We start from the raw sequence: 72,089 nt of genomic DNA, 5'->3' as shown, positions 1-72,089 counted from the left end.
AACCAGTTAGGTCCCAGTGATGTTAGTTTCGAAACTTGAGTTCTGGCTCACATTGTTGCAACTACCCTTCTTCCTCGCACTGGCTCATTCTCTACCTTCTCTCAACGAGACACCTTTCTTGTTTACTGTCTAGTGACCAAACTTAAGGTTAAACTGTCCTCATGGGTCATAAACTTCATGATTGAATGTGCTGATAACCCCACCAGTCTACCCTATGGTATGGTTATCACCCAACTCTTGGAAGCCCACAACATCTCTATCTCAGAATACCCCTTTGTTTCTGTTTCAAAATCCTACAACTCTAGAGCCTTTGCCAGTATGGGGTATGTGTGCGTTAAGGGTCACTGGGTGAAGAAATAGGAGGGTGAAATCAAGAATGTTCAGCCTGATTCAAAGATCAAAGTCTTTGTTTCCCATCATAGTGTAAGTGATCCTTTGAAGTAGATATACTTTGAACGAACTATTATCACTCTTTTTGTTCTACTCCAAACAAGCATTGTATTTCTTTTTTAGATTTGTTGTGCAATTAGTGAGAGAAGAAAAAGAGATAAACACTGGTGAGATATTGTATCAAGAAGGGAAAAGTGATATAGAGACTAAGTTGTTGGTGTAAAACTACATCAACCATCTTGTAATCGAGAAACTTCAAATACTGAAAGAGATCACCCTTGCAACCCAAGGGGACTGGACGTAAGATTCACATTGATTTCTGCACTTTATTTCTTCATTATTACTATTCTGTTCTTATCTCTAGTCGACTAATTGGTAAACTAGTCAACTATTTAGAATACAGAAAATAAAATCGACAATTCATCCCCCCGCTTGGACTTTCAACACCCATGTCGAATCTTTCAAAAAAAGTACTTTAGGGGGATTCGAGCAACGTAGAAATCTCCACCACTTGAAATTGGCAAAACACATAGAAGTCATTTGCTCCACAAAACTTGGATCAATATACAGTTAAACATCTTTATAGCAACTGCATTTATTCCGATAGTTTTTGGATGCTATAGTGAAGTGTTGTTATAGAGGACATATATTATAACATAACATAAAAGATCGATTCCGAGAAAAATTTGGCTTTTATAGTGAATGGTATATATGTTGAGTTTTTTCTAAAGAGTTGTGAATGAGAAATAGAAGAGGCACCTCTTGGCTTGCACCTCTTCATCTCACCCTTTCATTGTCTATAAATTTAGAGGCTAGGCCTCATTTTTACAAAATGAAAAATCTGAAAATTTCTCCCTTCTTCTCTATATTGTTGCATTATTTTTCTAAATAAACAAAGTGTCAAGTGTGATTTGCGCCGTTTGTTGAGTTTGCCAAAGTTCTGTAATTTCGATTGTCAGTAATACAGAATAGTTTTTCCGTTCTATCCTGGAAGGAAGTAATTCATAGCCATGGGCAACAGAGAGAAGATTAAATCCCTTAAGGACACACAAGCAACTTGTAGGCTCGAAAATTATTTTATGTTTTATTTATTGAACTGACATTTTTTAAATTCTCTGATTTTCTGGTTTCGAAAATAAATTACCAACAATCTTAAGAAATTTGATTGAATTATTCTGAAATCACTAGATTCGACAATGGTAAAGAGAGAAAATGGCATGACGACTTCATCACTTTTTTTGGCAATTAAGAAATGTTATACTTTCTGTCTGCCAACATGCCAACTTAATTTGTGACCAATTAAAGGTTGTAAGATTGAGATAATTGTCAAAGAAAATAGAAAGATGCTGTTTGCATTATCAACACAATAGTGTGCTGTTTATGAGAAAATTGTGTATCATGATTAGCGGTGGAAAATGGTTAATTCAAAACAGTTAACCATTCATATTATTCATTAAAAATAGATTGAATAATGAATTTTTTAAAAAACGGATCAAATATGGATAAGAAATATATTATCCATTTAGAAAATGGATAAATAATAAGTTTAACTTTTACATTTGTAAAGGCTCAAATTGGGAGTTTCTCAAGTTTGGGAGACTAGGAGTTCTCCTAAAAGTGATCATATTCAAGAAGTCATAGCCGGTTAACCCATTTTTTATTCGCATTAAATATGGGTCGGATCGGATAATTTATCCGTTTTTTTTTTTCATTACCTGTTTCGACCCGAACCATATCCGATCTGACCCGCTCGTTTGCTACTCCTAAATTCATGATCTAGTGTATCGTCTAACGCAGATAATGACATGGCTTGGTTCCAGAGTTCTATTATTGTTAAAAGATGAAATTGACAAACTCGGCAGTTATAATGGTAGCATTATGGTCAGATTTAATGGAATGATCTGCCAAGGTTGTTTGGTTGAGATAGAAAAGAGAAGATCAGGGATTTGAAATCACATTACCAAAAACTACGTACTACTGTACTTCAATATAAATATCAAGATTAAGTACAAAGAGAATGGAAGTATCATATATTAAGTTGATCAAAAGGATATAGCAAGAATTAAATCTGTTGTGTCTGCGGTTGTGGATTTAGTACCATGGCATGCTTCAAATAACGATGCAATATTTGATAAGATAATGCAAACGATTCTACAACTTTGCATTCAAAAAGGTGACAAGCGTGATCAAAACAAAGGGAGTTATCCTTTGCTAATTAGTCGTAATATTGTCATTATTTGCCACATGGCAGAGAAGGGGAAGAAAAAAAAATGAGGAACTGCAAGCCTTCTCAGAAGTATGCCAAAAGGTGCAAAAGAAGGGATGGTCATAGCGTCAAAGTAATGGATCTAAAATGGCAAAATCGGGTTCTATTTTTTAACTCTGCTTTTTATTGATTTAAGAATTTCTACCCTTTGTGTTAATGATGAAATGCAATTGATATAAATATTAGGGTAGATATTATTACATGATGATCTCATATAACATATTTGGAATTATATGTATGAGTAGGAATAACATGTGTTTACGATTAATTTTGTTATTCCTTGACCAAATGAAAATTGTATAATTTATAATACAGTCAATTTGGAGACTACACTAAATACTTGAAAGTATTTTTGAGATCATGACTCTAATATATATAAAGATGAACATATTAGAGTAAGAGATCAAATTGTTTAAAATGTTATAATAATTTAGTTGGAAAACTATTTGGAAAGGGAATTAAAATTCTCATGATGTTCTACACCCATTATGAAGACTAAAATCTTAGAGGATTTCTACTCCTGTTTCGAGATCAAAATCTGCGTGATTTTTTACTCGTTCCTTGAGATTAAAGTCTTCGTGACTTTCTACTCTGTAACGACCCAACCGGTCGTTTTGAGCATTTGCACTTCGTTCGATAGTTTACGGGCATGAGTAGCTCCGTATGATGTATTATGACTTATGTGAATCGTCGATTTTGATTTTCAGGTTATTCGGAATCGAATTGGAAGAATGGATTGATTGTTGAAGCTTTAAATTGGGAGAGTTGACCAAGTTTGACTTTTTGTGAATTTGAACCCGGAAGGAAATTTTGATGGTCCAGGTAGGTCGGTTTGGTAATTTTGAACTTAGGAGCGCGTCCGGATTGTGATTTGGAGGTCCGTAGTGGAATTTGGTTTGAAATGGCGGAAGTTGAATTTTTGAAAAGTTTGACCGGGAGTGGACTTTCTGATATCGGATTTGGATTGTGATTCTGGGAATTGAAATAGCTTCGTTTTGTCAAATATGACTTGTGTGTAAAATTTGAGGCCAATCGGACGTGATTTGATAGATTTCAGTATCGGTTGTGGAAGTTTGAAGTTTCAAAGTTCATTGATTTCGAGTTGAGGTGTGATTCATCGTTTCGATGTTGTTATGTGTGTTTTGAGGCCTCGAGTAGGTCCGTGTTATGTTATGGGACTTGTTGGTATGTTAGGACGGGGTCCCGAGGGGCTCGGGCGTGTTTTGGATTGATTTCGGATCATTTTTCCTTCATATTTTCACTGTTGTGTTCTACTGGTTTCTGGTGTCTCAGTCCTTCATCGCATTCGCGTGGTAATTGTCGCGAACGCGTAGTGTATTCCGATGGCAGCAGCAAATTGTTCTTCGCGATCGCGAAGTATGTCCTGCATTCACGTAGAGTTGGGGCAAGTCTTCTTCGTGTTCACGTATGGAGGATCGTGTTCGCGTAGTGATGAGGTTGGCAGCTGGGAGTTGGAGCATTCTTCTATGCGATCGCGGAAGGTGAGTCGCGTTCGCGAAGCCTTGGTAGCAGTGGTCATCGAGTTCGCGTGGGGTGTATCGCGAATGCGTAGAGTCTTTTGTGGCAGTATGAGTTTTATTCATTGCGAACGCGATGAATTTCCCGTGTTCGCGAAAGAGGGGGCTTGGGCAGATTATAAAGTACCCTATTTCGAAGGTTTCAGCTATTTTTATATTTTGGGAGCTATGGAGCTCGGATTGAGGCGATTCTTGAAGCAATTTTTACCATATGAATTGGGATAAGTGTTCTCTACTCGGTTTTGGTTATATTTCATGAATCTATCTTCGTTTTTAATAATTGGATTGTGAATTTTAAAGAGAAAATAGGGGTTTTGGCCTAAAGTTTCATAATGTGAATTTTTGAATTTTGAACATTGATTCGAAGTCGAATTTGAGTGAAACTAGTATGGTTGGACTCGTAATTGAATGGGTTATCGGATTTTATAAGTTTTGTCGGGTTCCGAGGCGCGGACCCGGGTGTATTTTTGGCCGGTTTTGGGTTTTGATTAAGGATTCGATCTTTATCATTTGGAATTATTTCCTTGGGCTTTATTTGATCTATTTGAGTTGCTTTTGGCTAGTTTTGAGCCATTCGGAGGTCGCTACGCACGTGATGGCATCTTTGGAGCATCGCTTGGCATGCTCGGCATTGGTATTGGCTCGTTCAAGGTAAGTAACTCTTCTAACCTTAGTGCTGAGGGTATGAAACCTCGTAATACGTGTTATGCGATCGGTATTAAGGTGACACACATGCTAGGTGACGGGTGTGTGGGGATGCACTATATGAATTTGGACTTTGTTGCTTCTATGGCATTGTATAATGTAACTACTTTGTTGATGTCCGTGTTTTCACCATGTGATAAAGTAATTGAGCTGTCAATCATGCTAGATATCATGATAGGCTTTATGACGATACTGTTAGGACCCATAGTGGTCGTTTCTTGCTGTCATTTTACTGATTTCATTGATATTTCGTACTCAGTCATATTCGTGCATTCATATCATATCTCAGTCTCAGTTGTTATTTATTCATACATCATATCATTATTATCGGGCTAGTTTCATGACATTGTGAGCCCGTAAGTGAGACTGGAGAGATTGATGACTAAGTAAGGCCGGGGGCCTGTTTGTGAGGATATTGATACTATAGCACGTGAGTTGTTCGTGCGGATCCAGATATTGATACTATAGCACGTGAGTTGTCCGTGCGGATCCAGATATTGATACTATAGCACGTGAGTTGTCCGTGCAGCACGTGAGTTATCCGTACGCATCCAGATATTGATATTATAACAGTGAGTTGTCCGTGCAACACGTGAGTTGTCCGTGCGGATTATAGCGCTTGAGCTATAGGAGCCCCTCCGGAGTCTGCACACCCTCAGTGAGCACAGTCGACTATAAATGTGTGGATCGTGTTGTACGCCGCAATGGGTATTGTACAACGCTGAGTGATTGGGTGTGCTGAGAATTGAGCATAGTGAGAGAGGATGCGAGACAGTGAGATTGAGTACTATGAGAGTGTGAGTATACGAGCTCATCATCGAGATGCATTGCATTTGATATGCGTACTTGAGATACATGCATAGAGATGCATTTCCTTCTGCTACCCTGTTTTGGGACATTTATGATTTTACCTGTATCTTGACATGTAGGCATAGAGACGTACTTTCTTCATGTTATCTGAAAATGAAACATCTTACTTATTGTTGAAAGGATTTTTGGAAAAAATCACAGTTTTCAAACTCACTCGTATTTTGGCATTTTCGGTAAAAGATTTGAGTTTTCACTGAGATTCCTCTTTTACTACCTGTATTATGCTGTTAAGAACTATTGTGAAATATTGGTATTGTACCCGACCTTGTGTTAGCTCGTCACTACTTTCAACCTAAGGTTAGGTTTGTTACTTACTGAGTACATGGGGTCGGTTGTACTCATATTACACTTTTGCACCTTGCGTGCAGATGTTGGCTGCTGATGTTGCTGTGATCGATGGGAGCTGGATTGAAGATGTACCTGCATCCTGGTTGTAGCTGCCTCTTGTTCGTGGTAGACTTAGATCTATAAAACCTTGTTTATATACTATTCAAACAAACTATATATTTATTTCATTTCAGCTTTGTAAACTCTATTCTTAGAAGCCCATGATTTGTACTACCAGTCCTTGAGAAATGTATAAAATTCAATAAATTACTATCGTTTATTTGTCTTGTTAATATCATTGAAATTGGATAGTTACTAGTTGGCTTACCTAGCGGGTTGAGTTAGGTGCCATCACGACTAGTGGATTTGGGGTCGTGACATACTCATTGTCGGAAATTAAAGTCTAAATGACTTTCTACTCGTTTTGGAGATTAAAATCTTTATGGTTTTCTACTTCAATTTATTATTTGGTTTGAAGATTAAAAACTTCACCGTTTATTAGATCTGGTTATACCAGCTATTACTCGGTTTGAAGATTAAAACTTCACTGTTTATTAATCTGAATGTGTCAGATTAGTTTGAAGATTGAAAACTTCACCATTTATTAATTCTAGATCTATCGTGACACAAATAACAGTTCATATGGTTGGCTCTACAAAAATAATTGGGGTGGCAAATATGAATCTCCTTTTAAAAAAATATGTTCGGACTATGACATTATAACACCAAACGACTGCCCCTTACTCACCGCAATCTAATGGAATTGTGGAAAGAAAGAATAGAACGTTAAAGGAGATGATGAATGCCTTGTTAATAAGTTCTGGTTTACCTCAGAACTTGTGGGAGGAAGCTATTCTTACAGGGCTATTCTTACAGCTAACCGAATACTCAATCGCGTTCCCCATAGAAAAATGCAATCTATTCCATATGAAAATGGAAAGGTTGGAAGCCCAACTTAAAATATTTTAGGTATGGGGTTGCTTAGCTAAAGTACAAGTTTCTAAACCCAAAAAGGGTAAAGATTGGATCGAAAACTAATAATTGTGTTTTCACAGGATATGCAATAAATAGTAAGGCATATTATTTTTTGTTTCATAAATCAGAAAATCTCGACATTCATATTAGTACGGTAATTGAATCAGATAATGTTGAATTCTTTGAGAATATTTATCCGTATAAAAAGGAATGTGAATCGTCTAGTAAAAAATCTAAGTGACCTTGAGAAGAAGCAAGGGAAAGTACGTTTAATGAGCAAAATTCAAGATGTAGTGAACGTCAAATGACAACTACTTCCTTTGGACCAAATTTTCTAACATTCTTGTTGGAAAATGAGCCTCAAACGTTTAAAGTGAAAATGTCTTCCTCGGAAGCATAATATTAGAAAAGAGAATAAACCTTTGAATTCTAAGTGGATTTTCAAGAGGAAAAATAAAAGATGATGGCACTATTGACATGTATAAGGCAAGACTTGTTGTTAAAGGGTATAGATAACGAGAAGACCTTGACTATTTTGGCATATACTCGTCGGTTACGAGTATTGCGTACATATGGATATTAGTAGCATTGGCTACGGTGTATGGTCCTGAAATCTATCAAATGGATGTGAAGACATCCTTGTTAAATGGAGATTTGGAGGAAGAAATTTATATGGAACAACCTGAAGGGTTCGTTATTTCCGGAAAAGAAAAAAATGTGCCAACTTATTAAGTATTTTACGTACTAAAGCAAGCGCCCAAACAATGGCATGCGAGATTTGACCAAATAATATTATCAAATGGTTTCAAAATTAATTAGTATAAATAAATGTGTTTATGTTAAGAATACTTCAAATCATATAGTAATTGTTTGATTATATGTGGATGATATGTTGATGAAATATTTAAAATGTAGGAGTTTTTAACTTATGCATGACAAAAGCCAATATTTGACGTAATGTCTAAATGATATAATTTTTTAACCTCACCAATCCTTAGTAGATATTGATATGATAGTCAATGAATTCATTTCTTGTACAATCTTAGTGATGAAACTACCAATTTGAAGTTGTTCACGTGCCTTTCCAGAAAGGATGTATTCTTTCTTGAACATTTATGAAAGAGAGCCACTTGGAAGCTTGTGAATTTTTATAAAAAGATGTGTTTGTATGTTTTTGTATGGACATGACCGTTCATGAACGGATGTATTAATATGTTGGTCTATAATATGGTGAATCAACCGATGAATATGACCAAAATCCATTGCAAGTTAGATTTGTTTTATGAATGAAGGTGCTATAATTTACATATCATATAGACGTATGAATAAATAGCATACAAATACTTGAAAATAGCAAAGTGTTTGTGAAATGTGTTATATATTAAACGGTTGTGGCCACAATTAATGTCAATCATTCCAGTTATTGTTATAATATACTATTGTTATATTAAGTGTAATCAATAATCTGATATGCAATAGAAAGTCGAGACGTATTAATCTACGACATAAGGAAGTTCTCACTGAACTGTGATGACAATGAAATGAGTCTTGAGATATTTGAAATATACTTAAAATTATGATTTGCACTACAATAAATATTTCGTGGTAATAGAGAGGTATACTAATGCAAATTATATTAGATTACCGGTTTAACTGTTTATAAATCTACAAGTGGATATATTTTTACAGTCGGTGGAGGCTGAGGAGTGGTGTCTTGAAAATTATCCAAATAAACGTGCATTGTCCGCTCTACAATAGAGGCTAAGTTTATAGCCTTAGACAAGGACAGTAAAGAAACAGAATAGCTCCAGAATTTCTTAAAGATATTCTATTTTAGCCCAAATTATTGATACCTATATACATATATTATGATATTCAAACGGCAATAGGAAGGGCTGGGAGCATCATGTATAAAGGAAAATCTCGTCATATACGGCGAAGACATATAACCGTTAGAAAACTACTCTCTAGGGGAATTATCATAATTGACTACGTGAAGTCAAATGATAATGTGTCGAATCCAATTATAAAATGCCTAACTAAAGAGGTAGTTGAGAGATCATCGAGAGAGACTACGGCTGATGATAAGTCATTATGGCGATAACTCTACCTAGAAGACTGGAGATCCCAAGATCTAGGTTCAAGGAGATCAAACAAAGTCATTTAATGACGGTTCAACATTGTCAAATAAAACTTCGGTCCATTCTCGTGATGAAGACAATGTTCAGTACCAAGGATAAAGTATTAAGGCTTTTTAATGATTTTTAAGTTTGATACGGGGTATATCAAATAGTGTATTTACGAGATAACACATTTAGGAATCGTCTATGTAAGTGTGAAGTATAAGACGCTTCAAGAAAGATTCTGTAAGGACAATTCTCTATGCACTTATGAAATCAGGTGGTGTTCATGTCTCAAACAAACACAACAATGATAACCAAAGACGGTTATGGGTTGATTGTGTGATTTATGGTTGTCTAGGTATACACAAAAATTCGACGGTTCAAAGATATCAAATCTACCAATTGACCGAGTATATCCGACATAAGTTCACTGCGGAAAGTTCAAAGGAAAACCTACTTATCCAGATGCGATTAATTCTTGCTTGCGAATCATACAATTTTTTATGCATGTTTTTATAAAAATGGTCATTCCCCATTCATATAGGGGATTGTTGAGTATTTTCTAAAGGGTGTGAATGAGAAATGGAAGAGGCACATCTTGGATTGCACATCTTCATCTCACCCTTTTATTATCTATAAATTTAGAGGCTTGGCCTCATTTTTACAAAATGAAAACTCTGAGAATTTCTCTCTTCTTCTCTACATTGTTGCATTGTTTTTCCAAATTAACAAAGTGTCAAGTATGATTTGCTCCGTTTGTTGAGTTCGCCGAAATTTTATAATTTCGATTGCCAGTATTACAGAATAGTTTTTCCGTTCTATTCTGGGAGGAAGTAATCTATAACCTTGGGCAACAGTGAGGGGATTAACTTCCTTAAAGATACACAAGTAACTTGCGGGCTCGAAAATTATTTTATGTTTTGTTTTATTGAACTAACATTTCTTTACTTATCTTATTTTCTGATTTCAAAAACGACCTAACAATATACGTATATTTTTATAGAGAGGTCTAAGTGATTCTTGCTCATAGTCTCCCTCTAGATAGTGAACTATGTGGCTAAGCGGCGGAGACACCCTCTAATAAGTGATAGACAGTCGACACCACTTGACACAAATTTTTGCTTTATTTATGTACGTAAATAATATCTACTAGATAAATGTATACATACAATGGGCAGTTGCTCGCTTGAAAATGAAGTACATATCAAATTTGGAACACGATGTAAAGCCGTAAGCCACCACATATACCCATAGTACTTGCCAAAGTTCTGCATATGCGCCCCTAATGTGGCTTGAGAGTAGGGGTAGCAAAATCAACCCAAGAAAACATCACTTGTCCAATCCACTCAAATTTAGGGTGAAAATAGTATGGGATAGTCAGGTTTTGGATTGGTATTAGAAAAATAGCAAGCATTGGTACAGTCATTAAAAAATAGCTATTGTTTTATGCGAACATAAAATCTAGACAAAAATACCCTAACTGAAACATGAAAAATTCTAGCATAATATGTTGGATTATGGAACTTCTGCGTATGAACTTCTAGTATATTTATGTTGGAATTCCAGCGCATTATGAAATTCCAGAACATTATGCTAGAATTTTATATGTAAAAATTTCAAACTCCGACATATTATGCTGGTATTTTTCGAATTTTTAAAAATATTTTTGTTCAGATTTTATTTTACATGAAAAAATAGCTAAATTCTGATTATTTTTTAATTTGTGGCTAGTTTTCAATTAACAATTATAAATGAATCCATTTCTAAAAACAAATTCCAAATTTGGGTGAATCGGCTATTTTGACCCGTCCATTTGACACCACCAACATAAGACTACCAACTATCTATGGCAAGAACCGTCTAAGGATTCTTAGTCAGTACATAACGATTTGCTATCTTTTATTTGAAAAGGAATGTAACTAATGTAAATTCTTGTACAATTGTTTTATTGGAGCAACAGTAAAATTGTTAATATATAATTTATAGGTTATGGGTACGAGTTATAGAATCAGTCATGATTAATGCTTGTATCAAGATATATTGTCTATATCACATCCTTTTAGGGTGCGATCCTTCCCAAAATTTTATGTAAACGCGAAATGCTTCGTGCAAGTTAATTATTTTAAGTCCTTTCTCCACCACAAATCGGCTGAATAGTTGTATCACACAAGTCACAAGGTGGACCTTGCTTTTCTCTGTAGGTTTTCCTTCACGTTGTCAAATTCTTGTCTTGTGGATACTAAATTCCCAAGTGTAATATTCAATTGTTTGTTTATCTCGACAGTGACTATGGTCCATATACCAGAATTACTTAAATCTTAACACGTACCCCATCTTAAATAACGACTCGTTAGACACTACATTCATTCTTAGGACCGTGACTTCGACAGAATTTATGTTGGTATTTCGTACGTTATATGATTAAGAAACTAGAAATTGTACTAAATGATGTGTCTTTTTGGTGAGTGGCAGCATAAGCTGGAAATTAGAATCTATCTCTTTGGATGGTTGTTAGATTAACATTATGCTTTGGAATAATGATACAATTAGATAAAGGTTATGACTTGTCGCAAAAGGTTACGACCATTAACTACCTGAAAATAGATGTGTCAGACATCCCATTTCGTATATTTAGTGTGATAAACTAGTTAGTAATTAGGTCAAAGCTTAGATTAGTTATGGCTACGTGGAGCCTTAGAGTAACGTTAAAATTATAATTTTTGTGTAATTTATAGGGTACGGATTCAAACTATGAAATTAGCGCTACTAACGCTTGCGTAAGGATAAACGGTCTATATCACACCGCTTGAGGTGTCGCTCTTTCTCGATCCTGCATGAACGTTTTCGTGTACCAGACTGACCTTTTAATTATGAGTGACGAAAATTTTCCAATTTATTTCGGATTTTTTGAATTTTGCAAACAATTGGCTAATAAACCGTCATTAATGTTTTTTCCTGCGTAGGGTTTTTTTTTTCTTTTTTTCGGGGGGGGGGGGGGGGTGGAGAGGGGGAGTTAATTAAATAGCTCCATGAAAATATTGTCCTCGTCATGTCTGAACGTTATAATTTTCTATTTTATTTTCATCCTATTCCTCTCTTCTTTTTACACCGAACAATTAAAACTTCATAGCAATTATAATATTTCGTTTTTTTTTTTTTCAAAAAAGAAATATCAATGGACTAAAATTTCTTAAGACCCTGAAAGTTTTGCGTTTAAGTGCACGCAATTGTTTCTTAGGTAAAGTGATAGAGCCACCTTTATCTATAGGGTATCAGTTGACACCCCTTTGTGATAAAATTACATTATGTAATTAAATAACTATTTTATATATATATATATATATATATATATATATATATATATATATATATATATATATATATATATATATATATATATATATATATATATTATATGGTGAATCTCCTTGACTTCTTTATGTGTATTTACTTCTTCAAACTTTGATTTTCTTTGGCAAAAGTTTTGGCTCCGAAACTGAGTATGGCATGCATACTAATTAATCTTCCTATAAATAACAAGAAAATAGTGGGAAAGATATAATGGAAAGCCTTCTATGCTTGTTAATAAGGGCTCGTATTTTATTTATTTATTTGTGAACCATAAAATTGTTGGAAGAAAATAAATATAGATTATTCTCTCAATTTTTATCAAAGAGGAAAAGGATGGGAATTTTAATTATCAGGAATTGCTTTCTTAAGCATTAAATGATGGAGTTTGAATTGAGTGGCCATTCCTTACTTATCTTAAAGACAGAGATAAGATATATAAAATTGTGAAATGAGAGGAAGTCTTCGTCTGTATCTGTCGCTTATGTTATAAATTCTTTGCCTCCCTATTTTCAACTTTCCAAATTTTGTTTGATGTTACTATATATCATCATTATCTTTTATGTTTCAAAATTATTACAATAAAGTGAAGCACTTCTTTTTCTTTCTATTTTTTCTTTTTATTTGGATATAGGATCTAGGGCAGATTATGCAAGTTAATCAATTTATTATTTTTAAATCGAATTATGTTTATAAATTTTGAAAAAGTTGAAAAGGTATAAGTTTAAGATGGTTGCCTTTTCAACTTGATGTCACCTCCAAGATTCAATCACAGAAGATGTTTCTGGTTGTTTGGTTCAATAAATAGGCAGGACGTGTCAACAATGCTAATAATATACTTTTTCCGAGCAAATTTATGTTATTTTATTTTCTTTTTAATCTGTTTTTAAAAAAAGATCTCTTTTATAAATTAAAAATAATTTAACTTAAACTTTTTAATTTATCCATAATAATAAGTTTTTGTAGTTACACAAATATTATGACATGTTTAAGTTTATAAATTTTAAAAATATTCCTTCTTAAGTTATGGGTCCAATCAAATAAGTTTACATAAATAATAAAAAATAGTAATTAATATAATTTGAAGGGGAAAAAATAAAAAGTCGGTTTGTTAGTAATAATATTTTCGAGCTCACATCACATGGCTGATTGATTTCAAGTATATCATTAAAAGATTCCATAATAATTCAAGCTGAGGAAAATAGCTACCCAAGATAAGATTAGGTCATATATATGTTTTTAACACTTCTCATATTTTTTAATTAAAAGATTGTCCATTTACTGCTGCATTAATCTGGGGAATTTCTTTAAATAATAACTTTTCTTATAAACTATTTAAAGATGTAGAAAATGCCAGTATTAATTACAGTGTAGCCAATAGTATAAATATTTGCAATACGAGGATTTATCATGAATTGACAAGCTTTGTGTTGGCTACTAACCTACCGTAAGCCTTTTCCTTTGTTCGGGTTTGGGACTGATAACATGCATGGGAGAGATACAAAGTTATTTGAGATTGAAGCGTTGTTGTTGTTATTGCAGTCAGGGGCATATCTACCTTGCTTCGAGCGGTATTTCTTAGGGCTTTGGTGAATATATATATATATATATATATATATATATATAAAATAATCAGTAAATTAAAATATTACATATAACTATAATATATAAATTTATTTGTTTACTTCTTTTAAATGTTAATACCATTTAAAAAAACCACGTAGGCTATTGATCGTAGCAAACAGTATAGAACTATAGATCATGCATAAAACAGCGCAAAGCACATGGTATTCTTGTGGTTGTAAATGCTTGCAAAAGAATACAAACAAACAAATCCTTTTAATAATTTTGTCCACAGTTTAACCTTTGGATTCGATTGGATATTCTCATATTCAGTTAGTACATAGTTTTTTGGTATTTCAGGAAAGCTAACTGTGGGCAGGGTCGGATGTAGTGTTTTAACATCAGATCAATTGAACTCATAATTTTTGACGCGGAATAAAAATTTATGTATAAAAATTCTTTAAAATTATAAAAATAGTAGATATGAACCCACAACTTTAAAAATATAATTAGTTTAATACTAAATCTTAAAAGTTGAACCTATAAAATTTAAATCTTAGATTCGTCTCTGACCATGGGCTGCACAGTTCATGAAATCAAGACTACTGGCAGCTGAAGAGTCTTGTAAACCCATGTGAAGCTGTTATTTTCATCACTTAATTCTCTCTTCCTTTTAAATAATTGATGAAACCTTTGCTATTTGAATATGACATTTGAATTCTCTATCCTCCCTTCGTCGGACGGTGCTTTTGTGGAGGATATGCTACGAAAAATTAGGTTTGAATGCTCTCAAGTCAAGAGCTAATGGTTGCGTGTTCGACAGAACCAATGGCGGAGCGAGTCTATTAGATGTGGGTTCAACCAAACCAATCTATTTCGCTTAGATAATATATTTATATTAAAAAATTTATTAAATATGGATAAATATTTAATTGTGAACCTAATAAAAAAAATGAATTAAGGGTTCCAATTCCATACAAATTCAAAACCCATAACTTCAAATCCTACCTTCGCCATAACTCACCCTCTTTCTAAGCACTGTCTTATTTATACCAAAAGAAAGATATGATTAATTCAGATTTTCTTTCTATTAATTTTCTTTCTATTAATGATGATTAAGATAATTATTGAGCCAACAATATTAAGGGTTAGAAAAAACTTATCGCCTCTGAGTTGCCAATGGTTATTATAGTTTCTCTTAAATTAGGCTACACTTGTGGGGTACATATTTTATGTTCACTAAATCAACTTTGCTAGCTATTACGACCTCTTTGAAAAGATAAAAAAAATTGTGGTTAAAAACAACAAGAAAAGATGAAAGCTACTACCTCCGTTCGAGTTGATGTGAACCTATTTTCTTTTTGGTACGTTCCAAAAAGAATGACCCCTTTCTAAATTTGAAAACATTTTTGCTTAAATTTACAATTCTACCCTTAACGAGAAGCTTTTATAACCACACAAATACTCTGGCCCCTTTTTGAATTGTTTAGGACCACAAATTCCAAAAGTCTTCATTTTTTCTTAAACTCCGTGCCCAGTCAAACATATTCACATAAATTGAAATGGAGAGAGTATGTATTATTTTTACGTAAATATAATAGTATGAAATAAGAATACATGTATCAATACTACTTAATTATAGCTGTGTAAAGATAAAGATATTCTTATATAGTAGACGGTTTATTGTATGGGGTAAAATATGTTATATTAAATGATCGCATGAGAAAGTGACATGTTGAGTCGAAGATAAAGGATAGCTGAAACCGAAGGCAACGATCTCGTCTGTTACCGGAGAGAATGATACTCATAAAGATGAAATAAATGTCTGTCACCCGGTAGCATTTAATGAAAAATATTCTACAAATTTAGTACAATGCTCGTTACAAAGAATATGGCATTCATGCCCACTGTTACACATTCTTCAATGGCCCTCATGATTGATATTAAAGAGGGGCTTGATCCTAGGACCTTGTTCCCTAGGTGCAGCTATAAATAGTGAGCTCTATTATCATTGTAAAGGACACGAATTTTTTGGCAAATATACGCTACACTCTGTTCAAAGCTTAATATAATCTTATCTTCTTGTTTTTTGATTTTATTGTTGTTGTACCCGGAATCCCTGCTCCTGGAGCTATAATTTCTGCTATTTCGTCTCCATCTCAAAGCTAAGTATTGCATATTTATATAATTCATCTATTATCTCAGGATCAAATTAATTCACTTGTCTAGAAATCACGTATAAATTCAACTGTATCGTTTTACGGGTAAATAATTTGACGCCCACCATGGAGCCTAGACAGTTGTGCAATTAAGTTGGTCCTTGCCTCTTTTACTAACGTGTTTGATTATTTGTTCTTAGCAAAAAATCATAGAAAATGGTAGATAATGGTATTAACAACACACATAACCTTGAGGCCCAAGGAGATCAGCCTCAGCACGAGGATTCAATCAGTGATACCCGCAGTGAGGGGAACGAGGCCACACCGGTCCACGACAGGCGGTATCTGCGACATGTTCGGGAAGCGACTCCTAATGATGTGGAAGAAGAGCACGTCATTAAAGCGGTAAGGGTCCTGCAGGAACAACAAGAGGCTATTCTAAGCCATCTCACATGGTAAGATAAGATTATGACGGAGCTGAAACATGCATTATCAGGTGCTTGCAATAACACAAATGGTAGGTCTGGTTCCTCCCGATGCTCCCGCAAATCAAACAACGCAGAGGATCGATAACAACACCCTGAGGGACGAGGTCGGCTTCGATGGGGCCGGGGGGAGCGGATCCGGTCATAACAACGAGAATGATCCCTTCAAAAACGAAATCATACGGTTTATGAGGAAAGTGAATGCCCGCATGGACCAAATCCCGGGCGCACCGCCGGTGCTGAAAGGACCGAACACAAAGAAGTACACTCGATTGCCATACAAACCAAGCGCGGCATAAGAATTAATCCCGAAGCGGTTTAAAATGCCTGATGTGCCGAAATATGATGAGACTTCGGACCCTTAGGAGAATATCATCACATATACAACGGCGGTGAAGAGGAACGATTTAGCTCCCCACGAGATTGAATCAGTTTTGCTGAAAAGATTCGGAGAGACTTTCACGAATGGAGCCTTGACGTGGTATTCGTTGTTGCCCGAGCATTCCATAGATTCCTTCGAGATGCTCGCGGATTCTTTCATTAAGGCCCATGCCGGGGCCAGGAAGGTGCAGGCCCGGAAGGGCAATATATTCAGAATTAATCAAGGAGAGTTCGAGTTGCTGCGGGAATTCGTAACCCGACTCCATAAGGAGAGGATGTTGCTCCCGACTGTTCCAGATGAATGGGCAGTTGAAGCATTCACCAAGGGTTTGAATCTAAGAAGCTCTTATGCTTCCCGGAAGTTGAAGGAAAGCTTGCTCGATTTCCAAGAGATGACTTGGGCGGATGTTCACAACCGGTACGAGTCAAAGATAAGGATTGAGGATGATCAGCTTGGCTTCCCCTGCGTCGGCTAAAGGTTGGGATTATAATAAAGAGAAGTCAAAAGACGATTTCAACACAGATAGACGATCTTCGAGGAGTCAATTTTTACCCTATGAATGGGCCTAAAGACGCGGAAGAGGTTTCCGGTCGGCAGACAGGTCCGTTACCGATAGAAGAATTGATCGCGGTCGAAACAACAGGTCATTACAAGACAAGGATACGTCGGGTTCTCGAATCCTTCCTGCCCCAGACTTTCAGAATACAACTTCAACGTCAGTATAGTAGAGTTGGTATCGGCTATGAGGAACATTAAAGAAGCACGCTCCCGAAGACGATGAGGTCTGATCCCAGCCAGAGGGATCCTAATTTTTGGTGCGAATACCACGAGACGAATGGTCACCGGACTGGGGACTGGCATCTACGTGAAGAGGTGGCGACATTGCAGAAAAATAGCCATCTCAGGAAATTCTTAAGCGACCGGGCCAAGAATAATTACGGTCACAATCGTGACAACACGAAGCCCTCAAAAGCAGGAGAAGATCCCCCGCGCCTGACGATCAACATGATTTTCGGAGGGGAGGGGGGAGGGGACGAGATTAACGAGGTTACATTCTCGGCAACAAAAAAGATGAAGGTGTCAGTAACCCACAGCGAGAGATTCCGGGAAGTCGCTGAAGACGATATCACTTTTACGGAGGAAGATGCAGACGGATTGTTATTACCACACAACGACGCAATAGTAATTTCTTTAAATGTATTAGATTTTAAAATCAAATGTGTTCTGGTGGATCCAGGGAGTTCGGCCAACATTATACAATTGAGGGAATTGGAACAAGCCAAACTTACCGGAAACATCATTCCGGCCACAAAACTCCTTGTCGGGTTCAACCTCGCAAGCGTGATAACCCGAGGAGAGATCATGTTGCCCACAAATGCTGAGGGGGTGATGAAGATGACCCTTTTTGAAGTGGTGGATGGTGATATGGGCTACAACATTATCCTGGGAAAAATGTGGTTGCACAATATGAAGTTTGTACCATCAACGAATCATCAGTTGCTGAAATTCCCAACTCCCGAGGGGATTAAACAGATAAAAGGCGATCAACCAGTGATAAGGGAGATGAATGCGATTTCGGTCTCCAGTAGCAAAGGGAAGGAGCATGCGGCATAGCAATTACAGGAACCGGCGCCTGCTCCCGAATCAAGTGAAGTCAACCAGGGGGAAGAGGCGTCGGAATCTTATCAGGTGCCAAGATATTTCCGGGTACCAGAAGAAACGGACGCAACGAAGTCCACAACGGAAGAGCTTAAGCAAGACGCATTGTTCGAAAAGTTCTTGGAGAGGAAATTCTATTTGGGGACAGGATTGCACCCCGACCTCGGGTCTGGGTTTATTGAATTTCTTAAATTTAATGCTGATTGTTTCGCGTGGTCGCATGCTGATATGACAGGTATCCCAACGGAAGTGGCCGTAAAAAAGCTAAGCTTGGATCCTAACATCCCTCCGGTAAAGAAATATCGTATTGCCAAGGCTAGAAATAAATTCGTCAAATAGAAGGTAACTCGCCTACTTGATATCGGTTCGATCCAAGAGGTAAAGTATCCGGACTGGCTAGCTAACGTTGTAGTAGTTCCTAAGAAGAACAATAAATTTCGCATGTGCGTAGACTATAAGGACTTGAATAAGGCGTGCCCAAAAGACTCGTTCCCACTGTCAAACATCAATCAGATGATTGATGCAACAGCCGGACATGAGTAAATGAGTTTTCTCGATACTTACCCCGGGTACAACCAAATTAAGATGAACCCATAGGATCAGGAAAAAACTTCGTTCATAACAACTTTCGGCACATACTGCTATACTGTGATGCCCTTCGAGCTAAAGAACATTGGAGCCACTTATCAGCGGCTCGTAAACAAGATGATTGAAAAACAGATAGGGAAAAATCATGGAATAACTTATAGACGATATGTTTGTTAAGTCTTTGAACGCATGTGATCATCTTAAACACTTATAATAAACTTTTGACATCCTAAAGAAGCATAACATGAAGCTTAACCCCGAGAAGTGCACGTTCGGGGTCAGCTCCGGCAAGTTTCTAGGATTTCTGGTGTCACAAAGGGAAATTGAGGTTAACCTCTATAAATTCAAAGCCATTGAAGACATCCTGGACCAGCTATCAAGCGTAAAAGAGGTTCAAAGGCTCACAGAGATATTAGCCGCTTTGAGCAGGTTCATTTCCCGATCATCAAAGCCGTAGGAAGGTGAAAAATTGTTAATCTACCTAGCAGTCTCAGAGTAGCGGTAAGCGCCGTTTTAGTCCATGAGGATGAAGGTACACAATTTCCCATTTATTACGTTAGTAGAATTTTAACGGGAGCGGAAACTCGCTACCCGCATTTGGAGAAGTTGGCCTTAGCTCTCATAGTCGTCGCTCAAAAGCTAAGGCCATACTTTCAATGTCACATGATAGCTATGGTGACCACCATTCCCCTGCAGAATATACTTGATAAGCCCGACTTTCGGGTAGGCTGGCCAAATGGGCCGTCGAAATGAGTGAATTTGACATAGAATATAAACCTAAGACTGCGATTAAGTCATAAGTTTTGACCGAATTTGTGGTCGATTTCAATCCGGGATTGCTGCCTCTAGCAACCAAAGAAGCAGTGATGGTATCGGAATTGACATCAGGAGTTTAGACCCTATTTAAGGACGGAGCTTCCAACGTAAAAGGGTCTGGGCTTGGCATAGTATTAACCACGCCTTCAAGAGAAACCCTAAGGTAGGCCATAAGAATGATCCCTTTGAAATCAAATGTGACTCCTAGCTGGTGGTAAATCAGGTCTACGGGATCTTCGAAGCCAAAGACGAGCGCATGCAATAATACGTAATAAAGTTTCAGGCTCTGCTTGCTCGATTCCGGGAGTGGCCAATTACGCATTTCCCGAGGGAAGAAAACTCGAAAGTAGATGAATTAGCTAACCTTGGCTCATCAACAGATATGAAGGGATCGGATTCGGTACGGTAGTACAACTTATGCACTCGGTTCTGGACGCAGATAGTTACTACTTGGTAAACATGACTAATTTGATGTGGGGCTGGAGGAGTGAGATCATTGATTATCTCGAGCATGAGAAGTTGCCTGAAAATCCCTTAGCATCCTAGGCGTTGCACGCTAAAGCAGCACGATATAGCTTCAAAGGAGGCCAATTGTACAGGAAATCTTTCCAAGGCCCTCTGGACCGATGCTTGGGAGCCTCCAAAGCTTATTATGTTATGCGGGAAGTCCACGAAGGAATATGAGGAAATCATTCGGGTGCAGATTCCCTAGTACTAAAGTTGGTAACGAAAGGATACTACTAGCCCCGAATAGAACAAGATGCCTAAACTTTTGTTCAAAAACGCGATAAGTGTCAACGCTACGCACCATTGGTACATCAACCAGCTAAACCATTGCACTCAGTTTTGTCTCCATGGTCGTTCATGAAGTGGGGAATGGATATCGTCGGACCACTGCCGTCGGACCCTGGTAAGGCAAGGTTTCTTTTGATTTTAACTGACTATTTTTCTAAATGGGTTGAGGCGGGTCCTTATCAGAAGATTGGTGAACGTGAAGTGGTGGATTTCTTGTAGGAGAACATAATTTGTAGATTTGGGATAACCAAAGAGATAGCGTGCGACAACGGGCCACAATTTATAGTCGCAAAGGTCACGAAGTTCCTTGAAGACTTGAAAATCAAAAGGATCGCATTTTCGCCCTATCATCCGAGCGCAAATGGTTAAGCAGAGTCAACGAACAAAGTGATTATACAAAATCTCAAAAAGAGATTGAAAGCAGTAAATACAGATGGACCGAAGAACTGCCCGGAGTACCATGGGCATACCGAACAACGGCCAAATCGAGCATAGGAGAGACTCCTTTCTCCCTTGTGTACAAAGCAGAAGCCTTGATCCCGGTGGAAGTAGGGGAGCCTACCTTTAGATACTTCCAGGCGAAGAAGAAGCAAACAACGAAGCAATGTTAGTTAATTTGGAGTTGCTCGATGAGAGCAAAGAGTTGGCGCATATAAGGATGGCAGCTCAAAAGTAGAGAATAAAGAGATATTATAATCGAAGAACCAACCTCCGTTATTTCAAAGTGGGAGATTTGGTTCTAAGAAAAGTTACTCAAAACACCCGGGAACTCAATGCAGGGAAGCTAGGCCCCGAGAAGAACCACTTGCACCCGAAGCAGGCCTAGAGACACATGTTCGGGTAAACGCCTCCTGAAGTAGCCTCGCCGCATCAGCAGGATCAACCAAAACGTCCTCCTCAGGGACGATAACCGAGCCCTAGGGTAGACCTGTATTCAATAGGAAAGAAGAATCAAACAACTTCCTTATGAGAAAAGGTAAAAACAAGATGAGTTCAACTTACCATGATTTTTGGCCTTCCACCCGTATTTCAGGGACAACTCTTTCCACGTGCGGGTTTCGGCCGTAGTAACGACCAAAATTTTCAGAACCCATTGGTCCAAGCCCTCAACCCTAGGGGGAACCCACCGAGTCGTTGATACAGGTAAAGGAAGAAAAGTTAATAATGATAAGGAATGATCTTTACTAGAAGAAGAAACAAATGATAGACTTACAAGTGCAGTTCCATAATTCTAGGGAAGCCGGAGCCGAGGCCGGAATGATGTCATAGGTGGCGACTGAAATGAACCGTTCCATCCATCCACGGTCGTTATCATCATCCATACTGGATAGCAATACATGGTGGCCTTGTTTGCTGAAGTTAATCATTCCCCCACGGAAGATCTTGGGGGAAGAGGTTCATCACGTGAGTTAGGGATAGCTCCTCTCCCGTTTCTTGGCACAGGCATCGAAAACAAGCAGTCGTCCTCCACACAGAAGGAATCGCTTGTTCCAAACACACCTGGTAGCGGAGGCAGAACTCCACAATGACGGAGTCAAGATCTCCACTCAGAGAAAATGCTCCCAAAGTGAAGGAATACGTATAGAAATACGTGAAACCCTTCTTGGGTAAAGTTACCCGCTCCGCCATATCAGGAGTGATAATGTCTAAATCCTAGCAATGTCAATCTTCCTTTATAGCAGGAATACTGGAAGGACGGATAGAACAAGGGTATCTGCTAACGGCCCATGTACAAGGGTTAGCAGAAGAAATTTCTCTTCGAAGTCTTTAGTTGTGACGAGACTTCTGGGAATGATGGTACTTACCGTAGGAGGAGAAGCCTCATCGTCTTTGCCTTTGTTCTTTGAGGAGTTAAGGTTTTAAGAAGAAGAAGTCATTCTATGTTAGAGAAGAAGGAAATGTTTTTCTCTAATGAAAGAAAGGTTGAAGAACAGAGTACGAGTTGAATGAATAGTGTGTGAGAGAGTTTGAAGAATTATGAGGTGTGAATGAAGGAGCTTGATGCGTATAAGTGAAGAAATAGGCGGCTAAAATCGTGGTCATACTTACCTCGATAACCGGCAAAACTAATGCTAAATCATGGGATGACGCTTGTTCGGGGCATTAAATGCGGAGAGACGTGCATCTAATCAACCGTCAGAAACTTTTCATAGGGGGCCAGTAAATTTTCCGCCAAAAAGAATGTTTCTACCAACTTTCCGGTGACACAAAGTTATGCCACCGGAAAGCAAGGGGACTATCTGTATGGGGTAAAATATGTTATATTAAATGATCGCATGAGAAAGTGACATGTTGAGTCGAAGATAAAGGATAGCTGAAACCGAAGGCAACGATCTCGTCTGTTACCGGAGAGAATGATACTCATAAAGATGAAATAAATGTCTGTCACCCGGTAGCATTTAATGGAAAATATTCTACAAATTTAGTACAATGCTCGTTACAAAAGAATATGGCATTCATGCCACCGTTACACATTATTCAATGGCCCTCATAATTGACATTAAAGAGGGGCTTGATCCTAGGACCTTGTTCCCTGTGTGCAGCTGTAAATAGTGATCTTTATTATCATTGTAAAGGACAAAACTAATTTTTTACACCAAAAACCTGTTAAATCTTAATTCTAGGACAAAAGAAAATTTATTCGTAGCTGATATTTATAACTTTGTGACGTATGTAAGCTCGAGCATTAAACAATAGTTGAATGATGTTATTCACAATTTGGTTTGTAAATCCTAAAGTTATATTCTTGGGTATGTTGTAATAACTTAAAAGTAAATATTACAGGTAGGGCAGTGCGTAATATAGTATTTAGTATGCAGTATTTGATATGGTATTTAGTTTAAATTTTTTTTTTATATGGTATTAGATATTGTAGTTAGTATTTAAAAATATTGATACTGTACCGAAATATAGACTAAAGTCTAAAGTTACACAATGCACATATTAGTGATTATAACATACTAAGTTACACAATACTTTTCTTTGGCATTCATATTGAAGTTGGTAGTCCTTATTATACTGTCTAAGTTCAGCAACTAACTTTTAACAAGTAACAAAATATTTTTAATAATCAAATTTATTCTGTTATGTATCTTTTTTCTCTCTCTATATATTGATTTTGGACAAAGATTTTATAATAGTTAGGTGAGCTTAGAATATTTTTATATTTATATTTATGAGTATCTTGTTTAGTGAGAATATTACAATATGTCGTTGTACGCATTAGTTAATATTCAAGCCGAACAAATCGAATTTATCATATCGAACAAACTGAAATCGAAAGGAAAAAAGGCCGAACCATATAGAATTTAATTATGTACAATATTAGTATTTTAAGAAAGCAAATACCTAAAATATACTCCCTCCGTTTCAATTTATGTGAACATATTTCCTTTTTAGCCTGTGCCAAAAAGAATGACCACTTTTTTTATTTGGAAACAATTTACATGTATGCAATGATTTATAGTCAAACAAAATATATGTGCTTCATTTTACACCACAAGTTTAAAAGTCTTTTCTCTTTTCTTAAACTCCGTATCCAATCAAATAGATTCACATAAATTAAAATAGAGAAAGTAAAACAAAAATATCTAAATATCATACCGATTGACGAACACCCTAATTACAAGGTGCTTCCGGGACATCTGATAAAAAAGTATAGAATGGAGTATATATTATAGGGACAAAATGGTCATTGAAATTCCAAAGAGTCGGTTACAAAAATACAAACTCGTTCGCTTCAATGATAAAACCAGACCAACTGATTACAAGGTGTTCAACACACGTGTCAGATTCTTATTGCCAACTAGATCAAGCAGATTTGTATACACCCATGAAAACACGCCACGTGTCAAACCAGAAAACACCTCACGCTGGCTGCTAAAAAGACATTATTACCCTTAAACCAGCTATAAATTCATGTCCATAACCTCAATTCTAGAGAAATTACATTAACCAAATACACAGAATCTTCAATATTCTGCAAACCCTAAAAAAATCCCAATTTCTTTCCAATTTTTGGAGAGTGAAATCCTATTTAGGGAATGCAGAGAGATGATAAGAAAATCCCCATTTTCTGATACCCTTTTAGGAGGCTGTAAGCCCCAAATTTCCCTCGCCGGCGGCCGGAATTGCCACCGGAAACACGTCAATCTTTTTTCTGAAGGTTCTTGAACCCACCCAACCACCCCCCATATATACCCCTCAATCTTTTTTTGAAAAAACAAACACCCTTTTCAGTCTTGAGTCAGAAAAGTTGCTCAAAAAACAATCTTTTTTGCAAAACTAACACCCTTTTCAACCTTGTGTTCAAAAAGCAGGTCTTTTTTGCAAAAGCTGACACCCTTTTCAACCTTGTGTTCAAAAATTAGGTCTTTTTCGCAAAAAAATAAATACCCTTTTCAATATTTGCTTCAAAAAAGCAATCTTTTTAGCAAAAACAAACATCCTTTTCAGTCTTTTTCTAATGGGGCCAGAAGAAAAGAATGGAGTTTTGTACGGAAAATACGAGCTGGGACGAATTTTGGGTCAAGGAACTTTTGCAAAAGTGTACCATTCGCGTAACGTGGTAACAGGGGGAAATATAGCCATGAAAGTAGTAGGGAAAGAAAAGGTGATAAAAGTAGGAATGATGGAGCAAATCAAACGAGAAATCTCCGTTATGAAAATGGTGAAACACCCAAATATAGTTGAGCTTCACGAGGTTATGGCCAGTAAATCAAAGATTTACTTCGCCATGGAATTTGTTAAAGGCGGTGAATTGTTCGCGAAGGTTGCCAAAGGGAGGTTAAGGGAAGATATAGCACGTGGCTATTTTCAGCAATTGATTTCGGCTATTGATTTTTGTCATAGCCGTGGAGTTTATCATAGGGATTTAAAGCCTGAAAATTTGTTATTAGATGAAGAAGGTAATCTTAAGGTAACTGATTTTGGGCTTAGCGCGTTTTCGGATCATTTAAGGCAAGATGGTTTGTTACATACAACATGTGGTACCCCTGCTTATGTTGCACCTGAAGTTATTGGTAAAAATGGCTATAATGGTGCAACAGCTGATATTTGGTCATGTGGTGTAATTCTTTATGTGCTTATAGCTGGTTTTTTACCATTTCAAGATGAGAATATTATGGTTATGTATAAGAAAATTCATAGTGGTGCTTTTAAGTGTCCACCGTGGTTTTCATCAGATGCAAGAAAGTTGATAACAAGAATGTTGGATCCGAATCCGAGTACTAGAATTACTGCTTCAAAGATTATGGATTCCTCTTGGTTTAAAAAATCTGTGCCAAAGATATTGAAGACTAAAGAGGAAGAAGAATTTGGCGTAGGAAAGGCGAAAACTATTGAGTCTTTAAATGCTTTTCATATCATATCTTTATCGGAGGGGTTCGATTTGTCACCTTTGTTTGAGGAAAAGAAGAAGATGGAGAAGGAACAATTGAGGTTTGCAACAACAAAGCCAGCTAGTAGTGTGATATCAAAGCTAGAGGAAGTGGCGAAGACGACGAAATTCAGTTTAAAGAGGAGTGATTCTAGTGTTAGATTGCAAGGGCAAGAGAGTGGGAGAAAAGGGAAGTTAGGAATTGCTGCTGATATATTTGCTGTGACACCTTCATTTTTGGTTGTGGAAGTGAAGAAAGCAAGTGGTGATACATTGGAGTACAACCAGTTTTGCAGCAAAGAGCTTAGGCCAGCTCTTAAGGATATTCTTTGGACATCAGCACCTGAGAATTCAACTCTTGCTTGAGTTACTAGAAGCTATAGATTCATGTGTTAGAGGATTGAATTTGTTTAGTTTTGTTCTTGTTCTTGTTTTTAGATGTGCTTATTGATATTGAGACTGAATTTGAATTATGTGTCTTGAAATGAAACTAGGCTGAATTTGTTTAGTTTTGTTCTTGTTCTTGTTTTTAGATGTGTTTATTGATATTGAGACTGAATTGAAGTATGTCTCTTGAAATGAAACTAGGCTTCTGATGTTGCATCTTTTGATAGTTCCTTTATTCCAATTGTGTTTTCTTGAAAATGTTTGTTTGTTTTTGTGTTTGCCGTGAAATCACCGCTAACGCGTATTTTAGGGTAGGTTGCTTACATCACACTTTTTAGGGTGTGCTACTTCCAGGGATCCCGCATAAATATGAGATACTTTATCCATCTTTTTAGTCAAGGTTGTAAGTATGTTTGCAGCTTGCAAAAATAGGATTGGCATTCTTTGAGAATTGGGTGCATATCTTCATTTTTTAACCACCACAAAAAAGATGTTATTTTAATAAAATATCAACTGATTTCTTCTTTGGCAGGCTATGGCCTGATAATTGAATAGTGTACCTTATCCCCTTATACTACTTGGCTATTTTTGATTGTGTGATATTTAAGAATGACTCTTTTCAATTTGATTGTAAGATGAAAGGATCTCCTGATTGTAAGAAAATGAATGAATGTCGGGCTTCTGACGTTTCACCATTGAGGTGATGTAGCCCCACGTTTCGGACAGAAATGAAGCCAGAATTTTAGTTTTATACGCTTTGAATTTTAGAATGATGAATTTAAGTGCTAATAATTAAGTTTTAAATTTAATATTTATATATATTTAATAATTTTTTAATATTCTAACCTTGTGTCAGGACCTACGGGTCGAGGGACAGTCTCAGATAGACAGTTTCTATGGGGCGTAGGCCTCCCAAAAAGGCAATATAGGATTGCAAAGGTTTTCACCGGACGGAAATTGGCCCTCGAGTGCAAAGGCAGAAGGGAGCTTGAATGCTTTTTCTCCTATTTATTGTGGAGATGAAAAATTAAATTATCACTATATTTATTTCTTTTTCTACTTCTTCCAAGTGCAGGACAACACCAAGGGATTGTGAATTTTTCTACCAATTGGGGCTCTCCCTTCGCTTCCAATAGACCTGCTAAAGCCATGAACCATAGCGTACTTAGTACTGGTGCCACAGAGAGATATGTTTTTAAATTTCCCATTGAAAAACCTCCTTCTTTTGCATTATTTGTTGGAATAAGCAATATATATATGATTAAATTATATTATTTAAGTAAAAACTACAGATTCGGCAACTAGGCTTCTAGCCCTGCCTGTTTGAAACTTGATCATAGCAAACCAAAAGTTATGAACTTAAGTGTGTGTATTTTTGTTGAAATGAAATGAATTTTAATCTTTTTATTCATTATTTATTGTGGGGCCTATCTTCTAGTAGTACTAATAGGAGTCCTCCACATGATTAGTCACAAGATCCCTTTACCCCAAAGTATGCTTATTCAGAACAATTATTACATCGTATTGTCTATGAACTAGAAAATCAAGATGGATACGTTAATCATTTTCTTAAGACTTAAAAAATGTGTATTAAATATAATAATAAGGTAAATAATTGTAAGGACGGTAGTATATACAGGCACTAACTCCAAATATAGTGATATTTTAAGATTCTAGGTGACCAATTCTTTAAATAAAATGTATAATTAGACAAGTTTATAATCTTTAAATACAACATATTTAAATACATCTTTGAGATATCATTTGAGTGAAAAGACAGTAGCACACTTCCATGTGGATTTCACAAGAATGCTAGGTAGAATTCGTGATTATTAAAATACTAATAATGACTCAATTATATATTTAAGTTGAACAATCCTATACTAGCTACCATTTATTATGGATCTGAATATATTTGGATTATTTTTTTAAATCTAGAAGTCGGACATAACAAGAGCATATTGCAATTTGTCAAACCTCTCTAGAACAATCTTATTTGTCCCGATATTTTTTTCCCGTTACAGTGAAATTGTTGTTACAAAAGATGGTTGTTATAGAGAGACTAAAATAGGGTTAGCGTAAGAAGAGCTTTTGCAAGAAGGCCGTCGTTCTCAGATGGGCAGATGGAGCTGTTAGAAAGAATTACCGATCATCGGGAAGAGAAGGGGAATGAATCTATTTTTTGGGGGTGAATAATCACTCTTGTCGCATCTGGAGTTGTAGATAGTAAGGGGAATCGCCTTTCGAGTTAGAAAAAATACGGTTGTAAAAGTGAAAAGAACTCTAAATGTATTTTCACTTGAAACATAAACATGAAAAATCACTAAAAATTTAACAACTATTATATTTTGAACTCATAATTTCAAGAGTTCAATGTGCTTAGAGTTAAAAACTTTAAATATTGAAAATTGTGAATCCTGAATTCACGTCTATATAACGTAATGAAACTAGGAAATAAGAAATAGATGGAGCAATTCGAACTCTCAAGAGAATATAAAAGAGGACCACAGACGTGTAAACACCTCCAAACAAACTCATGTGGATACTACTTAGCCCGAGGACAATCTCTCAAAATCACATGTTGATGCGGTTGACCCGTTTTCCTTTTCTTTATTGATTTCTCTCAATGCAATTTTCTCATATGAATTTATATGACAAGGTACTATGCACACCTATTGAAGAAGAGGTGAAAGTTGGCCTACAACAGTCCTCTGCATTTGAAAAACTTGACAACATGTTTCTTTAGGATCAAACATGGGGTACAAGGTTTCTGCTTAGGGCTGCTTCTATTCGCACCCGACCAATGGGATAAGGTCTCTCCTGGTAAGGGCACAACGTTTATTTACACTTCAATCAGAACAAGGCATCATCGGAAGCTTCAGTGACAAAACATAGACAAGAACAGCAATCACCATAAAATTCACCGTGGCAAGAAATAGACGGTTACAAATATGTCAACTGTAACAATAGCTCAATTACAAATGTATGATATTCGTAGTATGCAAGTAAAGAACAAAACTTTATCATAAAGCTTTTCAAAAGAAGGAAAATGAGATTACTACAACCAAAACTGAGCAGACAAGTAACATTTAGTGGTTCTGGTAGGTAGCTATTAGTTCATATTACACAGTATTTTCCCTCTCTATATCACTCCGAATACTCAACTTCAGGTGAAAACCACCAACAATTACCGTAAGAGCAGCTACAAACGTCTATTACTTTATAGATTTGTTCTCTCAAGTGATAGTTGCTATAATTCTCGCAGTTCTACTCCTATCAACATGTTCACTTCAACGCCTAAACTAACTTGGCTGTAATACGCATGTAATCGATGACAATATAAGTGTGCAGGTCTTTCAATAGGTTCCCAATTCCCATGCTGAGAGAATTTTATGAAATTGCAAACCTCTAAAATCTATCAACAAGTAGTTGCAGCATACTAACTACAAAAGCTTAGATGACGTCAAAAACCTTAAAATTGGTAGACGGTGAGAATCAAACAGTCGGACAAGGATAAGTAACAGAAAAGGCAGGGATCACTTACCTAATCTCGTATAGAAGCAAAGGCGGCCAGAACTGCAACCCTCAACTTGAGCGCTTCTTGCCAATACATGAAAATTGGGGTAGATGGACATTAGACCATATTGAAACTAAATAATCGGTAACCTTGTATACAACTACTTTTTTTTTGCTTTTTAAATGAACTACTGAGTAACCTTGTATACAACTACCAATTTTTTTCCCTTGGGGAGGATAAGGAGGGGATTTGGTGGGGGAAATTAATAGACAAGATCTAGGGAAGTACTGAGTTATTTTCTGCATGTGGTCGCCAAACAACACTACATTTTTCCATCAAATGAAGATCATATCATCTCTTGTTGTTTCCAGTCCTGAAGCAACATAACGTATAGCCTATAGAAAAAGTGGAACGAAGGTGCCCCATCGTCAAACCAGATTGCGATAGGATGCAATTTCTACAAAGCATAACATTCCACAAAATCAGATATGAACTCATTAAACTAATTGTACAACTGGTCTCAACAATCATATGTTAACTCGCCAACAGACCATAATCTCATTCACAATAACATTCCCCCATATGTGCATCAACTTCCATTTCTTTTCCAAACACCATAAATGATAATACAAGAACATTTTGTAATCTAGTTTTACATGGTTGGATCTTTTAGTCAACTTGTTTTACCGCTGAAATTTACAGCTGGTTACTCAAAGCATGAACAGGAAATGGTTTTGTGTGTCTCTCTTTCATGCAGTATCGATCAGCAATTACAGCATGATTTCATGCAGTATCGATCAGCAAACATCTATTTCTTTCTTTGAACTTCATAAAACATATATTTTGTTCTTTTCTTTTGTGCTTATACTTCCATAGAAAAATGGAAAATTCAGGAACATACATGTAGATCGGGAAATCCAAAAGAAAAATTCCATTTGATATATTCAGTAAGATTTGTCATCAGTGTGGAGGAATGTAGAATCTTTTCTAAAAGAGAAAGAAAAGAAAAGAAAACTTCTCTTTGCAAAAGGATTCATTCATGGTATTTCAAAAAAATTGAAAATTCCATGTCCGAATTCACACAAGAAATACAGTTGACTTGACACCGGTTCTAGCAATCACAAGAATGGCAATTAAGAGCTCCTAACAAATATTAATAGGTTATTTCTCGAGTTTATTATAAGCTATTCTTCAATAAAAACATTTTGAGCTTTAGGCCAATTACCCAATTCCAAATATCATATTAACTTGAAGAATTGGGAAAATAAGAATTTTTATTTAATTTTGATAAGAACGGCAATTAAGAGCTCCTAACAAATAAGTATTAATGAGTTATTTCTCGAGTTTATTATAAGCTATTCTTGAATAAAAACATTAAGAGCTTTAGGCCAATTACCCGATTCCAAATATCACATTCACTTGAAGAATTGGAAAAATAAGGATTTTTATTTAATTGATAAGGTAAGGAAAGTGAGAATTTCATTTTGATTGTAAAAATATCCACGCCAAGAATAGAGTGTTCTCGCACAATGTTCGAGATGATCATCTAAATGCTAGAAGGCTGGTGTAGAATACCAGTCATGGCTATGGCAGACAAGATTTTTCCCATTTAAATTTTGGTAACTTGAAAGTTTTAGCTAAAGAGAAGAAAGCGACCGGCTTGACTCTTCACTTCTCATCCGAATCAACTTTGTGAAGGATGTCTTAGGAAAGCAAGTAAAATAAAACTTTCCAAAGAGAAACCTCTTCAAGATCCATCAAACGACTCCAATTTGTTAATGTGGATTCATGTGAACCAATCAAGCCATCATCTGATTCTATATCCAATTATTTCATGCTATTTATTGAGAGTTGTTAAGACTTGAGTACATTTCTTTAAACAACTGAATGAATTGTAGTATTTCATAAGTTAAGGATCGAGTAGATGAGGGAAGCTATACATTGAAAGCCTTGAGAATTGATAGAGATGGTCAATTCACATCTCATGAATCGGAAGAGTGTGATTATCAAATAGCATGGCATTTTTAAGTTTTTCAAAAATAGTTAGTTGGAGTTGTTTTTACAAAAGAAATTTAGGAGACCTTCATTTGAAGCTTTAGACACTGAGTATGCAATCTCGGTTGATGATATTCTAGAAAAGTGTCAAACTCTTCTGCATGCTCAGTTTTTTGGAAAACTTCAAACAAATACCACCTACTGTTCCGAGGCCACCTCAACATTGAACATAAGAATAAAACCTCTTCATTATGGTTCAAACAACAACAACAACAACAACACAGTATAATCTCACTAGTGGGGTCTGGGGAGGGTAGTGTGTACGCAGACCTTACCCCTACCATGAGGTAGAGAGGTTGTTTCCAATAGACCCTCGGCATCCTTCCCTCCAAGAACTCCCCACCTTGCTCTTGGGGTGACTCGAACTCACAACCTCTTGGTTGGAAGTGGAGGTTGCTTATCATCAGAGCAACCCCTCTTGTCTTCATTATGGTTCAAAGTATACCATAAATAGAAAGAAGATGCCTCAAGAGTTTTAGGCAGAAGCCGCTAAATGTGCCATGTAGTTTTTCAATCTTAGCCCTACAAAAGTGACAATGGCATATACCAAATATATATATATATATATATATATATATATATATATATATATATATATATATATATATATATATATATATATTAGAGTGTGAGGAGCCTAGTATTTCTGACATGTGGATTTTCAGAAGCCCTGCTAATGTTCATATTCCTCATAAGAAACAAACTAAACTTGAAGCAAAGAATGGGAAGCTTATCTTCATCAGATATGATTAATTAGCTTCCAATCCCACCAATGGAAATATGTTATTGATAGATATATGGCATTTGACAAAGAAGGCTCGTGCAATTGGAATGGATCTTAAAATGATAAATATGATTTATTTCCTACAAAAGATGGCGAAGAAGAAAGGAACATGTTGCTACTCCTCCTTCATCACCTCAATAATAGCAATCACCACATGATAGCTTTTCTGAAAAAGCACGGCACACGAAAGATTTAAAGATCTTCATGAGGAAAGAGAGGTAATAGAAAATCCAACTCTTTTCATCTCTTTCTTGGCTCTGAGCCTCTTTATTTTGAAGAAGCAATGCAAGACAAGAAATGAAGACTAGCTATGTTGAGAAGATCTAAGCAATTCAAAAGAATAGCACATGAGAGCTCACAAAACATCTAGAAGGTCTAAAGGAAATTCGTATCAAGTGTACAAAATTGAAGAGACATACACAAGCAAAAAGAGAAAAGGTAGAAGGCTGGCAAAAGGCCATAGCAAAAACAAAGCATCGACTATAATGAAGTTTTTGTTCCTGTGACTTATCGATGGATGATAGATGATTCATCAAATGGATGTTAAGTCTTAATTTTTTAATGGCTAACCTTGCGAAGATGTTTCTATTCGACAACCTATGAGCTGCATAATCAAAGGGCATGAATATTAAGTTTTGAAATTGATTGAGACCTTGTATGGCTTCAAACATTTCCAAGAACACAGATTTAAACTTTTACCAGATACTTATGAGCACACTCTCTTATGTTAAAAAGGATATAAATGGAGGTATTTCCTTTGTTAATATATTGATGACTTACCTTTACCGACAATAACTATAAAATGTTTGATGAATTCAAGTGGGCGATGTCACGGGAACTTGAGATAAGTGACAATGGTCTCATATCTTCTTATCTTAGCATTAAAGGGAAGCAATGTGTTGATCGCATTTTATATCACAAGAATCTTATGCAAGCAAGATGCTTAAGAATTTTAGCATGCAGAAAAGCAAGTCAGTGAACACCTCGATTCACTAGTGGAGAAAAATTATCCAAGTTAGAGGAAGGTCAGAGAGTGAAGTCAATTCACTACAGAATTATTGTCGAAAGTTTGAGATTTTGATCGGCACCAGGCCTGATATTTTTCAAGGAGTTGGACTTTACATATTGTAGTGCACTAGTTTGTTTTTCTCAAGCTATTTCATATGACCAATATGATGAATGTGGTTTTTGATTCTTTTGTTGGATTGAACTTGCTTAGGAGTTAAGAGTAAAACACATCAATTGGTTTTAAGTGATAAAACTTGGATGATAGTTGGCCACCAACTTCATCACATATGATGACAGAAAAAAGTATTGTGGATACATCAAAGGTACAATTAATTACAGCCTCTACCAATTTCTCCATCTGATAATTTCAAGCTTGTTAGCTACAGTGAAAGATTTCTACAGGCTTTGCAATTATTGCTTGTGTGGAAGATACAACATTTACTAGGTATTTAAAGAAAAAACCTTTTGCGACACTTTTCTATTTGTGAAGTTGATTATGTTGCATCTGCCTCTTTCTTCATGCAATTTAACTTCAGAACTTGTCGAAGATGTTATGCACGTCACAAGAGACACCTCCTATATTCATTGTGACTCTAATTAACATTGCTTTGGGAGAAAACCTACATCATATGAATGAGCACATCGATACAATATGCCATTTTGTTTAGAAGCATCAAGAAAAAAGAAGTTGAAATCACTTATATCAAGACTATGATCAAGTCACTGACATATTTACTAAGGCATTAAAGTATTAAATCTTTGCAAGATGCATCCGTTGATTCTGGATTCATCAACATAAAACAAGTTTATGTTCATGAATTAGTATATCTGGATTGTTGGATCCGTAGTATTATATGTAGTTCACATACAAGTAGTAATACATTTAGGGGTCATTTGGTTCAGTTCTGGGATATCGGTATTAGCCAATTATTACTACTTGTATATGAACTAAATATAATACTACGGATCCAACAATCCAGATGCATCCGTTGATTCTGGATTCATCAACATAAAACAAGTTTATGTTCATAAATTAGTATATCTGGATTGTTGGATCCGTAGTATTATATGTAGTTCATATACAAGTAGTAATACATTTAGGGGTCGTTTGGTTTAGCTCTGGGATATCCCATGGGATTATAATTCTGCGATATCCCATGAGATTATTTATCCTGCCTCCTATATGGAATAGCTAATACCATCATTTTGGTATAAAATTTATACCGGTATTAGCCAATTAATACCCACAAACTAAACATGGGATAACTATAAATCCCAAATTTTAAACCTAGGTTTAATATCCTTATCCTGTAATCAAACGACCCCTTAAAGAGTTAAGAGAGGTATGGTCAAAGTATTGGGTGTAAGCTACATCTTACAAAGAAATTAAGAATAATTTGAGCAAAAAGCCAAGCAAGAAGAAGAAATATTGCCTCTAATATTTGTGTTTTTCCTCTAAATCTTCTCCTTTTTACCACTATGGCCTCCACCAATTTTCTATACAAAATGCAATTAGGTCCTCCCTAAAGTGTCTCTGTCTAACATATCTACCTTAATATATAGATAGAAATAAACAGCTTAACTACCTCAAGTTACAGTCAAACAACTCCTATCAACATCTCTATAGTATCACAATTTTCCAATACCTAAGCTGACTGCAATTACAAAACAAATTCCCCCAAAGCAACAATCAAAATCATCTTTTAATGCTTTCCAACAACAATCTATTCGGACAACGGAATCTGTTCAGAAAGACCATAATCCGCTAAATATTTCCAGCAATTTATGTATAGCATCTCGACTTATATCTTTCAAAGCTAAGCCAATCTGTGCAATTTTGATGAGACAAAAGTTATCTTTAATAGCAGAAAGGGAATTAAGCAATTGAGAACTCACAACAAATTACATCGTACAGCCAACAAACATAACAAATAGGATTAAAAAAAAAGTGCACCCCGATGCACAAAGCATTCCACGTTTACAGTCCAGGAAGGTAAAGATTAGCAGCTTTGTGTACGCCCAAAACACGATATAACCATTAGATTCTTAAACCCTAAAACACATTTTAAGTATCATATACAACAATACTATCTTTATTAAGAAGAAGTAACTATATATTGAAAGCTTATATTTTAAACTCTAACCTGTATATGAAATTTTTTTAGCTCCATAGCTGAGAAGCATTTGAAGTTCTACTCTTTACTAGTAATTTTCTTCATTTCCCTCTGCAAAAAAACTACATAAAATATTACCTGTAGACACACGAAAATAAGCAAATCCCTAGTTCAAAGGGATCCAAGATTCATCAACTTAATTAAAACAATCAGAGTTAATATACAGAAAAAAGACTGTTTTTTTATGGTTAAATATCCAAAAGAAAGACAGTCAACTAAAACAAGCAGATTACCATTACCAAAAAAAAAAGGGAAAATGAAGAGAAAGGAAAGAAGAAACTAGACAGTTCTAGAGAAGAGGGAAAAAGTACTATTCTACTTGTTTACCAATTTTATTTATTTTTGGAAGAAAAAAAATAAGTGCAGTTTTCGGTTAAATAAGAACAGTAACAGGGTTACCTTCCAAATCCATGTCCGTCCTCTCCATCAGACATAAGTACATAAAAAGTCACAACTAATAATATTATTTAATTGGGGGTATCACTAAAAAATACAGTATCTAGGTTTTTACAAAAAAAAAAAGAAAAAAAAAAGATCCCCAAAAACGTCAAACAGAAAAACTACTAGTACTTCTTTTTTTCCTGATCTACTACTGTATTTTTTGAAAACCCATTTAAAATCTTGTAAAAATATGAACTTGCAAAGATACAAGATGATATATATGTAAAAAAAAAAAGGGCAGCGATAATCCATAACCTATCCTAATATAAAAACTATGATTCGAAATCGAAATCTACAAATCATGAAAGAATTTTACTGTTGTTGAGCTCCCTTCAATCGGAGTCAAATCAACAAACAGGTCAAGCGTATGGAGTAAATGTCATATTTGTATGGTGAGTGGAATAAAAGAAGAGGGAATTCAAGAAAGAGATACACGCGTTCACTGCCATTTCAGCAACGGTCAAACTGTATCAGCGTGATCTATAAGTTACTGATTCGAACTCTAAAATCAGTTATCGATACTTGTATCAAGTAGTACGGTTCTTTTTTTGATCCTATGCGGATACTTTGTACTTTGAGCTGCCCTTACTTGTATTTTTTCTACACAGAGTATGATAATCTCTACGTGGTTTCGTGTTCAAACTCTGAAAATAAATCTAAACTTTTCATACATGAATTTAAATTAATCAGACTAGTAAATTTGAATCACTCAACTATAAAAGGAAAAGAAAAAATCAATATGATCAGAGAATGAAAAGAAATCAAACAAGGGAAACAAAATAAAACTAAAACCATTGTGAGCTAAAAAAAAACAAAGGAAGGCAAGAGAGGGAAGAAAACAAATAGGTGACAGAAAGAGAAGTGAGCACACGCAAATAATATAAACACAAAGGTATACACTCTATACAATTGTGTGCGTGTGCTCACTCTCTTCTGTCAGTCTGTCATCTCTCTGTTCCTCCCCCATTGCTTTCCACCATTAAAAGAGAGAGCCTTTACTTTCACAAGATTCTGTATATATATAAATATAATCTGTCAGATCTGAAACCAAAAGATAATACCCCTTTATAGAAAGAAAAAAATACATGACCAGAATTCAGATCTCTATTAGATTGTGTTAATGATACCCTCAGTCTCAAGAGGAAAAGTAGCCGAAAAGAAACCCTTTTTTTTTTTTTTGACTATTTCTGTTTTATTTTTTTGGTTTCCCACCCGTATTGAAGCCCGACTATATTCTGATTCGCACCGAGTAGGGCTCCATTCGAAAGGTAGCGCTCCTGCTAAAAAAAAATTTTCATACCCAAGACTCAAAACCTTTAGTGTTGGGGTCTCATCCACTTCACCAAATCCTTTAGTGTCTGTGTGTTGTGTTTTAATTCTAACAATCATGTTGGGGTCTCATTAGCATCTCACATGCAGTCAAAAATATAGGCTATAGCATCTGTGACCGGACATATATCATATTAAACACAGCCGGTTAAAAATAATGAGAGGTGGAAATGGTAAAAATAAGACGGCTCGTCAGTTTTCGGACTAATAATCTATAAGACTCATAAAATGAAAGAGTTATATATTTACTATTTTTATCCATTATCAAACTTCAATTCAACATAACAAAAAATTTAATAAAATAATTTTATAGCTATATCATCATTTGTTTCATTTTCCCATCGACAAATAAGTGAGAGTTTGGACATAAAAATTGTGAAATTTCGAAAAAAAGAAAAAGTGAATCTCTTATTCAAGTTGAAAATCGTATTTGAAAATTAGAGTTGTGTTTGGACATAAATACAATTTGGAATTATTTTTGAATTTTTGTGAGTGCTTTGAAGTGAAATTTTTTTGAAAAATAACTTTTTGGAGTTTTTTAGATTCTGAAAAATTCTGAAATTAAACTTCAAGGGAAAATTAAAATTTTCATGGCCAAATAATAGTTCCAAAAAGAGTAAAAACAATTCAAATAAAAAAAGAATCTTTTCTTATGGCCAAACGGGCCATAAATATTGTCCAAACGGGAATTAATGGTTGTTACTATGTCACGTGGCTGCTAGTACAAATGCCTCTTTTCCCCTACTTCTTGTCTTTGGTACACAATTCGTTTGACAAAGTACAACACAAAATTCACACAATTCGTCTAATGACAAAGTACAAATCTCGCTTGAGCACATAAAGTAGCGTTTGAACATAAATTTAATTGAAACTTGAAAAAATAATTTTCGAAGTTGTGTTGAAAAATAATTTTTGAAAATTGAAGTTATGTTTGGACATATATTTTATTTGAAGACAAAAGTATAAATTTTGTGAGCGGAAAAAAAAATTTCACTCAAAAAACGACCAGTTATTGGGAACTTAAAGATTTTTGATTTCCCAAAAAAAGATCGTATTTATAAACAAACAACGTTTTCAATTTTTTTTTTTGAAAAAGTAAAGCCAAAATCTACGACCAGAGCTAAGAAAAAGTAAATGAAAATCTTGAATTAAAGGTTCGACTTTCGAGTATGAAATTCTACTCCAACTTATTTGATTGCTATGTTTGTAATCTATCATTTATACTTATTTAGTATTTCTTTTAACACACATTACACCACATGATATAAACTAAAATTACTAAATTCGAATAAATTCATATGTTAAGTGCTAATCTACCTTTGAAATAAAGATAAATGCCGCCTAACTAATGCAAAAGTTGGTTTTGACAATGCAGTAACTAACCATTTATAGACAAAAAAAAATTAAAAATAGTAATTCAAGTATTATAATCTCCTCAATATTAATCACTTTTTAAGAATTCCTTCATGGTAATCTTCGCTTAAATGATCCCTCCATTACTACCTATTCATGGTAGAGATAAAGGTGAAATTTTAGCTTCTAAATTTCAATTATTTGAATATATCATCTTCGAGTATTATTCGTATTGTTTCGTGTGTGAGTCAACGAGAATTAATTATTAGGGATAGACCAAACTGATAAAACAAACGTAGCCACAGATATATGAATCAAACTACTTCAAAGTTTTTGTGTGTGTGTGTGTGTTTTATTTTTTATTTTTTTGCATTTATAGTGTGATTTGACTTTTAGGAGGACATTGACCGTTAGATTAGGGTGCAAGATTTATGTCTCCCCTGATGAAAGGACATATTCAAAAGTTGGAAACTACGCTAACGTCTGACCATAGATTCTCAAACTTGTTTTAAAAAAATTTATTTGGGTGAAGTTTGGTTTGAAGATGAAAATTTGTTTGGACATGAGTTTTCAAAAGATATTTCACCTTTTTAAAAAAAACATGAAACATGACTTATACTCACAAGTTCTAAAAACTATCACAAATACCTAATAATACTTTAATCAATAACATTCATTATATTATCGCAAACCATAGTCCCGAACATAAATAAATTTTGTACAAAATTATCATATTCATAATGAACTACATAATATACTATTAGATGACCGAGAAAACAAAACAGCATTGTTACAAAATAATAAATGGTGAGCTCTTTTATAAAATACAAAAGTTTGGAGTAATTTTTAAAAATATATATATATATATATATATATATATATATATATATATATATATATATATATATATATATATATATATATATATATATATATATATATATATATATATATATATATATATATATATATATATATATATATATATATATATATATATATATATATATATATATATATATATATATATATATATATATATATATATATATATATACAACTTGGAGCATGCGTTTACTTTTCAAAGAATAGTGACTACTAAAAAGATTAAGTTAATCACTTTAACCCATAGAACTTTAACACAAAAGGCGTCTCAATAGTTTTATCTCGAATTCTCACGTATATGTAAGGGCTCTCAAAATCGAACCGTAATCGATAACCGAATCGTAAAAGCGATTTTTTTGGTTTATTGGTATCAAGTTATCGGGTTAATGGTTGGTGAATAGATTGAAATTTTATAATTAATGGTTTATCGGTTTGGGAACGGATTACTCAATTTTTTTATCAGATAAACTGTTAACCTTTAAAAATTATTATATTCATATTTTTACCCTATGTATATAAAGTATCTTTTCCATTACTCCCTCCAGTCCACAATAAGTGATTTTTTGGCTCTTTTTTGTGGTCTAAAATAAGTAATTTTTTCAGATTTCAAGAATGAATTAATTATTTGTTTCCTACATTGCCCTTGGAGTAAATAGTGTTGGAGTATGTGTTAGGAGTGTTTATATGAAGAGATAGTAAAGGTTAATATGGTCAATTTCATTACTAATTAATGTTAAAAAATAGATTTCTTAATCTGTGTGAAAAACATCCAAAAAATTACTTATTGTGAACCGGATGGAGTATTTGAAACCTTAATTTCTTATTTCCCTAAATATCAGCAACACTCAACAACATTCTCTATTTTTCTCAACAATCCTTGGGAAATAACGATACCAGTCGGATTTACAATGAAGCACGTTTTTAGCATCCTAAACTTCAACGTCATCATAACTTATTTTTGGGGTAGGACTAGGTAGATCTGGATAGTTTTCGTGATGCCTTCTGCTCAAATGAATCATTTAACTTGGTAACTGAAACAAAACTATATTAAGAATTTATGTTAACTGAACTTCTATTATTGATTAAGGATTTTTAGTTCGTATTTTAGCTTGCTTATTGTAAAAGAATTAAAGAAAAAGAAACTCTCATTAACAATGAGAGTTTCATTAGCCTACTAGAGTGTGATTATGATTGGATCGTCTCTCTATTGTTTATTGTCTTGCTTACTTATGTAATTTTCATTGTCTATTTGATTTAACTGATAAACCGCTCGATAACCACTCAATAATCGTGAACCCGTCGATACCAATCACCTAATATCTTATCGGGTGGCTAGCGGATTAGTATATTTATAAGCAATAACCAATAAGTCAATTCGTTAAGTATAAATATCCACTCAATCCGTCCGATAAACAGCCTACCTATATGGACCTTAACTTTATCCTCCCATTTTAATGTTGGATTTTGCTAAGGAAGTTCCACAAAAACAGTACTTTTGAGCTTAACCGCTAACTATCTATGGACTGTTACGCAAACACTTTCACTTAAAATAAAATGAATGTAATTAGTTAGTTGAATGTTCTTTGCCAATTATGTTATAAAAGGCGTTTCAAATTTAAGTTAGTAAGCTTAAAGCATCGTTGAAGGCAGTATCTTTCTTGATTTAATTTACATACATGAGAGATAGGATATTTATATTATAACAGATTATACGTCTTATTTTTTGGGCTAGTAATTTCACTTTATTATATACTATTACTTTATTATAGTTACTACATTTTAATTAGTCTAATAGTGTACAGAAAATTATATACCAATATATAGAAGTTAAATTTTCTCTCTTATTATGAGTTGTTACTTATACTTACATTTTAGTAAATCTGATAGTGCAAAAGAATCTATGAGATCAGTCTATATATAGAAGTTATTTTTTTTTTTTTTTTTGGATGACAATACTGGGAGAGTCAAAATTTTTACTAATAAGAATAAAAAAGAAAACAGGTAAACATGTGAGTAAGTAAAGGAGATTCAATTAATCTTGTATACATAATGTAATTTACAAATGAAGAGAGTTCAAATGAACTCCTCCCGCCCCTAGCTGCATTCCTTGGTAATAATAAGTGCCACCTAAGTACAACCGGAACCTCTAAGATGGCCGTTTGATTTTTGTATAGAAGTGGCAATAAATGTTCAAAATTCTATACATAAAAAAATAACTTTATATGTAAAGTGTATTTTTTCATTAAAGAGAGTTCGGATGAACCTCTCCCGTCCCCTAGGTGATAATAAGCGCCACCTAAGTACAACTGGGACCTCTAAGATGGCCGTTTTATTTTTGTATAGAAGTGGCAATAGATGTTCAAAATTTTATACATAAAAAAATTAACTTTATATATATATTATAAATTTTCATTAAAGAGAGTTTGGATGAAACCTTCCCGTCCCCCAGGTGATAATAAGAGCTACCTGAGTACAACTGGAACCTCTAAGATGGCCGTTTGATTTTTTTCTTTTTTTACATAGAAGTGGCACTAAAAATTCAAAAATATTTTCTCAAAAAAGGGAAACTCACATGCCTAATTCCTCCTACTAGACATTTGCCTCTATGCTAATGAATAAGGGGTCTCACTAAATTGTAGTCTATCAACAAGAGTGGCAGAGGTAGAGGTGCCTAGAAAAATTGTACACTTCCTTAGTCTAATTTTATAATTTTGACCGTGAATTTGGACATAATTTTTTAAATTTTTTTAATAGAAAAATTGTACACTTCCTCAGTCTAATTTCATATTTTTGACCGTGAATTCAGATTTAATTTTTTTAATTTTTTTTAATACAAAATTTAGATATTTGAAAATTACGTAAAAAGTACTATAAATCATAATAATTTACAATTCAAAATATCTAAAAGATATATAAAAATAATTACGATAAAAAATTTATTTGACTCTTGAAATTCGAACTCCGCTAGGACGTAGGGAATAGGAATAAGGAGTAGCGGAGATAAGGGCTAGGGGTCAAATTAATTCATGTTGTATAGAGTATATTAAAGAGAAAAATACTTCCTAATTTTTCATTTTGATGGCCCGAAATTAATTAAATTTTTAATTATAATGTAAATATATAAAATCACAAAATAGAAAGAGGGGGCATACTTATAAGACTTTGGTCATAGATGCATTCTCAATAATGCATAAGAAATAGATTTTGTTATTGCCATTGCGATAATTGGACAAATATAAATTTCTGGTGATTGTTAATTTTTGTCCTTAAAAATAGTAAAAATAACTATTGTTTGTGCTTTTAAGAAAACTACTTTTTTCCAAAAAAAAAAAAAAAAAAAAAATTACCAATTGAATAACAACTTCAAAAGTTTTTTTTAAGGACTATTTTTTAAAATAGTAAAAATAACTATTTTTTTTCAAATAAATATTTTTTAAAGAGAATATACACCTTTAATTCTTAAAAAATTTTCCAAGAAAAGATTATTATAAGCTTTTTTGGTAACATAACGCTTACATAAACAAAACAAAAAGGGAAAATGATATAGCATAGCCACTTTTAGGACTGCTCATTAGAATATAGCCACTAGTTGTAAAAAAAATAAATTGAAAAATAGACATATCTTAAAAATGCGACAAAGTAGTTACTTATGAAATAGTCACACGAACTTAAAAAATAAATTCAAGAGTTATTTTACACAAATAGCCAGCTAGATTCAATATTTGTTTTAGTCAGTATACATAGATTATACATATATTATACATGCATTATATATATTATACATCCGCCGGCTAGTTTTTGTTTAAGAGATTAGGTGAACGGCTATTTGGGTTAATTCTTCTAAAACTAACCTAACCACCCAGACCTCATGTTGTCTGAGATGGTAAAAATCTCTGGGATTGTTACACAAATAGCTGGCCAAATTTATTGTCTATTTTTTCTAGTCAGTATAGATAGATTATACATTGATTATATATATATATATATATATATATATATATATATATATATATATATATATATATATATATATATATATATATATATATATATATATACATAAATTATACGTATATTATACATTTGCAGGCTATTTTTAATTTAAGAGATTATGTGAGCTGCTATTTGGGTTAATCCTTCATGGTAAAAATCTCTTAGGCCCATGTCATTTGGGCTAATAAACATTGTACAGGACCGGCCCAACTAAGTTGGGCCATTACACATTCAAAACTCACACTGGTCCAGATTTAGCCTTTTTCATTTCTTCACTGTCTTGCTTTTTGGATTAGCTCCCTCTTTAGTGTCAATGGCGTTAGAAGCTTACGCATCGCAAAGCACTGATAAAATCCATTCAGATGTTCTATCACAAGCTCGAATATCTTGTTACAAGGTACAATTTTTTTTGAGGTCCAAATGATTTTTATGTATTTTTTTCTTTTAATTTTTTCATGTAAATATTGATCAATCTTGATAAAGCTAATATAGAGCTATTTAATTGGTATTATAAAGGCAAGAGATGCATTTTATTCATGCCTGGAAAAAGAATCAAGCAAGAAACCTACAGAAATTGCTACAGTTGGGCTTTTATATCCAGTTGAATGCAAGAAAACAAGAGAGGAATATGTGAAACAATGTCGACCCACTTGGGTAAGTTCTTTAAAGTTTAGAACTTTATGAAAATGGGTTCTTTTTTCTAATTGTTTCTGGGATTTACTCCCTCTGTGCCAATTTATATGACACTCTTTACTTTTTAGCCTGTCCAAAGGGCAACGTAGTGCACAAAGCATCCCACGTTCACGCAGGGTCGGGGAAGGGTCGCACCGTTTACCTACAACGAGGAGCCTCCCCTACCAGGCAGGCGGCCACGGGTCATAACACACTCTTCACATAACAAATCCACTTTGAAGTTGACTTATTCGCTCGGCCAATCGTCAGAATATGTACGAGATACCATAAGGGAAATACCTTTCTAAAAAAAAAGTCTGGTGCACTGAGCTCCCGCTGTGTGCGGGGTCAGGTAAACGACTGGACCGCCGTAGGTCTTATGTACCCAACTTACCTTGCATTTCTGCAAGAGGTTGTATCCGGCTTGAACCTGTGGCCTTTTGGTCACATGACATCAACTTTAATTGTTGGGCCAAGCTCCCCTTCACACCTTTCTATATTTACAATTAATTTAACTTTAAACTTCCAATTTTACTTCTAATGAGATGATTTATGGTCACAGAATTGATTATGACTTGTTTTAGACCATAAGTTTCAAATGTATTTCTTTTATTATTAAACTTTGTGGCCAGGCAAACACCTCTCACAGAAATTGGGATGGATGGAGTAGTTTTGTTTTCTTGGTGTATTGGTGTTTATTTGTGTCTTTTTTGGTATGCATAGGTAAAGCATTTTGATAGGCAATACTGTGCTAAGAAGAGAGTTCAGAGACTTTTGGATGATAATGATTCAAGAAGAGGTCTGTTATTACTTCCTAAATTTTATACTCATGTCATACCGACTTGTTCCTGTTTTGGTGGCTGCATTTGCAATCTTGCGAGGTTTGATATTGGCTGTTCAATTGTTACATATTTGGATCAAATCAGAAATAGTCTCTCTACCTTCACAAGGTAGGGTTAAGGTCTGTATACACTACCCTCCCCAGACCGCACTTTGTAGGGTTACACTGGGGTCGTTGTTGTGTTGTTGTTAGGTTCAAATTGGTAAAGTTTGCGTTTTTACTGCGAATGAGCAACTCCCACTCACTTTTAACATGTACAGAAGTTAGTATAAATGAGCTCAAGGGTTTGCGGTTATGGGGTTGATCATACCAAAACAAGAAAAATAATAAAGAAAATAAATTATGTTTTTGCAGTTATGCAGTGTAGCTACTTTTGCATGGCTGCTATTCTCACAGTTGTTTCTAGCTTGCTCGTTAATTTTTTTTGTGAATGATTGATAGCAAGTCTTGATTAGTGAGAGTTAGTTGCTTACTAGTTTCTATGTCTCTCAATTCTTTTGAGGAGGGTGTAAAGAATTTTTTTAAGTTGTTTGAGCAATTTGGCCTCATTGGCATGGGTTGAACTATTCTTTGCAGGGGTTTAAAGCTTTTGGCTACTAAGGAAGAGGCTAGTACATAACTTAGGATCGCGGTAAACTTGGTTGATTCTTGCTTTGAATGTTGAGAACTTCTATATAAGAACAGAAGTATAAACATTCTCAATTTCTAGGGATCAACGATTCGAGTGGCCTGCTTCTTTTGGTATTGGTTGCTAGCTCAACTCGATTGTAGAAGATCCTGGGACTGTATTTTACCTGCAGAGTGAAATAAATGTAACTTGGAGTCTTTGTTTGTATCTTCGGAACATGAGTTTCACTTTGATAGTTATACAGTTTCTTGAAATGAATAATATAATGATTTCTTTTCGATTTAGCAGACAGAAAGGTATTTATTTGGGTTAGTATCTGTATTCTTTTGCTTCTGTATGCACGCATTTTATATCGTCAAATCTGCGGGGCCTTTAATACAACTAGTATCACAGCTCAGACTACCTGTCGTTTCTCTCATTTCAGTCATCTTACTATCTGGTTGTTGTTTATGCTGCTTTTACATGGCTTCTCGTTGTTGTGTTTCTTGTTTCTCTTCATTAATGTGGTGCTTATACTTTCCTGAGCCGATGGTCTATTGGAAACAACCTCTCTATCTCAACAAGGTAGGGGTAAGACTGCGTACACATTACACAAATTTTCTAAGGGTCGTTTGAGGGTCATTTAGCTACAAAAGAAACACAAATTATCGTATCTCAAACAAGTTTTTTGACATAGATGGAAACCACATGTAGTAGTGGACAAAGTCTAAAAGACAAAATATATGATGTTGAAGTAACTATCTGCAAGAAATATAAGAGAATTTCTGGATGTCTACCGAGTGCTTTAATTTTACGCGATGAAATGTTATTTCTTTCACCTCTATGATTCCTTCTCCTGGTCCTTGTACTTCTGTTCTTCTCTATAGTTCTTGTTTGGTTTTTCTTGCTTCGTTACATTAGCCATTGTTTTAAGACTTAAAAAGTTAACTATTGTTTAGTAGAAATTTAAGAAATTAATACTTCTATGTTCCAGAAGGGGAGCCCTGGTGTAACAGGTAAAGTTGTTGCCATATAACCAGGATGCCACGAGTTTGAGCCGTGGAAACAGCCTCTTGCAGAAATGCAGGGTAAGGCTGCGTACAATATACCCTCGTGGTCCGGTCCTTCCACAGACCCCGCGCATCCTATGTTCCATCTCCAACACAGAGACTTAGAAGTTAAATCACAGAATTCTGACTTGTGCAGTTTTTGTTTTCCTCTATTCTTACCGCAAAAGGCAAGTGAAACAACTTTTATAATGTAACTTTTCCCTCCATGAAATGTTAGCAGAAGTGGATGAATACCTTTTCTTTTCTGCTAAACCGTCTTTAAGTTGCCTGCTAATTGCTGCTGGGAACAAATGCTAGCATTTGATTAACTTAGAATAGTAACAGCATTTTGCAGAAATATAAGGTAAGACTGCCCTACAATAGACCCTTCTCCGAACCCCATGTATAGCGGGCTTTAGTGCACCAACCTGCCCTTCCCTCTGTTCCCCATGTTGCAAAGCCAAGGTGATCTGTCTTTTCTAGTGTTAAGGAATTCGCGATTCTAATGTGCTGAAGTTTTCTATGTTATGTCATTTCATTATATAATATAACAATAACAATAACAATCCAGTATAATCCTACTAGTGGGGTCTGGGAGGATAGTGTGTACGCAGATCTTACCCCTACCCTGGGGTAGAGAGATTGTTTTTGATAGACCCTCGGCTCCCTCCCTCCAAGAACTCCCCACCTTGCTCTTGGGGTGACTCGAACTCATAACATCTTGGTTGGAAGTGGAGGGTGCTTACCACTGGAGCAACCCACTCTTGTCATTTCATTATACTTGGAGGCATTTTTTCAAAAGGTATCTGAAATGGTTATTCACACTACTCATTTCAGACCACACCAAGCTTTAAAATTTTAAACAGTTTGTGTTTGACTTTTTAATTTGAAAGCACTTTTGAGCAGTAATTAATATTTGGTTAAGCTTTTAAAAAGTAATTTTAAGTGTATTTTTCTCAAGATGCTTTTGGAAAAAATATTTTTTGGGGAGAAGCTAATTTTTTCAGCTTATCAAAAATTGAAAATATTCCTTGGTCAAGATTTTAAAAGGGAAAAAATACTTTCGGTAAAAAAAAAATCGCTTTTAGCCTAAAAGGTTGGCCAACAGGCTATTATACAAATACTTGATGATGCTATCGTCAAGAGTGGGTTGCTCTAGTGGTGAGCATCATCCATTTCTAACTAAGAGGTTGTGAGTTCGAGTCACCCCAAGAGTAAGGTGGGGAGTTCTCGGAGGGAGGGAGCCGAGAGTCTATCGGAAACAACCTCTCTACCCAGGGTAGGGGTAAGGTCTGCGTACAAACTATCCTCCCCATACTCCACTAGTGAGATTATTGTTGTTGTACTTGATAATGCTATCATGCAAAAATTACACCTTTGAAAGAAACATCATATAAAGAACCTTGCTGTTTGGTAGCTTCTAGAAAACAATTTCTTTTAATATATAATTGTCTTTGCTATATTATACTATCATCTATGCCAAAATGACGTGCCATCCTTACCTATTTGACCTAAAGAAACACTAGACAAAAAATACATTAAAGTATTGAGGTGTTGACAAAGTTCAATAATTTTCACTCTTTCAATTCATCAAAGATTTAAATTTGAGAAAAGTATAATAATACTCTTTAATCCTTTTTTTAAAAATTCTATTTAAGTTCCTTGGTTTCTTTTTCTTCCAAAAAGAAAAATGTCAACAAGCTAAAATATAGTACCACATTGTTTTATTGACAATGATACAAGCTAAAATGAACGATAAAGCAAGACCCTATGCTGTCAACCCTTTTCCATGGGATGACAAATTTAATTTCGACCGAACTCAAAAGTTTTTATTCAAATTTTGTGTTTATCATAAGATATAAATTAAATTTATTTAAATTAGTAATTTAGAATTCAATAATTTAAAAGAATAATAATCCTATGCTCCGCCACTGTCCCAAACATACCAGCCGCTCCCTTTCCAGATCCTGGATTTCTGTAAATTTATTACTACTAATATTCTTCTAATGATTCTCACTTAATCATTCATAATTACATTCTCTCATAATAACATCATTACAACCTATGATTAGATATTAATAATTCCTCATTATCACCAAGTAGGCTTCCCAAAAAAAGAAAAAGTAGGCTTCATAAATAATTTATCAGACAAAAAAGTTCATAATTAAGAAGGAATATCAAAGGAGACTGAGAGTCATTAGTTCCTATTGCAACTTTTGTTGTTAGCTTGAGCTTACTTAAGCCAAGTCTACTTAAATACGGCGTAGTTCTTCTTTCTTTTTGAGAAATTTGTTTCTTATTTTTAGTCTCTGTGATCTCGCTTTCTGTTGGTAGTAAATTTTTATGACTAACTGTTGTTTTCTTTCATTGTTGATCATCTTACTGTCTTGTTGTTTTTATTCTGCTTTTATATAGTTTTTTGGTACTGTCCTTTCTTATCTATATTTTCATTAATGTGGTGCTTATACTTTCCTGAGCCGAGAATCTATCGAAAACAATCTCTCCTCCCCAGAGGTAGGGGTAAGGTTTGCGTAAACACTACCCTCCCCAGACCCCACAGTATGGGATATTACTGGGTATATTATTGTTGTTGATTTTTAGTCTTTGTGATATCTATTAACCACTTTAACTTTCAATTAATTGAATGTGCAATGTCAATCTATTTGTGAAAATTCACAAAATAAATCAATTATTAAATAATTTAATTGCTTTAACGGCATGTTAAAATTTGCATTATTATTCCATATTTGAGTACTGCATCTAAATATAACATATTTTATATATACAAGATGCCAAAAACGCACATTGTAATAAATTCAAGATCAAATGCTATCAATAAATTATCACAAGAACTAAAATCAGAAGTCCAATAATATTTAGAGCAAAACATTTCAATTACCCCCCCTTTTTTTTGTCCCATGTGAAAAAGGCCCTTATTTTGGCGGCCGTTGAAATTTCAGCTCTAAAATAGCAAAATTATCGCCACTCTTTACCCCCCACATTTTCCGGTATTTTTCCATGAAAATTGGATAATTGAAACAGTCAACGTCTTAAAATTACGAAGTATATTTCAACAAACTCAAGCCCTGCCATTACCCATTGTGGCTGACTGGACAGTGGAAGCCGACAAGCTAGGAGAGGATGGCCCCCCACCACCGCCGTTGATGGCGGTCGATCCTCCGCTTCCGCCTCCGCCGCCGTGTAGTAGTGGGTTGTTGGGTTTCATAGAGTGACACGTGGCGGTGGAAATAGCTGTGGCTAAAGAAATTGGCATAAGACATAAGCCTTTTCCTTGTAAGTATTGCATGGCTGATCCCATATCCTCCTCCATTAGCTTTGCCACCTGGTGTTCCGTCATTGTCATGCTGTCATTGTTAGCTAACGACGTCGTTCCGTTACTGCCCCTCCCTCTATTTGCTTGTGCACAATCACCTCCTCCTCCCTACAAAACCCAATTATTACTTATTAAATTAAACAAAACTGGACTATTATAGAGCGATGTTATTAATGTTATGCTCAACCAATGGCGGAAAGTGAGAGTAACATATAAAGGAGTAAACACACAAAAAAAATCAAAGAAAATTCACCATATATATAATATATAAAAGAAAAAATTAACATATTTATACAGTATAATTTTTCAGTAAAAAATTATAAATTGACTTTCCTTTTTTATAAGACTGTCTAAATTTCGAGTTCGAACTCTGAAAATAGAGAAATTTCTAGTAGGAATTCCCTATTTAATGGAACTCACGTTATATAAATCTGAACTAATCGGACTAGTAGAAACGTCGTCAATGAATAGGAGAACCGAATGATTATATAAAAATATATCATTACGCCTAAATGAAAATTTTAAATTTAAATATAAAATATTATTCTGTTTTAAATAGATTAAAAAGAACTGCAGGTAAAAATGGGTACTGTGAGGAAAAAAGAGAGCACGCGTGATGCTTTTTGAGATTGTCACATTCTGCTGACAGAGAATTTGAGAGGGACAGATTAGAGGTATTTTGTCTGCTCAAGAATTGTTCCCATACTTTCCTACTGATCACAGTACTATGCTATTTTCATTTCTTGTTGATTTTTCTATAAATGGAAAGCCTAATAGGTACTATATTCTCTAGCATAGGTTTACTTTTTTTTTTATTATATTATATTGTACAGTAAAAGAATAACCATTCAAAAGTAGAGCATGTAACTATTTAATACTCTCTCTTGATCAATTCAAGTGAACCCGTTTAACTGGAAAAGAAGTTTAAGAAAGAAAGAAGACTTTTGAACTTGTGGTGTAAAATGATGCATATATATTTTGTGTGACTATAAATCATTGCATAAATATAAATTATTTTTAAATAAAAAAAAAGATTATTGTTTTTGATACGGATTAAAAAGAAAATAGGAGGGAGTGTATACGAGAAAGTTATCCGCACAATTTAACCATAATCTTATATGTGATGATGCTATAATGTGTTACGAATTTATGAATATTAATTTTTTGCAGCGAAAAATATGTGCATTAAGATTAGTTCAAAAAAGCTCAAAAGTAACATGCAAAATGACTGAAAATTCAACTAAGGTATGATGTAGTACGTACCTCAGAGGACCTATCAGCAACTAGGGGAGCAACAGCTGCAGCACCGCCCAATCTACTCATACTCAGAACCTAAATTCACAGAAAAATAAAATGGAAAAAGCACAAATAACATAAAAGTTATATAGTCTTATAGATGGCCAAAAGGAATTCTATTAGTAGAAACTCTTATTTGTGCTTAAGTGTGTGGTACAGTGATCAATAAAGAAAAATTACGAGATTTTATATTTAAATTTCAGAAAAGATAAAAAATATTAGGTGATTCATTCAATCTGGTATTTGACCTTTCTTTCATTTAGTTTGAACCACTAGAAATTTAAAAAAGAATTAGGCTATGATATGACTCTGTAATTGATTCAGTTGTTGGACCCTGGACCCATGTGGCCTTGCCTAAGTTTTGGTGACAGAATTATCCGAAAATACTTATGCTGATAGAGGTAGTAAATGCTCAATGAACAATCAAGGTACGTGTAAACTAGTCCGAACATCACAGTATATAAGACTATATTCACATGTACAAACCAAGTTGAAAACAATCACTGGAACATTTTCCATCCCAATTTGTCAACTATTTTTAAGTCCAAGAGCAATAAATGTGAAAGTAGAAGAAAGGGAGAGAGTACTTTGACTTGAAGCTGGAGGAATCTGACATAGTCGATGATCTCATCTAACATTGAAGCCTTGTCTGTCTGTCATTCCATAAACACCATCACGTTAGTTCTCCATTTATCTCGTTCATTAGCAATAATTAAAATAATTTAGATATTAGAGCAATAATTAAAATAATTTAGATATTAGAGCAATTATGATATTAATTGTCATAAACCACAATTATTAGTGTGTAATATATATATATAAGACTCATAATCTAAAAATTAATCTGGTAGATCAATAATATTTGCATGCTGACGCAGGAGAACATCACACACTTGAGTTTCAATAATATATACTTACATTTATATAGTTTGATTAATTACTAAATATGTCTCATCTCCAGCTTGATTATAAACTTAAAGTAGGCACGGAAAGTCACTCACAGTTACCATATCTTCATACTCTCAAGTACCCTTATTATGTTTTTGAAACATATGCAGTAGCGAAGCCAGAAAATTCAAAGGTGTTCAAAGTCTATTTTTTAATCAATAATAAATACTAATAATTTACTTTATACATAATATAATTTTTCGACGAATGATGTTCAGTTAACATAGCTTCGCCCCTTGCACGTGGGAAGACAAATTTGGAATGACACACATGACCACTAAGGCAAACACTAGTGACTAGACTTGGCAATTGGAGCAGCTAAACAACGATAACATATCCATATCATATTCACCGACCAGTGTGATTCTACAAGTATAATCTAAATGTACTCCTACGATCTTCTGTGAGGCAGAGAAACTGTTTCTGATAGATAATCGGTTAAAAAAAAAGCAACAAATATGAGTAAAGATAGTATGATGAATAAGTAAAATTAAATTTAATGAATAACTTGTATACATAATCATTGTATGATATCATATTTTTCTTAATTAAAAAGATGAATTTTTTATTTGAAACATTTTTCCGTTAAACTTTTTATTTTATTTTTATTGACATATTTTTATAATTATATAAACATCATAGCATGTTTAATAGCATAAATTCTAAAGATGCTAGCTATATTTGAATTAAGTAGGCCTCTATTAACAAAAAATTGACTTATTAGCAAGTTTTTACAGTGAGAAAATACCTTATTGGCATTGGGTACCAGCTCCTGTAACGACTTCATTCTCTCAGCAATTCTCTCTCTCCGTAACTGCTCACCACAAAACAAAACAAAACAAAACAAATCAGAAACCACGAAATTAGGCATCAGAAGCTAACTAACTGATCACAACACAACAAAATTCAAAAAACCACAACAAATAAAATCACTTTTTTTTAATTTCCCACTAAGGGTTCGGTATCCGTATTGGAGCCCGACTATATTCGGGTTGCCCCATTCGGGAAAAGCGCTCCCTACCAAGAATTTTTCATATTCAGAGCTCGAACTCGAGTTAAGGGAAGAGCAAATCCTTTGGTGGTAACAAATAAAATCACTAAAACAATGAAAAAAGAAAAAAAACACCCCGCAACTGATTGATAAATATTAGTAAGTGAAAAGACGAGTATTAAACGAACTCTTTCAGCAATACTGTGAGGGTCAGTTGCTTGTCCTCTCCGAGCCCTAACTTTCTGTTGCTTTGGCTGCCCTCCACCACCTGAACCACCACTCGCCGCCGGCGTTTGATTCATTGTCGACGACGCCGGTGCTCCGAAACTCTGTGCTTGCATGGATCCTCCCTATATTTTCACATTAGAGTTTAAGTTTCGTGCATTGACTGATAATTACGTTCAAATCTTTTCATAAACATTAAATGATAATCTAGTAAAATGATAACTAACTTACTATTACAATTCAAAATTTATTGACCGTATAAAAAATAATTTATACTGTATATATAACTTAAATCATTTTAATCGGCAATAACTTTTTGCTATTAATAAGAATGTTCTCTATAAATTAGCGTAAACATAATGAATTCTTATGTTTTGAATATGTTTTGAAGACGTAGAGAAAAATCATATAATCAAAGGACTCAAGTTATAAATTAATATATAAATATCTAAATAGGACTCAAGTTATATGATTTTCTACGTTATCGATGTAACTTAACATATTATAACATGTTATTTAACAATTTATTTTAAATTATCAATCAGCAATATTAACTAATTTTATTTATAATTACATTTTAAATATATTTTTACACCGGCGGTATGTAAAATTCAAACTCATCTAATTATGCATACCTGAGCATGGTGAAAATGCTGAGGTTGATTAGAGGTTTGACCAAGAGATCCAGCGAATCCATTGTAAAGAGCTTGAACTGAAATCTCATTTCCCTACAATTAATTCACCATAATTCAGATAATTAGAATCCTAAACATGATTAAACAAAATTAATCTACTAAATTTTTAGTAAATGAAATTAGACTAACCGGATTTCCAACGTCATCGTTTTGGTCACCATTACCGGCGAGTAATCCTCTAGAAAGCAAAAGCTGCTGTTGAAGCATCAACGCTTTAGCAGCTGCACCGCCGCCGCCGCCGGTGATCTGGTTCTGCCGGAGCTTGGAAGCTAAGAAAATTGACTGGTCGTCAAAATGACCGTCACCGCCGCCGGAGAGGTCCGGCCAGGGAGAGGAAGAAGGAACGGAAGAGAGAATCTGTTGGAGAAAGTCATCGTGAGATGACGTCGGGTCAAAATGAGAGTGACTCATATTTTGACCCGACGAAGCTCCATTTTCTTCTTGTAGTGACATTTGTGAGTTCATAGCTTGCATTTGTTTTTTCTGTTAATGAATGAGAGAAGACGTGAATGAATTAATCATAAGTTTGGTGTTGGAATGTTGTTTATATAGTTTTTTTATTTTTATATGTAGAAAACTCCTAGCCTAACCACCCACCCACCCCTCTCCCTGCACCCCTCAAAATCCCAAATCCCTGCCGTTAAAAAAACAGATTGTCATATTTTTAGGAAGAATAAAGTAAGTTTACAGCAAGGACTCGTTTGGTATAAAGGATAAGGGATAATTAGTCCCAAGATTAAATTTGAGATGAGTTTATCTCATGTTTGGTTGGGATAAAATTGTGGTATAATTAATCCCGGGATTAGTTATCCCGGGATTGTAATATTTTTTTTATTTCTATGGGAGAGTGAAATAACTAATCCCGGAATAATTAATCATGTGATAACTTATTTTTCAACCAAACGCCAAATCAATCTTTGTAGGAATGCGGCCCTTCTCCGAACATGTAAACCTAATATGCTTTGCGCACTAAAGTGTTCTTCTAACTTGCAGATTTATCAATTTTCAGCATGACGTTTAAACTATTTTGGGTGCTGCTTTATGTTGATACAGGTTTGGCTTAAAAGACTGGGAAAGCCAATATTATGATTGTAGCCTCGAGGAGAGGAGAGCTAATATTTAAAATATATGGTTGGAAATTTTAATTTTTTTATATTATTAAGTTCTAAATTAATAATTATGTATATTCAACAAAAATATTTAAGTCAAATTTAAATTTTGAACCAAAATTAATGAATTCGATCGAATTCGTAAAAGAAGAGCTAGCCTCGCCCTGGCCTTGAGGGTTAATGGGGATGTGCTTCATATCTATGGTGATCCAATTTATGTTGTTGGGAAAGTCGTGATAGTTGAAGCATTGGCGATTCAGCATTTTATTAACTAATTAAAACAATAAAAAGATTATGTTATCTCCCCAATTAATTAATAAAAAGATTATGTTATCTCTCTCCCCCCCACCCCGCAAAATAAAAACAACCTATTGTGCATTCAATACCTTGGGATCACCCAAATATATTTTCCTTCTTTGTTTAGTTCCTATTTCCTATATTTATTTAATCAAAAGTTTGCCTTCCCAATGACTTCTTCATTTTTGGAAAAATAATTTGCTCCCATATTTTTCAATGGAGCTGTGAATGAGTGCATTTGTTTTTAAAAAAGATTGACGGGTAAGATCTTGCTTTAATTTTTTTTTTTTTTTGAGTTAAAGGTAGTAGGTATGAAAAAAATACGACAATAAAAAGCCATGAAAAAAGAGAATAATAACAACAACAAGTTGCTCGATTTGGAATTATCATAATGGAATTTGGAATATCAACTTAATTGGGATAAAAAATCTGTTTGTGTATATGAAGGCCGACAAAAGAACAACAAGCTTGATATAATATTTGGGAAGTTTTTCAATGTCTTCAATTCAAACAAGTAATCAAGAGTTAACACAATATAAATTAAAGACCATATATTGTTCTTAATTAGTTCATAAGGTTATGTTCATTGTATCAACAATGAGATCTTAAACAAGAAGAATAATATCAAAAGGCTAACGTAGCAAGATCTAGTTCACTTGGTTTCATGAGATTAGAGAAATCCTATCTCTATACTATACAACAACAATAATTATATGTATGAAATAATTAATCCTAATAATTTGAAGTCGTTTATATGAATTCTCACGGATTATACCGCTCCTTTTAAACTCGTTTTGATGGGATGGAACCCTTATCCTAGCTATTTTTCATCATCCCCATGTGCCAATGTGATCAGGAGCGGAGTCAGTCCTTCGGCTACGGGTTCGGCCGAACCCAGTACCTTTGATCCAAATTTTATAGTTGTCTTAATAAATTCATTAAATATGCACAAATTAGTAAGTTAGAACAGAGTAACTTAAAAGAACTAGTATCCTGAATTTATAAGCTCCAAATTCTAGCTCCGTGTCTGAATGTGACATCATGTGCTTAGTTGAGCACGTTCTGACGATATATGTATCGTGAGAATTCATCATAAAATGATTAGTTTTACGATGACTATCAACCTATTGCAATTCTCCTTCTTTACTTGGGCCTCATAGGGACAAACAAGGGTTAATTCTCAATCTCTTTGAAGTTTTGTGATAGTGAAAACTCTTTGTAGTATCAATACATCAAGAAAACATTAAAACAACGTCTTAATAGACTTTACAAATATAGCAATATATATTGTTAGCAATTGGATATATTGGTATAAGAGTTTCCATCTATACTCGATTGTGAAAGTGCTTATCTTAAATTAAAAGTGCTTATCTTAAATTTTAAAGAAAAAACAAGCTCATTTTGGGAGTTAATGTGATTGGTTTAGCTTCTTTGATTTTCTTTTGCAGATAAGAAACCGTAAAAAATAGCTTCTCCTAATTAGAAACACAAACACAAGTCGTTTTATTTTTTTTTTAAGAATAAAATCATCCTTATGAAAAGCTTATATTTACCAAACTATCTTAACTGTACGGAGAAAATCTAGCCTAGTTTCAAAGTTTAAAACTTAAGTTAAAAGGGTAGGATGGATAGCGACCTATGTGTAAACGACCCCGGAATAAAATTTTGATAACACCAATAGCTCCGCATGGTGATTTTGGACTTAGGAGCATATCCGAAAAATTATTTGGCGGCCCGTAGTTAAATTAGACTTGAAATGACTAAAATAGGAATTTAAGTTTGGAAGTTTGACCGGGGAGTTGATTTTTTGATATCGGGTTCGGAATCCAGTTTCAAAAATTTTTACAGTTCCGTTAGGTCATTTATGACTTGCGTGCAAAATTTGAGGTCAATCGGACTTGATTTGATAGGTTCCGGTGTCGTTTGTAGAAATTAAAAGTTTCAAAGTTCATTAAGATTGAATCTATGTGTGATTCGTGTTTTAGTGTTGTTGGATGTGATTTGAACACTCGACTAAGTTCGTATGATGTATTAGGACTTGTTGGTATATTTGGTTGAGGTCCCGAGGGGCTCGGGTGTGTTCCGGATGGTTAACGGATCAAATTTAGACTTAGAACAATTTAACTTGTTGCTGCCTACTGATACAATCGCACCTACGGAATTTGGCTCGCAGGTGCGAGCTCGCAGAAGCGAGCGTGGGAGTGCAGAAGCAAAAAAGGGAGAGTGGGCAGTGGCCGCAGATGCGAAGGAAATTACCGCATTTGCGAACTCGCAGATGCGGACGAGGGATCACAGAAGCGAAGCTAGCCGTAGAAGCGAGGGAGGCCTTCGCATCTGCGAAAGCGCAGATGCGGTCACGTGCATCGCAGGTGCGAAAGCCCTGACAGATTATAAAACAGAGGGGTTTCAACATTTTTGTCATTTTGGACATTTTCAACACAGTTTTGGGCAATTTTTCAGAGAGAATTCACGGAGGAACTTGAGATAAGTCACATGTGATTATTGTTAGTCAATTATATTGGATTATCATTGAATATTTCGAATAGATTACATGATTTTAAGGTGAAATTAGAAGATTTCGGCCTAGGGATTTCAAAATGAGAATTTGAGATTTGGAGGTCAAGTTGATGTCGGATTTTAGTAAAAATAGTATGGATGGACTCGTGGTTGAATGGGCGTTCATATTTCGTAACTTTCACCGGATTCCGAGACGTGAGCCCCACAGGTGATTTTTGAGTTAATTTCGGATTTTTATTGAAAAATATAGTATTTTCTTATGGAATTGATTCTATAATTTTTGTTGACTGTATAGAATTAATTATGACTAGATTTGAGTCGATCGGAGTCGGAAAGTCGAGGAAAAGGCATACTACTTAGTTAAATTGGAGCAAGTCGAGGTAAGTGACTTGTCTAACCTTGTGTGGGGAAAATTCTCCTAGGATTGATATTGATGTGATAATTGCAATATATCGAAAGTCGTGTACACGAGGTGACGAGTGTGTACACGAGCTAAATGTGGAAGATTATGTCTTTAAATTGTGTAGAGCACAGTTGCATATAAATTAAATTGTTTTATTCTGTTATATTCATCATCATTAATATATTTTCGTATTTTAAATTTGCCTGACTTGTTCCTGCTAAGTGTTTTACCTGTTTAGTTGAAACTCTATTTTCTTTTGTTCTGTGCATTACTTGAAGGATGAATTTCTTAATTTAAATATTATTAAAAATGAAGTATTTTACATTTTAAAATTTTGATATTTAAAACAAGGTAGTAAATTTGTGAATTATTATATTTGCTGAATATTGTGTGAGATTTTCGTACTAATTGTGATGGAGCCGTGAACTCTTTATTGTGGAAAAATATTATCATGAATTATTTTGGCATGAGTCGTGAGCTCTTTATTATGGAAAAATATTGTTGTTAATTTATTTTGGCAAATTGATATATTTGGGCACTTGAGGTACAAATTGTGATATATTATGATATTGATACGCATGCTGTGGTATAAGGTTTGGGTGTTGAAACGCATGCGGTGAGATAAGGGTGGCTTGATACGCGTGGCTAGTAGGGGAAACTACTAGAAGTCATGCGGTGTGATAAGGATGGCTAAATTACGGGATGCTATTTCGGGAAAAATATTTTCTTTAAAATAAATTGTGAAGGCTCCTGCGGTGATATAAGAAAATGAGATATTGTGAATTTATTTATGATTTGGGACTATGAGGCGGTACCTCGGGAGTGCCCTTGTTGATATTGATTTATGGCCGCAGTTGCCTTTGATTATTGTGGTGATTTTCTTAAAGCTGAAAAGAATTACATTTTATTTTCACGAGGTATTAATTGCCATTATTTGGTGTAATTAAATGGTGACATACTACTTGATTCATTTTTATTGTCATTTTATCTTATTATATTGTTAAACATTTTATCATGCCATTATTTATTTTTCAATAGAGCCTGACCTGACCTCGCCACTACTCTACCGAGGTTAGGCTTGGCACTTACTGGGTACCGTTGTGGTGTACTCATACTATGCTTCTGCACATCTTTTTGTGCAGATCCAGGTACATCTTACTAGCCCAGACATCAACGAGTTACCTGTGTACGGAGACTTCGAGGTATATCTGCCAGCGTCCGCAGACTCCGGAGTCCCCTTCTATCATTATCATGTTGCTTCTTTATTTTTCTTTAGAACTTGATATATAGATACATTGAGGATAAATTCTTAGAAGCTTATGACTTATTTCTACCGGGTTTTGGGAGTTGTAATTATTTGAATTGTAGTTTATTTATTTCAGATATCTATCATTATTCTGCATTAATAGGCTTACCTAGTCTTAGAGAATAGGTGCCATCACGACCTCCTACAGAGGAAATTTGGGGTCGTGACAAGTTGGTATCAGAGTTGTAGGTTCATAGAAAATTTAGTAGAGTCTTGCGGATCGGTACAGAGACGTCTGTATTTATCTTCGGGAGGCTATGGAACTGTTAGGAAAATATTCACTTCTTTGATTCCTCATCGTGCGCATTTGTTGATTTCAAAGTTCTAAACCATTGTCTTTCTATTCTCTCACCGATGGTGAGGACACGCACAACTGGATTTGATGATCAGACACCCTTGCCCCCTGTTGGAGCCGCAAGAGGCCAGGGTCGTGGCAGAGGCCGAGCCAGAGGCCGAGAAAGACCACGCGGTGCAGCCAGAGCACCTGCACGAGCTGTTGCACCAGAGCCAACAGTAGCTCCAGTTGGAGAACAGGCACTTGAGACGCCTGTTACTACTTCTGCACTTCAGGAGACTCTTGCCCAGTTTTTGAGCATGTTTGGCACTCTAGCTCTGGCAGGGTTAATTCCACTTTTTCCTACCACATATCAGGCCGGGGGAGGAGCACAGACTCCAGAGCCACGGGCCCAAGTTGACCATGCCCCAGAGGTGAGTCATTTACACATAGGTCGACATCCAGCCTACCTTTTCAACTTAAGTTTTAAACTTTGGAATTAATTATTCCAATTCATTCTAAAAACTCTCCGGACCTAAACCAATTATTCTGGCAAATCATATATCATTTATGAAGCATAGAATGAGCAGTAAATAGGGGAATTGGGTTACAACTTTTAAAACGACTGGCCAGGTCATTACATCCTCCCTCTCTTAAACAAACGTTCGGCCTCGAACATGTTTAGAATTATACCTGGAGTCTCAAATAGGTGTGGATATTTGTTCTACATCTCCCGCTCAGTCACCCAAATAGATGCCTCTACCGGCTGATCTCTCCATTGCACCCGAACTAAAGGATAACTCTTAGACCTCAACTGTCGGACCTGCCGGGCTAGAATAGCCACCGGCTCCTCCTCGTAAGTCAAATCTTTGTCCAATTGGACTGAGCTGAAATCTAACACATGGGACGGATCACCATGATATTTTCGGAGCATAGACACATGGAACACCGGATGAACCGCTGATAAACTAGGTGGTAATGCAAGCCTGTAGGCTACTTCACCCACCCTTTCAAGAATTTCAAAGGGTCCGATATACCTAGGGCTCAACTTGCCCTTCTTTCCGAACCTCATTACACCTTTCATAGGTGAAACCCGGAGCAATATTCTTTCTCCAACCATGAATGCAATATCACAAACTTTACGGTCGGCATAACTCTTTTGCCTAGACTGAGCTGTGCGAAGTCGATCCTGAATAATCTTGACCTTATCCAAGGCATCCTGTACCAAATCGGTACCCAACAACCGAGCCTCTCCCGGTTCAAACCAACCAACTGGCGATCGGCATTGCCTTCCGTATAATGCCTCATATAGAGCCATCTGAATGCTCGACTGGTAGCTATTATTATAAGCATATTTTGCAAGTGGCAAGAACTGATCCCAAGAACCTCCAAAGTCTATAACACAAGCGCGAAACATATCTTCCAATATCTGAATAGTGTGTTCTGACTGTCCCTCTGTCTGTGGATGAAATGATGTACTCAACTCAACCCGCGTGCCTAACTCACGCTGTACAACCCTCCAGAAGTGTGAAGTGAACTGCGTAACTCGATTAGAAATGATAGACACTGCCACACCGAGAAGGCGGACAATCTCATGAATGTAAATTTCAGCTAACCGCTCTGAAGAATAGGTAACTGCCACTGGAATGAAATGTGCTGACTTGTTCAACCAGTCCACAATGACCCAAACTGCGTCGAATTTTCTCTGAGTCTGTGGAAGCCCAACAACAAAATCCATAGTGATATGCTCCCACTTCCACTCAGGAATTTCTAACTTCTGAAGCAAACCACCAGGTCTCTAATGCTCGTACATAACTTGCTGATAATTCAGACTCCGAGCTACATATAGAACTATATCCTTCTTCATTCTCCTCCACCAATAATGTTGCCGCAAATCTTGATACATTTTGGCGGCACCTGGATGAATAGAATACCTGGAACTGTGGGCTTCTTCCAGAATTAATTCACGAAACCCATCCACATTAGACACACAAATACGACCCTGCATTCGCAGAACTCCATCTTCCCCCATAACAACATGTTTGGCATCACCGTGTCGTACCGTGTCCTTAAGTCCAAGTAAATGAGGATCATCATACTGTTGCCTTCTGATGCGCTCATATAAAGAAGATCGAGCGACTGTGCAAGCTAGAACCTGACTGGGTTCTGAAATATCTAACCTCACGAACTGATTAGCCAAAGTCTGAACATCTACAGCTAATGGCCTCTCACCAACCGTAATATACGCTAGACTGCCCCTACTCACAGCCTTTCTACTCAAAGCATCGGCCACCACATTGGCCTTTCCGGGGTGATACAAAATGGTGATATCATAGTCTTTCAACAACTCCAACCATCTTCTCTACCTTAAATTAAGGTCTTTTTGTTTGAACAGATACTGAAGGCTACGATGATCAGTAAATACCTCACACGAGACACCGTAGAGGTAATGCCTCAAAATATTCAGCGCATGAACAATGGCTGCCAATTCTAAGTCATAAACAGGATAATTCTTCTTGTGAAATTTTAATTGTCGTGATGCGTATGCAATCTCCCTGCCATCTTGCATTAATACTGCAAGATGGCAAGGTGATTTCATATGCGTCGCGACAATTAAAAGTTCACGAGAAGAATTATTCGGTTCATGACTTAGAACTGGCAGCCATTTTTCATGCGCTGAAGATTTGGAGGCATTACCTCTACGGTGTCTCGTGTGAGATATTTACTAATCATCGTAGCCTTCAGTATCTGTTCAAATAGAAAGATCTTAATTTGAGGCAGAGAAGATGGTTGGAATTGTTGAAAGACTATGATATCACCATTTTGTATCACCCCGGAAAAGCCAATGTGGTGGCCGATGCTTTGAGTATAAAGGCTGTGAGTATGGGCAGTCTTGCATATATTCCAGTTGCTGAAAGGCCATTAGGTGAAAATGTTTAGACTTTGGCTAATCAGTTCGTGAGGATAGATGTTTCAGAACCCAGTCGGGTTCTAGCTTGCACAATCGCTCGGTCTTCTTTATTTGAGCTCATCAGAGGGAGGCAGTATAATGATACTCATTTACTTGTCCTTAAGGACACGGTACGGCACGTTGATGCCAAACAGGTTGTTGTGGGGGAAGATGGAGTTCTGCGAATGCAGGGTTGTATTTGTGTGCCTAATGTGGATGAGTTTCGTGAATTAATTCTGGAAGAGGCCCACAGTTCCAGGTATTCTATTCATCCAGGTGCCGCCAAAATGTATCAAGATTTGTGGAAACATTATTAGTGAATGAGAATGAAGAAAGATATAGTTGCATATGTAGCTCGGTGTCTGAATTGTCAGCAAGTTAAGTACGAGCATCAGAGACCTGGTGGTTTGCTTCAGAAGTTAGAAAATCCTGAGTGGAAGTGGGAGCGTATCACTATGGATTTTGTTGTTGGGCTTCCACGGACTCAGAGAAAATTCGACGCAGTTTGGGTCATTGTGGACTGGTTGAACAAGTCAGCGCATTTCATTCCAGTGGCAGTTACCTATTCTTCAGAGCGGTTAGCTGAAATTTACATTCGTGAGATTGTCCGCCTTCTCGGTGTGGCAGTGTCTATCATTTCTAATCGAGGTACGCAGTTCACTTCACACTTCTGGAGGGTTGTACAACGTGAGTTAGGCACGCGGGTTGAGTTGAGTACATCATTTCATCCACAGACAGAGGGATAGTCAGAACACACTATTCAGATATTGGAAGATATGCTTCGCGCTTGTGTTATAGACTTTGGAGGTTCTTGGGATCAGTTCTTGCCACTTGCGGAGTTTGCTTATAATAATAGCTACCACTCGAGTATTCAGATGGCTCCATATAAAGCGTTATACGGAAGGCGATGCCGTTCACCAGTTGTCTAGTTTGAACCGGGAGAGGCTCGGTTGTTGGGTACCGATTTGGTACAGGATGCCTTGGATAAGCTCAAGGTTATACAAGATCAACTTTGCACAGCTTAGTCTAGGCAAAAGAGTTATGCCGACCGTAAAGTAGTGATCTTGCATTCATGGTTGCATAAAGAATATTGCTCCGGGTTTCACCTATGAAAGGTGTAATGAGGTTCAGAAAGAAGGGCAAGTTGAGCCCTAGGTATATTGGACCCTTCGAAATTCTTGAAAGGGTGGGTGAAGTAGCCTACAGGCTTGCCTTACCACCTAGTTTATGAGCGATTCATCCAGTGTTCCATGTGTTTATGCTCTAAAAATATCATGGTGATCCGTCCCATGTGTTAAATTTCAGCTCAGTCCAATTGGACAAAGATTGGACTTAAGAGGAGGAGCCGGTAGCTATTCTAGCCCGACAGGTCCGACAGTTGAGGTCTAAGAGTTATCCTTCAGTTCGGGTGCACTGGAAAGGTTAGCCGGTAGAGGCATCTACTTGGGAGTCCAAGTCGGATATGCTGAGTAAATATCCACACTTATTCACCAGCTTATGTACTTTTTCTAACTTCGTTCGAGGACGAACGTTTGTTTTAGAGGTGGAGAATGTGATGACCCAAAATGTCATTTTTAAATTTAATAATTAATTCTGTGTTCTAAGACCTCAAAAAATACTATTTATCACCCCTCGACTTGCGTGTGCAGTCCGTATAATCTTCCGGAAAGTTTTTGTGTGAAAAATATATTAAAATGTGAAATAGAGCTTTAAAACTCAACTGGGTTGACTTTGGTTAATATTTTGAGCAAACGGACTCGGATCATTGTTTTTACAGTTCCGGTAGGTCCGTATCGTGATTTAGGACTAGGGCGTATACCCAGAATCGAATTCCGAGGTCCCTAGCCCGAGATATGGAATTTTGATGAAAAATTTAAAGTTTGAAAGCTTAATGATTTTTAAGAATTAACTGATATTAGATTTATTGACACCGGGTCCATATTTTGTTTCAAGAGCCCAGTATAGGTCCACTATAATATTTATGACTTGTCTGTCAAATTTGGTGAGAAACGGAGTTGATTTGACGTGATTCGGACGTCCGGTTGTAAAAATATAAGTTTAAAGCTTTCTTCAAAATTTCCTTTGGTTTGGTGTCCGATTCGTAGTTCTAGGTGTTATTTTGGCGATTTGATCGCGCGAGCAAGTTTGTATGATATTTTAGGACTTGGGTGAATGTTTGGTTTGGAGCCCCGAGGGCTCGGATGAGTTTCAGATTGGCTACGGGATGATTTCAAACTTGAGGCTTCTGGTGTATTCTTCTTCGTGTTCGCGAAGGTACTCTCGCGAACACGAAGAGCAAATTGGGCTGGCACGTTTTGTGCTTCACGTTCGCGACAGAGGAAACGCGTTCGCGAAGGGTCGAGGTTCAAACCTTCACGTTCGCGATCGAAGCCTCGCATTCGCGGAGGGAAAGAGGCTGGCTAGGAAAATTTGCCTTCGCGTTCGCGAAGGCCTAGCCAGGCAAGCATCGCGTTCGCGAAGGCCTAGCCAGGCAAGCATCGCGTTCGCGAGGTAGCCCTCGCATTCACGAAGAGTAAAAATGGACAGTACAAATTTTTGATTCGCGAACGCAAGGCACTGACCGCGTTCGCGAATGGTAAAAATCCAAGAAACGGAACTTAAGTTCTCGAAAATGGGATTCATCCCATTTTCAACCATTTTCCATTTTTGAGCTCGGGTAAGGCGATTCTTGGGTGATTGTCACGGGAAAATATTGGGGTAAGTGTTCCTTATCCTATAATGATTATATTTCATGATTCCATACTCATTTACATCATGAATCCGTGAATTTATGAAAGAAAAATTAGATTTTTATAAAATCTTCCAAAAACAAAAATTTAAGATTTGAAGGTCCATTTGACATTGGAATTGGATAATTTTTATATGGTTGAACTCGTAGCATAACGGGTTTTCGGATTTCGTGAGTTTTTCTAGGATTTGAGACGTGGGTCCCATTGTCGAATATTAAAATGAATTTCGGATTTCTATCCGGAAAATTAGTAAATTCATATGGAATTAATTCCTATGATTCGTATTGAGTATATCGAATTATTTATGAATAGATTTGACGCTTTTGGAGGCAAATTCAAAAGGAAAAGTTGTGGTCGCATAATTTATTAGAATTTGCAAAGCGAGGTAAGTCTCGCGGTTTACTTTAACTTGAGGAAATAGAACCCTTAAACTATTTGTTATGTGAAATGCATGTGAACGACGAATATGCGAGATGACGAGTGTCTATACGTCATCAAATTGATTGTTTGCATAATTATTTGAAAAATCATAAATCGTTTTAAATCATGAATTAATTATTTTAATAATTATTTCTCTCCTATTCTTTGTCAAATATTAATTCTTGAATTCCTGCAACAATTGTTACATGCTATTTGATTTATGTGTCTTAATTGTTATTTGGCATTTAGCATACTAAATATTAACTGCCTATTTTCTCCACGATTTTCACACTTAATCGATAATTGTCATTGTTTACTCATAGATAAATTATAATTATTGTGTGCCTTGATGCTTAATAGTTTCTCATTGGACGTGGTATTTATTGGAGTAATATTTATTACAATTATGAGTTGTTTAAGGTTATATTGGAGGAACGGGTTGCGCGCCGCAACGGAAATGAAAAGGTATATATATATATATATATATATATATATATATATATATATATATATATATTTGTGTGCCTTGATGCTTAATAGTTTCTCATTGGACGTGGTATTTATTGGAGTAATATTTATTACAATTATGAGTTGTTTAAAGTTATATTGGAGGAACGGGTTGCGCGCCGCAACGGAAATGAAAAGGAATATATATATATTGGGGGATCAGATTGCGCGCCGCAACACACTTATTTAAAAGTCTATATTGGAGGATCGGATTGCACGTCGCAACAGACTTATTAAAAAGTCCATATTGGGGGATCGGATTGCATGCCGCAATAGACTTATTTAAAAGTCTATAATGGGGGATCATATTTCACGCCGCAACAGACTTATTTAAAAGTTTATATTGGGGGATCGGATTACTCACCGCAACAAACTTATTAAAAAGTCCATATTGGGGGATTAGATTGCACGCCGCAACAGACTTATTTAAAAGTCTCTCTACATATACTTTATTAAAATAAATATATTGAAGGATTGAAAATGAATATATTGTGGGAGCGGTTTGCACGCTGCAACGAAAATTGATTGAAGTAATAATTGGTTATGACTGCTGAGTTGGCTTCAACTATTAGAAATAAGTTACCTTATTTAATTCTATTATTATGGTTATTACTATTATTGCGTACAAGTTAATTTAAGTGGTCTGCCTTAGCCTCGTCACTACTTCGTCGAGGTTATACTCGACACTTATCAGTACATGGGGTCGATTGTACTGATACTACACTCTGTACTTCTTGTGCAGATTTCGGAGTTGGTCCCAGCGGCGTACCATAGACTTGCTCAGATTTCAGCTACCAGAGGAGACTTGAGGTATAACTGCACGGCGTCCGTAGTTCTGAAGTCCCCGTCTACTTTATTTTATCTTTGTATTTGTTTTCAGACAACTTTATTTTATTCAGACCTTTATTTGTATTATTCTAGAAGTTCTTGCACTTGTGACACCAATTATGGGATGGTATTTAGATACCGTTATTTTATGGATTATTCACTACATTTCAGACTTTACTTCCGCTTTTAATTCTTTGTTATTAATAAATTTTAAAATTATTTTAAAAATGAATAATATTATTCTAATGTTGGCTTGCCTAGAAAGTGAAATGTTAGGCCCCATCACGGTCCGAAGGTGGGAATTTCGGGTCGTGACAGTTACAATAAAATGGAAAGACTCTACCTTGAATCCTTGCGATCACACTTTAGCTTCGTCCGAGTCTGATATCTCCAACACCTGGCTCTGCACAAAAATATGCAAAAGTGTAGTATAAGTACACCACAGTCGGTACCCAGTAAGTATCAAGACTAACCTCAGAGGAGTAGAGGCGAGGTACAGTCAAGACACTCACTAGTCTAATAACCTGTGCAATATGATATACAAAATAATAGGAAATAAATAACAATAAGGGCAACACAAATCAACCAGTAATATCGCTCAACAAATTAATAAATACAAGTACACCCAATTAAATCAAGTTTTTCAAATAAATATCTTTCACATATAATTCTTCCAAATAACTCTCTTGCAAATATATTTTCCTCAAATAAATATCTTTCAAATATAATTCTTTCCATAAATCTCTTGCAAACATAATTTCCTCAAATAAATATATTTCAAATATAATTCTTTCCATAAGTCTCTTTCAAACATAATTTCCTCAATTAGGTATCTTTTAAATAAAAAGTCATTATGTGACACCTCATTTCATAATCATAAAAATACGGGTTTCAGCCCTTTTCATATTTTTCGTAAACACAGGTCTCAACCCACTTTCATATTTTCACGGTACTTCGTGCCCATAAAAAAATCATCATATTTCCCCGGCACCTCGTGCCTATTCTTCATATCACATATGCACGGACAGTTCACGTGTCAATAATAAAACCATCATATTTTCCCTGGCACTTCGTGCCCACGTTTCATATCTCAACTGCACGGACAATTCACGTACCAATATCATCATTATTTACTCACGGCATCTCGTGCCCACATTTCTTTATCACAACCGCCTGGAAATAGCCACAGGCTCCCAATTTCAACACAAATAAGACTATTATCAATTTACCAACAACAAGACAAATTGCACAAGGTATTAAAATAAACACAAGAAAAATCACAACATCACATAAAAAATCACCAATGCAACTACTCCACATCATCACATATCATCCCTGACAATAGCCACCCTTATCTCTCCTATAGACACCCTTATCACTCTTATAATAGCCTCACTTATCCCTCCGCCCTGACAATATCAATAGCCACCTTTATCGCTCCTATAGCCACCCTTATCGCTCCTATAGCCACCCTTATTGTTCCGCCCAGACAATATCCCAACACACATAATAACAGTGAAATGCCTCCCTTATACCCACATAATATCAACAGTGAAATGCCACCCTTATATCCTCAAAATAACAACTCACACAACACAACAATTTACACGAAAAATTATCACGGCAACATAACAATATCAATTCATATCATAATTTGTCCAATGGCCACAACAAATTCCAAAGATACAACAAATCAATAAATTTCACAATAAATAGCCGAAGGCTCCACACAATGTGTATAAGACCTCAAAAACAATTAACATAGAAATTACTCAGCATATGACAACACCTTCATTAATCCAAATTCTCAATAATTATATAAACACCTCTTCTTAAACTCATTTAATTAATTATCTGCAAAGAAAAAATCCATAATGAAATTAAATTCCAAGAAATATCAAACCAACAAACTCACGGAATTACATAGATATTCAAATATCAATCACATCAAATTATCATATAAAAACAAATTCAACAAATAAAGATTTAGGAATGGCAAATAGATGATTTAATAAATGCCAACAATTATCCAATTTACTACACAATAATGCCTAAGACTTTAACCCAATAAAATTTGCACATACAAGCCCGAGTACATACTCGTCACCTCGCGTACACGACTTTTCACATTTCACAAATGACATATAAAACTCGATGCCTAAGGGGTAATTCCCCCACTCGAGGTTAGGCAAGACACTGTTGATAAGTACGATCTTAAGAAGGTTTAATTAGTTGCCTAATTATCACATTCGTGGTAGGGTCACGAGGTGGATGTAGATCTGAAGATAGTTGGTGGTATTAGAGACTATGTGGTTCGTATGAGATTTCTATTTAGCGAAGGGTATATACTAGCAGCCAAAACACTGGAGGAAGCGATTTAACTCTCACGAGGATGACATGCGCCAAATAAATAGCTTGATGTGTCTTATGACCGGTGTCATATGAGCAATGAAGGTTAGTATTGTGGAGTATCGAAATGTGTCATATGGCTTCATGCCAAGTGAGGGGGGTCAACTATCAACGATCAGATTGCGGGATCATGTGTTATATCAGTTTTGGCCTGAGATGTATTTATGTGGTATTGAAAGGTTCTCCAAAACTTGTATATGATTAAGAGCTGATATTTGTATGAGATAATGCTGGGACTTACGGTATTCCCGTGTCCTTAATAATTCTACATTTCAGTATCAATGGGGTCATGGAAACAATTTCAGAATACTCAGAGTGCTCCAGTAAGTTCTTTTAATGCACCACTGACACAGGGTTCCTATAATGGTTATTCCAGTTATCTGGCATAGACTCAGTATGAGCAGCCGAACCTGCATATGGTTTGTTATCAATGTGGTGATACTAGGCACATCATGAGATATTGTCCCAGACTTGGGAGAGGCAGATTTTATCAGAATACTCAGGCTACAAGCTCTATTCCAGTTACTACCCCACATGCACAGTTAGTTAGGGGTAGAGGACATGCGGGTAGAGAGAAAATTATTTACGAAATTTATTGAGAAGAAGAAAGAGAGAAAATTGAAAATTTCGGTTGGCACGATGTGCAAAATACTTGTGATTCGGAGTTGAGGACGAGATCCACGCATTTTAATATGAGTTGATATGTTTAAACCGGGCTACGAGCCATGGTGAAAGTTATATAAGGACGAGATCCTTGTGATGAAAATTTATGTGTTTAAATTCTCCTTTGGAAAATTAAATTTGTGCTATAGTACTTATAGGGAGTCATGACTGTTAGGCTTATTTGAAAAAAATTCTTGTATGAATTTCTCTGTGCATAATTTGTCATATTCGTGTTGTAATTATTGAGTTTTAGCCTACGAGGTGAGTGTCGAGGTGGCATTAAATATGACCCGGTAATTTGGGTAAATAACTATGAGGTCTTCATGCCTCGTATGTTGCCGTCAGTGTTGTGAAAATTAGATATGAGATTTTGGTTAAGATGAGATTTAATTGAGGATACTGAAATTAATTATAAACAACTATTATGACTAGAGATGTGGTTATGTACATACGTATGATGTGTGCATAGGCACGAATTGCTACAACCGGTTGAGACTAATACTGTGTGTTGATGTAAGGAATTTAAAATTTATTTGGAGTGTAAGGAACTGGCTTAAAGGCTTATAAGTGTGAATAAAACAAATAATCTCCACTGAGATGATGTTGTCGAACCCCTGTTAAATTTACGATGGCGTAGAATCACCCGTGAGTATGTGTGAAATAATGCACCCAGTAATCTAATGTCATAGGAATAATTATTGACACG

General features: G+C 35.4%; 3 protein-coding genes and 1 long non-coding RNA gene across 8 annotated transcripts; 2 read left to right on the top strand and 2 right to left on the bottom strand.

Annotated features, from left to right (window-relative positions):
* The first annotated feature begins 24,924 nt into the window (after nucleotides 1–24,924).
* LOC107782385 (CBL-interacting serine/threonine-protein kinase 6) lies at nucleotides 24,925–26,969 on the top strand. The gene has a single exon (XM_016603268.2). It carries the CDS (start codon nucleotides 25,455–25,457, stop codon nucleotides 26,730–26,732), a length of 1,278 nt encoding a protein of 425 aa, XP_016458754.2. The 5' UTR covers nucleotides 24,925–25,454; the 3' UTR covers nucleotides 26,733–26,969.
* A 2,108-nt stretch (nucleotides 26,970–29,077) lies between these two features.
* LOC107782386 (uncharacterized) lies at nucleotides 29,078–38,130 on the bottom strand. 5 transcript variants are annotated; one of them, XR_012704420.1, is made up of 3 exons: nucleotides 36,691–38,073; nucleotides 36,262–36,353; nucleotides 29,078–30,727 (listed from the first exon to the last, which is right to left on the bottom strand). It is a non-coding gene; the product is annotated as an uncharacterized LOC107782386 (long non-coding RNA). The 5 variants fall into 5 exon arrangements; XR_012704419.1 differs by having other exon boundaries at nucleotides 36,262–36,342; nucleotides 36,691–38,072; XR_001647228.2 differs by having other exon boundaries at nucleotides 29,120–30,665; nucleotides 36,262–36,342; nucleotides 36,691–38,071.
* Nucleotides 38,131–44,563: 6,433 nt separating this feature from the next.
* LOC107817148 (uncharacterized) lies at nucleotides 44,564–46,717 on the top strand. Its single transcript, XM_016642920.2, has 4 exons — nucleotides 44,564–44,689; nucleotides 44,809–44,946; nucleotides 45,688–45,763; nucleotides 46,382–46,717. Exons 1-4 carry the CDS (start codon nucleotides 44,606–44,608, stop codon nucleotides 46,387–46,389), a joined length of 306 nt encoding a protein of 101 aa, XP_016498406.1. The 5' UTR covers nucleotides 44,564–44,605; the 3' UTR covers nucleotides 46,390–46,717.
* A 3,597-nt stretch (nucleotides 46,718–50,314) lies between these two features.
* On the bottom strand, nucleotides 50,315–55,469 carry LOC107817147 (bHLH transcription factor RHL1-like). The gene is made up of 7 exons (XM_016642919.2): nucleotides 55,080–55,469; nucleotides 54,891–54,983; nucleotides 54,219–54,380; nucleotides 53,788–53,853; nucleotides 52,679–52,744; nucleotides 52,059–52,127; nucleotides 50,315–50,903 (listed from the first exon to the last, which is right to left on the bottom strand). Exons 1-7 carry the CDS (start codon nucleotides 55,422–55,424, stop codon nucleotides 50,541–50,543), a joined length of 1,164 nt encoding a protein of 387 aa, XP_016498405.2. The 5' UTR covers nucleotides 55,425–55,469; the 3' UTR covers nucleotides 50,315–50,540.
* Between the last annotated feature and the right edge of the window lie 16,620 nt (nucleotides 55,470–72,089).

The sequence above is a fragment of the Nicotiana tabacum genome, chromosome 21 (genome assembly GCF_000715075.1).
Source record: "Nicotiana tabacum cultivar K326 chromosome 21, ASM71507v2, whole genome shotgun sequence".
In the NCBI taxonomy this organism is placed as follows: domain Eukaryota; kingdom Viridiplantae; phylum Streptophyta; class Magnoliopsida; order Solanales; family Solanaceae; genus Nicotiana; species Nicotiana tabacum.
The sequence above is the reverse complement of the archived record's forward strand: the minus strand, read 5'-3'. Positions and strand labels throughout refer to the sequence as shown.

What these genes read in the sequence shown, in the direction of transcription:
- LOC107782385 (XM_016603268.2), top strand. Translation starts at nt 25,455, where the DNA reads ATGGGGCCAGAAGAAAAGAATGGAGTTTTGTACGGAAAATACGAGCTG.
- LOC107817148 (XM_016642920.2), top strand. Translation starts at nt 44,606, where the DNA reads ATGGCGTTAGAAGCTTACGCATCGCAAAGCACTGATAAAATCCATTCA. An exon ending in CTCGAATATCTTGTTACAAG is followed by an intron (nt 44,690 to 44,808) that starts GTACAATTTTTT and finishes GGTATTATAAAG; the next exon opens with GCAAGAGATGCATTTTATTC. An exon ending in AACAATGTCGACCCACTTGG is followed by an intron (nt 44,947 to 45,687) that starts GTAAGTTCTTTA and finishes TGGTATGCATAG; the next exon opens with GTAAAGCATTTTGATAGGCA.
- LOC107817147 (XM_016642919.2), bottom strand. Translation starts at nt 55,424, where the DNA reads ATGCAAGCTATGAACTCACAAATGTCACTACAAGAAGAAAATGGAGCT. An exon ending in AGCATTTTCACCATGCTCAG is followed by an intron (nt 54,381 to 54,890) that starts GTATGCATAATT and finishes GTGAAAATATAG; the next exon opens with GGAGGATCCATGCAAGCACA. An exon ending in TGGTACCCAATGCCAATAAG is followed by an intron (nt 52,745 to 53,787) that starts GTATTTTCTCAC and finishes ATGGAATGACAG; the next exon opens with ACAGACAAGGCTTCAATGTT.